The sequence below is a fragment of the Pleurodeles waltl genome, chromosome 1_2 (genome assembly GCF_031143425.1).
Source record: "Pleurodeles waltl isolate 20211129_DDA chromosome 1_2, aPleWal1.hap1.20221129, whole genome shotgun sequence".
Lineage (NCBI taxonomy): Eukaryota > Metazoa > Chordata > Amphibia > Caudata > Salamandridae > Pleurodeles > Pleurodeles waltl.
Genome location: NC_090437.1, coordinates 356899308 through 356971396, shown reverse-complemented (window position 1 = coordinate 356971396; position 72089 = coordinate 356899308). Strand labels below are relative to the sequence as shown.

Sequence of the window (72089 nt, the reverse complement as noted above, 5' to 3'; positions counted from 1 at the left end):
TACAATGTGTTGGACAAACAAATCAGAGAGCTTGGAAGCCGTAGGGAGGCATTTTAATAGAACAAAATTAGCCATTTTAGTTAGGTAATTTACAATCACCCATGTGACAATGTGTCCATTGGAAGCTGGGAGATCAGAAATAAAATCCATACTTATGGTATGCCATGGGGCCACCGGATTTGGCATTGGAAGTAACAGTCCTGTGGCTGGAATATGTGGGGTTTAAGCCCGGACACAGGTGGAACACAGGTGGAACAAGTCTGTACGTAGCTTCTGACATCCTGCACAAGTGTGGGCCACCAAAACCATCTTTGACAGAGATCTAACATCTTTTACTCACCCGGGTGACCTGCGAGGACAGAATCATGTCCCCAATGTAACACTGTATCCCGTAATCCTTGCATAATCCAGTCTACACCAGTTCAGGCACCCCCAGTCTCTGCTCTGGCGCGAAACTGGACAAAGGAAAGGGGAGTGACCACTCCCCTGTCCATCACCACCCCAGGGGAGGCGCTCAGAGCTCCTCCAGAGTGTCCTTGGGTTTTGCCATCTTGGATTCCAGGGTGGTGGGGCACTCTGGGAGCATCTGAGTGGTCAGTGCCAGCAGGTGACATCAGAGCCCTCCCCGATAAGTGCTCACCTGTGTATCTGACCAATCCCCCTTTCAGGGCTATTTAGGGTCTCTCTCCTGGATGTTTCTTCAGATTCAGATTGCAAGACTCCACCAGGAATTCTCTGCATCCTTTACTTCATCTTCTACCGACGGAACCACAGATGAACCCTCCAGGAACTCTATAAACTGTAACAAAGAAGCAAAGATGACTTCTGTAACATTGTATCTTCAGCTCCTGCCAGCAACTGCTACTGTTTCTAGGTCGTGCTTTCCAAGGACTGCCTGTCTTCAGCCTGCACCAGAGGAACTGAAGAAATCTCCCGTGGAGTGACGGAGTCACTTCCCTGCTTCAGCAGGCACCTCTATGCAGCGGCGAACAGTGGCGTGGGTCCCATCTCCTGACGAAGAGTGGATCCAGCAACACAGGTGGTGGACGAAAGTGACCATGACAGTCCCAAGGTCCTGCTGTCCAACTTTGGTGGAGGTAAGACCTTGCCTCCCCAAGCAAGACAGTACCCCTGTGCACCATGTGATTTGCAGTTGCCAAGGCTTGTGTACGACTTTCCAAGAAGTATTTTGTGCACAGCACATCATAGGCCCCCAGCACTCCATCCTGCGATGCACAGCTTCCTGAGTGGTGCTCCAGCGGCGTGGGATCCCTTTGTGTCGTGCTGCGTGGGCCTCCATTTGCACCTTCTTTGTCCCCGTGCTGTGGGACTCCTGTGCATGCTGCCTAGTCTTCTGAGGGCTCTCTGGGTTGCTGGGCCCCCCTCTGTCTCCCCCTCCTAGGTAGAGGCCACCAGGTCCCTCCTGGTCCCGGGCAGCGCCATTTTCCGCTAACCGTGAGTTTTCCATGTGCCAAGGCTTGTTGGCGGAATCCAACGACGCAAACCAGACTGCAATCATCCATCCAGCGTGGGACATCTTCTGCACCAACCAGGAACCCGCATCTGTCTTCCTGGGTGCATAACTGACTTTGTCTTCTCACCGGTGTTTCTTCTTTTGCACCTTCATCCAGATTAGCAGGGGCTCCTGTTCTCCCTCGACTCTTCAGTGCTTCTTGGACTTGGTCCCTTTCTTCCACATGTCTTCAGGTCCAGGAATCCATTGTTCGCGTCTTGCAGTCTCTTCTGGTTCTTGCATAATCTTCTATCACAACTTCTTGGGTGTTTCAGGAAACCTACAGTGATTTACTCCTGTTTTCCTGGGCTCTGGGGTGGGTTCTATTGCTTACCTTTGGTGTTTTCTTACACTCCCAGCGCCCTTCTACGCACTACACTTGCCTAGGTAGGAGACCAAATTTCGCATTCCACTATTTTAGCATATGGTTTGTGTTCCCCCTACGCCCATTGCAACCAATTGTGATTTTCCCTATTTTCACTGTTTTCTAACTGTTTTTACAGTTATTTCTGCATTCTAGTGTATATACTGTGTATATTACTTACCTCTAAGGGAGTATAGTCTCTAAGGTATTTTTGGCATTGTGTCACTAAAAATAAAGTACCTTTATTTTTGTAACACTGAGTATTTTCTTTCATGTGTTTGAGTACGGTGTGACTACAGTGGTATTGCAAGAGCTTTGCATGTCTCTTAGATAAGCCCTGGCTGCTCAGCTACAGCTACCCCTAGACAGCCTGGCTTCTAGACACTGAGTACATTTCAGTAATAAGGGATAAGTAGACCTGGTATAAGGTGTAAGTACCTCTGGTACCTACTACAAACCAGGCCAGCCTCCTACAGTGTTTCTCCGGGCTGAAGATGGTGACCACCTGTGACGGGGAATTAGACCCCGTCAATGAAGATGAAGGATCGGGCCGGCAGAAGGGTGCCCCAGGGGGGACTACGCGGAGTTGTGCGTGCCGACGCAGGCAAAAAGAGGACGAAAGAGCCGGAAGGGGGGAAGAAGCGGGCAGAGAGGAAGGAGAAGACGCCGGCAGAGAGGAGAAGGAAGATGCTGTCAAAAAGGATGAGAACGAGACTGGGGAGCAGCAGGTGAGCGCCACCTGAGAACAGGAGGAGAACGCGACCGGAGAGCAGGAAGTGAACATCGCCCGAGAACAGGAGGAGAACACCACCAAGGAGAAGGAGGAGAGTACAGCCTGAGAGGAGGAGGATAGAGTGGCCGGAAAGGAGGAAACAGAGAACAGGCGAGAAAGAGAGCGGCCAATGAAGCGGTTGAGGAGGGAGGAGGAGGAGACATCGGAAGAACCAGCCAAACGGAGGAACAACGAGGTTCCAAGAGTCAGGGCCCAGAAGCCCGCCACGTCTCAGGAGGGACGTGGCTATCCCAGGTATGTGCCTGATTGCAGGTCTCTGAATCATCAATACTAAGAAGGGGAAAGAGGAAGTGGGGAGAGGCAGAGAAGTCAAAGGGGGTACATACACATATTACGGAGGCTGGAGAATAGGGAGGGAGAATTGTAAGAGTTCGAAAACCTCACTGGGGAAGCATGCTGGCTGGTGCACAGTAGGAATCTCAGTGCATGCATTCACCTTTGTTTCTTGGACATTAGTATTCACCCTCCTCACTAAATATCCACCCCTCCCTTTATTAATATTATTATTATTATTTTCTATGATAAGTTTTGTCTTGTTTCTATATAAGAAACACGTCACCTACAGATCAATAGACTTACCTGTCATTGGGCCTCTTTATGTCTTTTCTTAATTCCCACACGACCGAGCGCTGATTTTCCCGAAGACCGGAACCACCTGGGAGAAAGGGACAAGAAGGAGAACAAAGTGATGGACTAAACTAAAAGTGTGAACCATTCGAGTCAAGACAATAAATCACTTCAATAATATCATTGCCACTCACCCATGTTTGTCATTTAGCCTAAGCAGTTCTAAAGCTACCTGGTACAAATAGGAACCTCCCTGGAAATCATCTTACAGTGGTGTCAGAAGTGGGACTCGTCTGGGCAATGCAAGGGGACCATGGAGGTGGATCCCACATTGGAGGATATGATTAATCATCTCGCCGAAGGCCAAAGACACCTACAGTTAGTCTGGGAGGATCAGTTAAGGGAAGCACGGACAGATAGGGAGACTTTACAAACTGCCCTAAAAAGTCAAGCTACCATTATAGCAAACAACCAATTAGTACACAAGACCACTTTACAAAAACTGACCAACACCATAGCTACCACCCGAGTCCATCCGAACGTCCCTAGCTCAGTGTTACAGAAATTTCAGGAAGGGGAAGACCCAGATGTTTTCTTTACAAACTTCTAAAGGGTCACTACCCCGACAAACTGGCCACAAGACATGTGGGGTCAATATATAGCACCCCTATACAAGCAGTGTACCAAGCAGTAAATCCGGGGGGAACAACTCCTTATGAAGGGTATCAAAAAGGCTATCCTGGAAAATGTGGGGTTCGATACTGAATACTACTGTCTAAAATTTCATAGAAGAAAATGGAATTCCATGGAGAACCCCAGAGCTCTCTTCTATAGGGTTCAAGATCTAGGTCTGAAATGGCTAAACTCTGTAGCCACATTGAAGGAAAAGGTTATTCAAACAATATTACTAGAACAGTTCCTAGAAGCATTACCAGTGCCAATGATTAAACAACATCCAAACATGACTGTAACGTCAGCCATTGAACTTGCATGTACATACTATAGAGCTCCGGATTTCAGACTGAATCACCTCAAAGAACCAATGTCGGCAGCAAAGAATACCAACCCTTCCCCGAAACCACGTATACAGAATACCCAGGAGAGTATACGTTTCCCTGCAAAGGAACCAAGTCAATACCCACAGTGCTACAGTGCTACCATTGTGCTGAGTGGGGCCATATAGCACACAACTGTCTGCATAAACTTCCTAAACACGAACCCATGGAAATAGGGGTCACGAGAGAGCAGGGCATTATGTACCGGGGGGAAAATACCACACTACGTTAAAACAATATTAGTAAATAAAAACACCATTAGGGCAATCGTCTCCGGATATAGCCAAACCGTGATTAAAGCAGGACTGATTTCTAATGACCAATGGTGGGCAGGAGAATCTGTAGTCATATGCTGTATACACGGAGAAAGTAAACAATATCCAGTAGCAGAAGTAATCATAGAGTGGAAAGGACAGGAAGAAATATTAAGAATAGGGGTAGTACCCCATCTAGTAGAAGATTTGATTATAGGAACAGATTATACGACTTCCAAAATCTATTAGATAGCTTAAAGGCTTAATCCTGTAGATTCCTGGATCAATGAAGCCCCTTTTTCCAACACTACTATTGAGCCGGGTAAGGAGAGACCGAAGTTAAGCAAGCATGAAAAGAGAGATCAAAGAAAACAATATGAAACTAGTGGAAAACCCAACCCTCTCTCTTTGTTTTCCACAGAAAAGAAGATATTATCAACTCCAGCGCACTTCAGAGTCTGTCAGAGAGAAGACCCCACTGAAATATGCCTGGGCTTCTGCCTTTACAGACCCAACAGGTCAGGTGGGTCCTTATTTTCTTATAAAGAATGGCTTATTGTATAGGAACCTCCAACAAAAAAAGTACATAAAACACAATTAGTGGTGCCCCCCCCCCCCACCGTGTACAGGTACTTCACCTAGCTCACGGACAAAGTAGGTGGAGGGCATTACGGAAGAGAAAAAAACAGAGGAATACCTACTACCCCATTTTTATTGGCCCAGGGTATTCTCCGACATACGTAAGTTCTGTAATCAATGCCCCAAATGTCAACTAGTCAACCCCTTTGTTGTCCCAAAGGCTCCACTATGTCCTTTACCCACTATAGAAGTGCCTTTTTCTAGAGCAGGATTGGACTTGGTGGGACCACTGGTGTCCTCACCGCGAGAGTACCAATATATCCTAGTATTAGTGGATTATGCTACGCGAAGTAATTCCTCTCACTAGCATGACTACTAAAAACATGGCTCATGCTATGATCGGGTTTTTCTCCCGCGTGGGCTTTCCACGGGAACTACTGACAGATCAGGGCACCGCCTTATGTCCCAAATTATGTCACATTCTAGAAGTAAAACGTATTCGTACGTCTGTATATCATCCAAAAACAGACGGCTTGGTAGAGAGGTACAACTGAACTATTAAGACCCTCCTCAAGAAAACAATTTCTGACTCAGAAAGGGATTGGGATAAAAAATTACCACTGGCTCTATATGCCATCAGAACGCATGTCCAGGCTTCAACCGGGCATAGCCCCTTCGAATTAGTATTTGGTAGTAAACCTAGTACCCTCCTAGAGATGGCAGTGGAACAATGGGAGGAAAACGAGAACGAATGTCGAGACATACTTGAATATACCCACCAGTTAAGAGAAAACATACATTCCAAATGGGATGATGTAAGGGTACATTTGGAAGAAGCCCAAAAGAAACAGAGAAATTACTATAACATGGAAATGAAACTGAGAGAGCTACCTGGGAGCAAGGTTCTGGTTCTCTTACCAAGTTCAGAGAACAAAAATTAACTTCTAAGGGGTGATAACAATGTGAGTACCCGGCGCTCTACCTCAAATTATCTATTGAATATATCAGACGGTGCCACTAGCTAGGACTTCACCCCCAGATCAGCCCCAAATTATAACTACTCTAGTTACCCAAATAACAAAATTGCAGCGGCACACGCTACAAGTTCAACGACTATAATAGTTTTTATTCTTGCGAATAAATATTAGAAGTCCTCATCCAAACAAGCTTCATAAGTTGAATCAAAATATATTTTATTCCTCTTGAGAATATGGCTTCCAATAATTGTTCACAACTTCATCCGTCAACACGTGTTTCGTCTGGGGAATACCCCTTGACTTCATCAGGACTTCCTACAACAAACATTTTCATTGTATATATAATTAACATAAAGTAATAAATTGCTATATGAATCCCTCACCCTCCAAAGTGACATACTTCATACACGCTTCAATGTGAAAACCGTGATTAATTGTGTACAATAGAGTGTTCATATAAAAAAAAAAAAAGTGCCCATGCCTTCTATATATATATAACGGTTCTTTCCCATATATGTCCCAATATTAATATGATCAGTTTAATAGCCCATTTCTTAAAAACTAACCCACACAAACTGTGTCCTTACGAAATGTGGAGAGCATGCTTGAAAGTGTAGCGATGAAGTAAGTGTGCCCTTACACCTTCAAAGGTACACATACGTAAAAAACAAACTTGTACCTCTCAATAATCCTTATAAAGTATTCACTGTGCTGCCAAAATGGCCCTTAATACTGAAAAACAATCCCTCCGTTAGTGCCTTCTCATTTATCTAATTACGATCAATGAACCGTACAGGGCATTGTTAAACGCTTACCTGAATGCGTATGTTTACTCTTTGAATTCTATTTCTGGATGCCTTAAACAGAAAACCGGCGTACCCTAAAGATATTATCGCAAATTAATGACTCTAATTTACTCAAAAGGACAGAAATCATACTTCCATCCCGACAAAATCTCACCTCACTCCTTTCTTTCCTGTATTCAGTCCGCGAGTACGTCGGATGTCAGCAAAGAGGAACGTAGTTTCCTCATCGGCGTTTTAAAACCGCTCACAGTGTGCATAGAAATAAAAGAGGGACTCCCTACCGTCCATAAACAATGAAGATGGACTCGTCTTCGTTTACAATTACTCTTTGCTTCGATAACTCACATTCCTTATCACTGCCCTTCACCACTGCAACACCATGATTAAGCTCATAATTCTTTGAATATAACTTATCCTAATAAGTCTTTGCCACATATTGCCCCTTTTAAACGGGTACTTAGTGTGTTATCCTTAACCATATGCGTTTGTTACTACAACAAATTCCAAACCATACATCCAGGATCATGGCATGGGATATACATTCATAGTTTTACCGTCAGCTCTGCTAAATATATAGCGCTACTCGATATCTTTCTTAGTGCAGTCACACCAACAAAACTATTGAGCCACATTAAAGGCATCTCCATATTTCATTAGCCCTAATTTTTAGATCTTCTCACATCAGCACATGAAAGACCCCTATGTTTATATCAATATACCCTATCCACATTCCACAGTACTGAACCCTGCATACCCTCAGGCTAAAATATCTCTACCACATGTAGCTTTTACCCAAGTGTTATACTTTTCATAATTTGGGTAATCCTCATATTTCCAATTAACATTATAAGAATTAGCTCAAAGTCTCATGATCCAGTTGGTTAGCCTCTACTTATCTGTCATCAAGAAAATACTCCATTTCATGATCGGAATTCAAACCTCGCTCTACTGCCCCTAAGCGCATAATCCAAACGGGTTCCTTCCTTCTTAAGGCTAATTCTCTATTACCACCTCATGGGTTTTGTTCACACTGCTCAAATCCAAAGAACTTAAAATCTTTGTAGGCTCCCTGTATCTTGCATACCCTCATATGGGAAGCTATAGGATAACACTCATCTTCCTGTCTTATTGCTCTCCAATGTTCCCAAATTCTTACTCTAAGGGTACGAATAGTACTACCCACATATATGTTTCCACACTTACAAATAAGCATATATACTACATATTTGGTATTACAATCTATATGAGATCTGATTAATATATTTATTGTTTCCAATACCTTGAAAGTCCTTTTTTGCATGCCACGCCCACCTACACATTGCACAACAACCGCATTTGTAAAAGCCCAAATTATGTGAGTTCAGCCAATTAGGCTTCGTTGTATCTTACAAATAACTTGGACTAAGAATATTATTAAGTGTATTTCCTCTTCTAAAAGATACCTCCGGTTTATTGCCAATATACTTCTTCAGTGTTTGATCTTGTGTAAGGATAGTCCAATGTTTTTTCATGATTCTCAATATTCTAAATGAACTATCCGTATAATTTAACACTATCCTAACCTTCTTAGTATCGCTGCTCATTTTCCCCTCGTGTGTAGATCCATGATGTACCAGTGTGTGAGATCGAGATTTTTGGAAGCTTTTCGCTGAGACCTCTTTACAATATCCTCTGAGTATCCCCTAGCAATGAATCTCTGTCCCATATCTTTAATACACTTGTGAAAATCACTATTTTTACTACAATTGTGTCTTGCTCTAACCATTTCACCAAAGGGGATTGCATCTATTAGGTACTTCGGATGCGCACTAGTTGCGTGTAATAAAGTATTACATGATGTCAATTCCCGGTATAACCTACTCTCTATCTTATTATTTTCCACAAATAGTTCAACATCTAAAAAGTCAATACAGGTCGCACTATACTTATAGGTAAACTTAATGTTAACCTTATTATTGTTAAGATAATCACAAAATCTTTTCGGAGTCTCCACATTGCCCGTTCATATCATAAAACAATCGTCAATGTATCTCCCCCAATACAGAATGTGTGTCTGCCACTCAGCTGCTCCTAGGCCCCACACCCATTTCTCTTCAACCCATCCCATGAATAAGTTTGCATGCGAGGGAGAAAATCTCAACCCTATCGCCACCCCCTGTTTTTGTTTGAACCAATCTTTTTTTAAGAGAAAAAGGTTGTGATTTAGAATAAGATCAATCATTTGTAATATCATTTGTATGTGTTCCATTAAACTCGCTGATCTCCTGTTGAGCATATATTCGATTGCTTGAATTCCACATTCATATTGTATACTAGTATACAGGGCCACCACATCTAGGGTTACCATAATCATACCAGGCTCCCAATGAATATCCGATAACAAATTCAATATATGTTTTGTGTCCTTAATATGTGAGGGAAGATTACATACAAATGGTTGTAAAAATATATCTACGAACTCCGATAATCTTTCAGTGGGACCCCCCATGCCTGAAACTATCGGTCTCCCTGGTGGAAATTCGCACTGTTTATGTATTTTTGGCAGTGTATATAAACAAGGACAAGGAAATTTAGGACGATTCACTTGTAGGTACGAGTATTCATCATCATCTTATAAATTGTTATCGTGCCATCTTTTAAGTAATCCATTTATCTTCCCAGTTAACTACATCATTGGATTGTGTAATAGTCTTTCATAACAGTTAGTATCATACAACTGTGTATATATCTCCTTCTCATAATCCTCACGATTCATCACTACTATATTCCCACCTTTATCTGCTTGCTTAATAATCAGATCATCATCAGACTTCAAAGTTTTCAATGCTAAATACTCCTCATATTTTAGATTAGGTCTTATCGTTCGTTTCCGTTTCACCTCCTCTTCATCCAAATCACGCCATACCAGTTTAAAGAATACATCAACATTGTTATCCATGGCTTGTCTGGCTATCCAAGTAGATCTTTGTTTAAGTCCGCTGGTGATATGTGCATTTGACACCACATTCAAGTCATGCAGCACTGTAGATATGGTTGTTGAATATTCCTCATAATCTTTGATGGACATCAACGCTACTGTGTCATATATGTCTTGTATTGATAATCCACTATGTATTGATTTCACGTGTGGGGTTGCTTCTACCGCTGCCAAATGCATATCAAATTATTTCTTCAATTTTAACTTCCTAACATACTTAAATAAATCTATCTTTGACTTACAAATATCTTCGCTATTAGTTGGACAAAACCCCAATCCTTTGTTCAAAAGTTTCAACATGTCAGGTGATAAGTCGTTTTTCAGATATATTCAGAGAACAAACTACTCGCGAAATGGCAGGGTCCATATAAAATCTTTGAAAAAGTTACCACGGTTACAAATGGACTGGAAATGTTGCATACTCCAAAGAAAAGCCAGGTATATCACGTCAACCTCCTTAAAGGGTGGGAACACGAAGAGTTACAAACCCCAACCGAGAGTACCGTCCTCCTCATAAATAAGACAAAACCCTTGGAGATCTCCCTATGTTTCCAACTAAAAGAAACAGTTGAGTTATGCCCAACATAGACACAGACCTTACAGAAGAGAGAAAAACTCAGCTAATAGCACTTATGCAACAAAATAAGTGTATTTTTTTTAAAAAACGCGGGAAAACCACTTTGGTCCAACATAATATCATAACGGAAGAAGGAAAAAATGTCCGATTAAAGCCATATCGTATCCCAGAGGCCCACAGACAGGTTGTAGAACAAGAAGTCCAAAAAATGCTAAAAACTGGTATAATAGAACCATCCAAGAGTCCTTGGTACTCTCTGGTTGTTTTGGTACCAAAACCAAATGGGTCGATCCGTTTTTGTATTGACTTCAGACAACTCAACGCCATCTCGAACTTTGATACGTATTCCATGCCCAGGGTAGATGAGTTAATAGAAAAACTAGGACAGGCCACGTATCTATCCGCGTTAGATCTCACAAAGGGCTATTGGCAAATTCCCCTGAATCCTAAGGATAAAGAAAAAAACAGCCTTTTCCACACCGTCGGAGTTATATCAGTTTACAGTGTTACCGTTTGGCCTACATGGGGCCCCCGCCAATGCTTTATGGATCATATACTAAGGCCACATATAGGATACGCTGCAGCATATGTTGATGACATTGTCATTTATGGCCACACCTGGAAACAACACCTAGGTCACGTTCCTATGATATTTCAGTCCCTGAGAGATGCAGGTTTAATGGCCAATCCGGAAAAATGCAAAATAGCTAGGAGTTCCATTGCTTATCTCGGATACAGCATAGAAAAGGGACACATACGTCCCCAATTGGACAAAGCCGCCGCAATCAATAAAATACCACCCTCTAAAACAAAACGGGAGATAAGATCCTTCCTGGGAATGGTAGGATATTACTGTCGCTTCATTCCATACTATTCAACCCTCACAGCTCCCTTAACCAACCTATTAAGAAAAGGACAACCGAATAAAGTAGACAAGTTGACAGGTCCACAGTTTGACAGTTATGAAAGACTCAAGGAGTTTCTGATAACAAACCCTGTTCTACAATGCCCTGTTACAAATGGACACCTCGGACCTAGGACTGGGTGCTGTTCTTTCACAGGAAGACAAGAAAGGGCTTGCACATCCCGTGGTTTACATAAGTAGAAAGCAATTGCCGAGAGAGAAACACTCCTCCACCAGTGCTTGGCCATAAAGTGGGCTATTGAGACCTTACAATATTATTTACATGGACACCCCTTTACCTTGATCACAGACCAGGCCCTATTGACTTGGTTAGCCCATCATAAAGACACGAAATCTAGAGTGTTACGATGGTTCATGTCCCTCCGACCTTTTGTGTTTCAGATTCAACACACTCCGGGTTCCCATCTAACCAATGCCGCCTATCTTTCAAGACATCCAGTTGATTTAGGGCTACATCAGCCACTCACAGGGGGAAGCGAATGTGACAGGGAATTAGACTCCATCAACGAAGGTGAAAGACCGGGACCGGCAGAAGGGTGCCCCAGGGTGACTCCGCTGAGACGTGCGTGCTGACGTAGGGGGAGGCACACAGGCAAAGGGAGGACGAAAGAGCTAGAAGAGGTAGAAGACACAGGCAGAGAGGAGGGACAAGATGCCGGCAAAGAGAGAAGGAAGACTCCATCAAGCAAGAAGAGAACACGACCGGGAAGCAGGAGGTGAGCGCCGCCAGAGAACAGGAGGAGAACGCAACTGGGGCGCAGGAAGTGAGCGTCGGCCAAGAACAGGAGGAGAACGTGACCGGGGAGCAGGAGGAGAGTACAGCCTGAAAGGAGGATAGAGCGGCCGGAAAGGAGGAAACAGAGAACAGGCGAGGAAGAGAGCGGACCAACAAAGCGGTTGAGGAGAGAGAAGGAGGAGACGGCGGAAGAACCAGCCAAACGGAGGAACAACGAGGTTCCAAGAGTCAGGACCCAGAAGCCCGCCATGTCCCAGAAGGGACGTGGTTAATCCCAGGAACATGCCCAATTGCAGGGCTCTGCATCATCAATACTAAGAAGGGAAACGAGGAAGTGGGGAGAGGCAGAGAAGTCAAAGGGGGTACATACACATACAATGGAGGCTGGAGAATAGGGAGGGAGAATTGTAAGAGTCCAAAAACCTCACTGGGGAAGCATGCTGGCTGGTGCACAGTAGGAATCACAGTGCATACAGTCACCTTTGTTTCTTGGACACTAGTATCCACCCTCCTCACTAAATATCCACCCCTCCCATTGTTAATATTATTATTTTTTTCTATCATAAGTTTTGTCTTGTCACCTACCGATCAACAGACTTACCTGTCATTGGTCCTCTCTCTATTTTTTCTTAATTCCCACACGACTAAGCACTGATTTTCCCGAAGACCAGAACCACCTGGTAGAAAGGGACAAGAAGGAGAACAAAGTGATGGACTAAACTCAAAGTATGAACCATTAGAGTCAAGACAATAAGTCACTTCAATAATATCATTGTCACCCATCCATGTTTGTCATTTGGCCTAAGCAGTTCTAAAACCACCTGGTACAAATAGGAACCTCCCTGGAAATCCTCTTACAGCACCGTAGTCAGTGGCCGGAATGCACTGGCAGTTCAGGCAGTGCATTGGCTGTGTATGGGGGGGATCACTGCCATGGTCATAATATGACGGTCTTCACCACCAGCCTGGCTACTGCCGGCGTGCCGGTCAGCTGACCACCGAAGTCATAAGGAGGGCCTATATCTCATTTTGATATAGTATATACAGAGCCAGCTTCCTACATGTGCCAGGCAAAGAAAGCAATTGAATGAGAACAACATCCAGGTCTGCACACTGCTGATATGATAACACAACTGAATTGTGCCAAGGTCTTCTAATGACTTGATTTAAATAAGGGTTATCATGAGTTGGAACTTGACGAAAGTGCAGGTGTTTTACAACCTTTTCAACACATGTTGGTTTGTTTAGATATAAGAGAATTTGTTTTGGTATGTCATCAGCTGCAGAACTTTTCTAATATGTCATTCAACGTGTCATACAATATGTTGTGAATGCATTCAATTATGACAATGACATATTAGTTTTCGGAGCTACACAGAAGGAGCACAATAAAACTCTCACACAAGTGTGTCAATTGCTCAGAGATGCCGGTTTGACTTACAATGCTGACAAATGTGAGTTCAATAGGACAAAATTTAAATTCTTTGTCCATATCTTTTCTGATGGGGTCATGATGCCTGATCCTCCAAAAGTACAAGCTTTGACAAATGCTGAACCCCATAAGATGTTTCAATGGTACTTTCTATTTCGTGGAATGGCCCGTTACTGTTCAAGATACATACAGGACATTGTCACTGTTAGTGCTCCATTACAAGAGCTGACAAAGAAAAACATTTTGTTGCAGTGGTCAACATAATGTGACAAAAGTTTCAAGAGAATCAAACATGCCATCAAAAATGCTACAAAAATGGCAAACTTTACTCCAAATCCTCATACGGAGATTGTGGTTGACGCTAGCCCGGTTGGGTTAGGCACTATACTTGCACAGCATAGTGGACGGCCAAATGCTAGACGACATATTGTGGCCTGCCAGTAGAAGTTAATCTCAAACAGAACCTGCTTACTCACAGCCTGAGAAAGAAAGTTTGGCTGTGGTATGGGCTTGTGAACATTTAGAAGCGTTACTAGATGGAAAGCCGTTAATGCTACTGAATGATCATCAAGCTTTGCTGACCATCTTTGGCAATCCAAAAGCCAAGATGCCTCCTCAAATTGAACAATGGGGATGGAGATTGCAAGAGTACGATCATACAATTGTGCATCGTCCAGGAAAGGATCAGAATCCTGCTGACTACTTTTCAAGAACACTCATTAAAGACAGCTGAGGTCTACATCAATTTCATTGTCAAGTCAAGTACACCGGCTGCTATATTGTTAGCCCAGATTGTCACTGCCACAAGTCATGACAGTGACCGGTTGAAGTTAAAAGACATAAATACACATCAGTAGTGGAACAAACACATTTGACCTCTCAGTAATGATGTTGATTAACAAAAATGTCTAGGATGAATTGGCCATAACTCAGAAAGAAGTTATATTACGAGGATCCTGATTTCAGAGTCTGCGACAAAAAGAGAATGAAGTGTCTCACAGAGGACATTGAGGTGTTGTTTCCACAAACAGTGCTCTCCGAGATCGAATTAGGTTTCCATACTTAGACAAAAGGGTTGAAAAGCAAATAAAGGCCCGTCACATATGCAGTTGTCTACCATACACTGAATGTGTCAGAACTCCTTAAACATGCTTTGGAGAGAATAATCATTGATTTACTTTGGTCCAATTGACAATGGATATCATTTAATGGTGACTGTAGATGAATACTCAAGGTTTCCTTTGGTTGAAGATCTCTTATCCACGACTCATAAACGAGTAATCAAAAAAGTTGATGCCATTTTTGCAATGTGAGGCATACCAGCCATTGAAAAGTCTGACAATGGTCCTGCCTTCAACAGTACCTTTATGGCCACAAGCCAATGGACTTGTTGAGTGATTCATGAGGACACTCATTAAAGCAGTGCAGAGTGCAACTCTTGAGAAGCTCAATTTGAAAACAGTATTTAAATTAGATTCTCCTAGTAAGTTTGTGAAGGAAAGTCTTCATTTTATTAAAGACACTGAGGCGAGTATTATGCTTTTCTTTTCTTGTTTAATTAAATAGCAGCCGCAGTCAAGAAATACAATTCCCATGAGGCTAGAGAAAAGTGGCCAATGGGAAGAGACAAGTAGTCGCAACAATACACCAATGAGTAACAGGCTGTCCCTATAATACTTATCTTGACTGAGAACAGCCCTCTTTTCTTATGCAAGCTTAAAAGGTAATAAACAAAGGAATAATGGAACAACATATGCATAATGCCATGAACACTGACAAAAGTTATTGAACAACAATCAATAGTCCAGAAATAGAACATGGAACAGTCCGAACGTTGGGGTCCAGATGGTTGACTTGAAACGCTGCAGACGAAGTGGCTCCAGAAACGTGGTGGTGAGCGCAGAAGCCCTTAAGAGGAAGTCTGTGGAGTCATTGAAGATGTCGCTGTGAGGGAACAAAGACAAAATTAGAATTGTAGAGGTGGGATAATACTCGCCTCTGTGTCTTTAATAAAATTAAGACTTTCCTTCATAAACTTACTAGGAAAATCTACATTTTATTACAAGACCGGAGGCTCCTATTATGCTATTTTAAAGTGAATCAATTACATTTAGAGAAGCATGTTGAACAGGTTTACAATAAAACACTTTGAAAACATTATCATTAGACCAGTCAGCCGATCAGAGAATGTCCTCTAGACGGGAGCCAGCCCAAAAAGCATTGGAAGCCATAGCTCCCCTAGCGGAATGGGCCCTAAAAGCTGAAGTATCAATACCTCCAAGTTCATGATCCATCTGACCCAACGAGCCAGAGTAGGAGAGGACACAGGTTTGAAAGGTTTTCTGAAAGAAATAAGGAGTTGAGATGCAGAGGATGCTCTCAAATCGGCTGTCTGTTGTTCATAACCTTTTAAACAATAGCCCACACATAGTTTGGGGTGGTCAGGAAAATAAGGCTAAAAGTCTGAAGAAAGATTAGTTTTTGCCGCGCTGTGAACATTGAATAGAATACCAGTTGGGGTAAAATGGCGGGCTGTAACATCTAACATCAGAAAGATGTTTAAAAGAAACAAGGCATAATAACATGGTAAGCTTGGCCGTTAATTGTTTGAGAGGAAGCAAAGCATTGTCCGGCCAAGAAACAAACAAATTAAATACAGCATTTACATCCCATAAGGAACTATATTTGGGTTTAGGAGGATTGGAAAATTTTACTCCCTTTAACAGACAAAACACTAAAGGGTGTTCTCCGACTGGTTTTCCGTTGATGTATGTGTGTGAAGAAGAAATAGCAGACCTGTACGAGTTAATAGTACGGTAAGTCTTACCCTTGCTACCTTCTGCTGCAAGAAAATTTACTATAAAAGTTACATCTGCTGTAAAGGGATCAACGTGTTTTCCCAAGCACCAGCTATGCCAGAGGGACCAGGCTGATCTGTACACCTTCTTTGTTCCAGGAGCCCAGGAAAGTTTGATGAGATTTGATGACTGTCGAAATAGAAGGGAAAGACTGGGATACTCTGATATTTTCCAGGCTGAAAGGGTTAGGAGATTGTCTAGGATGAGGTTGTGAGGAAGGCCGAGGGGGTTGGAGAGTAGATCCTGAACTGAGGGTTTTATTGATAGGTCCAGAAAAGTGGGTAGCCACACTTGGGATTGGCAAAAGGGAGCGATGAGGACCACCGTAGCTTGTTGACGTTGAACCTGAGCTAACAGTTGGGCTATCATGATGAAAGGAGGGAAGGCATAGTTGAGGGAAGTTGACCAATCTTAAGAAAAAGCATTGAAGGCTAACGCTGAGGGATCCTGGTGCCAACTGAAAAACTGAGGAAGTTGCGAGTTGAGACGAGATCTATGCGAAAAGGCCCCCATTTGGGAAAAATGGAATGGAAGACTTTGGGATAAAGTTTTGAGTCGCTTGAGTCTTGAAAATGGCGAGATTGCCAATCCGCCACTGAATTGAGATTGCCTGGTAAGTACTCTGCTTGGACTGAAATTTTGTTTTGAAACCGCTAAAATATTGTCCATTCTGAGAATAACTGAGCAACAAACCCTGTCTATTGCAAGGCTTTTGATCGCAAAGGAACCGGCAAGCATCTCTAAACAATTTATGTGCAACTTTGACTCCTCTAGAGACCATGTACCTCCAGTCGAGATCCCCAACCCTGCCGACTTGCATCTGATTCTAATACAAGATCTGGGGCTGATGCGAAGATAGGGCAACAGAATCCGAGTAAGCCAACCCTTTTTGAAGATGACAAATTTTTAATCTTTGGAGAGCTCGATAATGTAATGGATCCGGAAAAATGGCCTGGATTGAAGAGGATAGAAGGCCTACTATTCTTGCTAGGGTTCTAATGGAAAGGCGAGAACTGCGCAAAGTCAAAAGTATTTCTGACTTGATAGACTTTATCTTTGCTGATGGCAGAAGAAGGGTGGCCGAAACGGAATCCACTAGGGAACCTAAAAACTCGATTCTTTGGACTGGAACCAGGGAAGACTTCTCGTCGTTGATAATGAAGCCTAGATCTGTGAAAAGCGAGCAGGCTAGATGAGCGTGAGCGAGAAGGGTCAAACGACTTTAGTTCATAAGGAGGATGTCGTCTAAGTAGATAATTAGTCTGACTCCCGAGCTCTGAGAAAGGCTACCGCCGTCTTCATAAGTTTTATAAAACACCATGGGGCGGAAGACAGACCGAAAGGGAGAGATGAAAAATGATACGTTTGACCGAGCCATTGGAATTGCAAGAACTTTCTTGAAGTTGGGTGCATGGGAACTGTGCGATAGTCATCCTGAGGGTCCAAATGAACCATCCAGTCGCCTTGTAGAAGAGAATCTCTGAGGTGTAAGATGGTTTCCATCTTGAAGTGACGATAAACTACAAATTGGTTGAAAAGTTTTAGATTGATAACAGGACGCATCTTCTTGTTTTTCTTCTGAACTAGAAAGACTGAACTGACAAAGCCCGAAAGGTCAAGGGGGCAAGGGACAATAGCTTGTTTTTGGAGAAGCAATTGAATTTCTGTAGAAATCAGGTGTTTCATTTCCAACAAGAATTGGGAAGGATGAGGGAAAATTGACTGAAAAGGCTCTGAGTAGAGCTCTATAGCGTATCCCCGGATGGTGTTTAAAACCCAAGGATCTGCTGTGAGTGACCGCCATTTTGGAAAGAACAATGCCAGATGACCTCCAGCTGGAAGGAGAAGATAATGACTTAGCAGGCTAGGAAGAGAACCTGGAGCCTCTGCTGCCCTTGTTTCTGAAACCTTGATTCCTTTGGGGATACAATTGAGGTCTGTACTCTTGATAGGAGTTGGAGTAAGCGCCGCGGGAACCTTGATTATTGTACGATCGGCTGGCAAAGCGGTTCCTGCCTCTACAGGCCCTGGTGAAAACCCGACTGGAGAACATCTTTTTCAAAGATTGTGGTGCCTTGTCTGAAGATGCGAACGTGGCAACATATTTGATGAGTTCTTTGATAAATGAATCTCCAAAGAGGAAACCTTTCGCTTTGACCCCAGGATCTGAGGTTGCCAAACTGACGAGCTTGGGATCCAGCTTGAGCAAGAGCCCTTTCCTGCGTTCGTGGGTTATAGCACAATTAGCGTTTCCCATTAAGCAAACGGCCCGATGCACCCACAATGACAGTTTTGCAGGGTCCAAAGTAGCAATTCAAACGCACTGCTTCTGCCATATCAGAAATGTGGGTCAAGGGGCCCACAACATCCAATAGTTTGCCCTGCCAGGTGGACCATGCCTTATCGACTCCTTTTCATGGGTCTTTGCCGAATTTAGAGAAAAAAGTAATGAGGGAAGTGTCAATTATTGGGGTCGCTGAGATCTTTAAAGGAAGGGAAGGGCGGGGACATTCTGATTTTAGCTTCGCTCTGACCTGTTTGTCTAGGGGGGTACGTAATCTGGAGGTCAAATATTCTGCCACATGTTATGCGGGTAACCACTCGGTAAAGTGCAGATGCTGAATATCATTGGTATTGGGATCAAACATGGGCTCCCCATCTGTGTCTGTAACTTTGCATGACTTGGAACCCAAGAGGCTGTCAATGTTGGCTTTTTTAGGAGGAGGAGAAGAGATACAGTCTCTATTATCCTTGTCTGAAACATCTGAATCTGGGTCATTGTCATGCAATTCGTCGTCATCAGTGTCCAAATATTTTGAAATGACTACGGGAGTAATATGCTTGACTTTGGATACGCATTTTTTTGACGATTTAGAAGACAGTAACCCCTCCCTTAAGGGATGCATTTGAGGACCGCGTCCTCTGTCTTGTGTGAGGAACTCTCACCACTCAATAGCGTCCTTTTAATATTCTTAGAAGTACAAGGACGCTTTCTACTATCCCCGCAGATTGGGCCAAAATAGTCTGGGACACTAATTTTACTACAGAATTTTACAGAGTTTTTGATAATTTGTCCAAAGAAGCAGAGACTGCTTGTTCAACCGAAGACTTAATGAAACCATTAAGATTTTACTTAATAATCTCCTCCTCCTCAATGGCAACCTGAGAAATAGGGGAGCTGTCCATTGTACTGCACAAATACGAGCTAATGAATGAAAGGAGCAACAAAACTGTGAGGAATGGGTTTATATTCCTTCACCTAAGCCAGAGAGGCACAAGGCTCCGCCTAGGGGAGGGGAGAAAGCACAAGGAAACGAAGGCTAGGGAGTGGTGCAAACTGGGGAGAACTGTTGGAAGGTCCGGCACCAAACAAAGGAGCCGAAGGCAATAAAATTAGCCAAATACGCTTATCTGCATAAATAAAAGGTGAGCAGGCTGAGGAAATTGCTGTATCTTCACCGTGACCGTCAAAGAAAATGGCAGACGCGCTTAAGAGAAACAGTATTAACGAATGTTTAGGGTGCACGTGCCGCGAGGAAGACGTGCGGCTACAAGCCGACTGGAAAAGGAAGCGCGATACAGTTCCGCGTGAGGCAACAACTTAAACGCATATGCTTTAGAACAAACTAAATTCCGTAATATATGACGAACGAAAAAATACTTATCTTGACTGAGAACAGCAAGAAAAGAGGGCTGTTCTCAGTCAAGATAAGTATTATAGGGACAGCCTGCTACTGATTGGTGTATTATTGCGAATACTTGTCTCGTCCCATTGGCCACTTTTCTCTAGCCTCACAGGAATTGTAGTTCTTGACTGCAGATGCTATTTAATTAAACAAGAAAAGAAAAGCATAATAGGAGCCTCCTGTCTTGTCATAAAATACTACTCTACAAGCTTAATGTTCAACACCTCACTCAATAACAGGTGAAAGTGGATACCCTCTAACACAAGGAAGACAGTCACCCACGCACTCGTCACTAACAAACTAGGCTGCGGCAACGCACTGTCATGGTTTCAGGCAGGTCTGATCAGGACTCTGGTTGGGACACCCCTTGAGGTCACAGAATATCCCAAAGAGGTAGTGTACTGGGGCAGAAGAGCGGCTAAAGGCATACACGCAAAGGACAGCTATGGACAGGCACAGGAAACAGGAAAGTAAAAGCAGAGCAACCCTTGTGTGAACAAACAGGAAACGGATTACTAATGGACAAACACGCTGGGGATGTACACAGAGTAGGGCGCAGAACCTCCCACAGTGACAGGGAATGTCAATACCTCTGTGCAGTTTGCTCTTACAGATAGTCACCCTGCCAGCCCCATAGAAAGGAGGCAGCAGAAGTGATTCTGTCTCTGGACCCTAGAGCACAAACAAGGATAGTACTTACATACACAAGACAATCTCTTGTGCGTCCAGCTGGAAACAGTGCCAATTCCTGGAAAAACAGCAGTAGCACACCGTCATTGTTAGGCACGAAAGACAACGTATAACACTAGACAAGGATGGGGGCTGGAATTGCCTCCTGGAGACCAGAAGCCAATCCGACAACAAAGGAAAACACTTATACACTGGTGAAGGCTGATAGAACACTTACCAGACGCAGATACCCAAGAGGGAACGGAAACAGAAGGAACAAACTAGGAGACAGGTATAGGAACTGGGAACAGGCTCAGGCTGAAGCAAAGGCAGGACTAGGACTGGAAAACTGGGTGAAAACTTCTGGCTAGAACAAACAGAGACAGGAATGGGAAACAGGGAGCAGGCTCTGGCTGGAACAAGCAAGGAGAGGGCTGGAATACAGGGAGTTGGACTAAGCAGAAAACAGGACTGGGAAACAGAGAGCAGGTTCAGGCTGAAACAAGGCAGGAGCAGGACAGAGAAATAGGGTGCAGGCTCTGGAAGAAACAAACAGGTACAAGGCTAAGAGATAGGGAGCAGACTCTGGCTGAAACAATCAGGAACAGGGCAGAGAAACAGGAAACGGGTTCAAGCTGGAACAGAACAGGAACAGGAACAAGACTGGAACACCATCCGATAAAGGGTCTACAACACAAAGGAATCGAACTCCAATGCACGAAGAAGGATCCTGAGGAAAGGGCTGCTTATAAGCAGTTCCAAGCTATGGAAAACCCCAGGTGTAATCACATGACTGGGCTGCACAGGAGAGGTCTCAGGTGTGTGTAGTTTCAGACACTCGCAAGTCCTGGAGGCGAGGATCTGGTGAAAAGGAGCAACTGGACTTCTCCCATAGAAAACAATGGGAAACAGAATCCAGGCTTTCCTGACCACTGGCTGTGCATTATGGGATTTGCAGTCACAGGAAGCAAATGTAATACTACAAAAGTATACCATGGCAAAAAGAGAAACAAACGGGAGTCAGCAAGGGACTCTAGATAAGTGTTCAAAGTGATTCCCAGGCTTCTGACAGTCCCCTTACAGCGCCCCCTAGAAATGGGATGACAGAGTTGTAACACTCACTTTATGTCGGCATCACCAAGAAACTACTCATCAAGGCTACACAGAATGCAGAATGCAGCAGCCAGACTCATCCTGGGTATCCCCTGACAGCCGCATCTCCTCCCACCTCAGAAACCTACACTGGCTTCTAGTCAAGAAGTGCATCACTCCTGATCGTCATCTACAAGGCACTGCAGAACATACAACTGGCATACCTCAGCCACCGCCTCACCTTCTACGTACCCAACCGGTATGTTCCTCCCAGCTCACCCTTGCAGTCGTTCCCAGGATCTGGAAAAGAACAGCAGGAAGAAGATTCTTCTCCTACCTAGCAGCCCGGTCATGGAACACGCTACCGCTCAAGCTCAGGTGGACCGCATCACTGGAACAGTTCCGGAAGGACCTCAAGACCTGGCTCTTCAACTGAGCAGCACGCCCACAAACACTGCCTTGAGACCCTACAGGTGATTAGTTGCACTTTACAAATCACTGATTGATTGATTGGGAGAGCAGTGACAACCAAGTTACCCCATGGACCGGCCTAAGAGATAAAAATGTAAATATGATCTGTACAAGGGACTTGGTTAACAAACAGGAAATGAAAGTTTATGCAGACAAATGGCGACATGCAAAAGATCTCACATTCAGAAAAGGAGACGTGGTGATCGCTTGACAGATACGCAAAAGAAAATCTGATGCTCCTTATGCCGATTAACCTTTTCAAGTGGTGTCTATCAAAGGATACATGGTGACTGCCCAGCGCCCTGGGAAGTTTATTAACAGAGACTCATCTCACTTCAGGCCTGTATTTCATCGGTCTGGAACTCGAGATGGTGAAAGACTGGTTCTGAAAACTCAGTGACTGTTGCTAATTCCTTAATAATCTCTGACCCTGAAGATGACAATCTACAGCTTCCTGTAAACAGATCAAGTTGGATGAGCAGAGCGCCAAGATTGATTGAAGAGATATAATTGTGTGTGTATATATATCTGTATGACTAATGGTTTTCTAAAAGAAATGTTTTTTTTTCTTATTTAACAGAGGGGGAGCTGTAGTGTCCTGATTTAGAACTAAACCTTTCTGGCTTGCAGCAGACTCAGTATCAGTGTGGCATAACTGCTACAATGTAATGAAAGATTGGTTTATACTGCTAGAGTTCTCAGGTACACAATCACTATTCACTCCATGCCGTTCCCCCCCCCCCCCCCCCCTTGACGTTTCTTATTGTAATTGCTTTGAATGTATCTATTTTTATTTTTTGATGATCACTTAAGTAGTATAGTTTAGTAGTTTATTATCTACTTATATGCTTCTATGGCACTGAATCCTTATGTTTCCTACTTTTTCTCCCGTTCCTCTCCTTTCCCTATACTTAATATTTAAAATGTTTAAAAAATCGGGGGGTATTCAATATCAGTTAGTAGTATCGCTTTATTATTGTATAAGTTGTTTTCGCTATATTTTTCTAGTTTTTGTCATATAATATTCTCTACTATTACGATGAAATGCTTCGTCTTACTACTCTGTTCGTAGTTGTAGGAAAGGTTTTTGGGAAGTGAAAGGATGTTTGGGAGAAAGAACGCTGCTATACGAGCTAATTTTAGATGACTCACGCTGACAGAGAACTTTACTATTGACAATCTGACTCGGCATCAATCCTTCGGGCATTGAACGCTCCCCATTTTATCCGCATAGGCTGGTTTAACCCAGTAGTTTACATAGTGCATTTTCATACAGGATGCATTCACGGCGTGCACCATAAAGGTGTCCGACAGTGAACTCCAGAATGGCACACAGAGAACGAAGAAATGGTCGCCTAAAGCGAAGTATTAAAAAGCTCACTGGATTAACCGTATACTTTTTTTTTGGGGGGGGGGAAATATATACGCTTTTCTCAAAACGTGAATGTTTCAACTAACAGTAGGCGATTCCCATTTTTATTTTTAGCAATGTGTGGGCTGCTTATTGTGATAAAACCCGTGGTTCTTCAAAGACTGTGTTTTTGACACTGTTCATAATGGAAAAACGGCCTTTATGTATTTCCACTTTGGTAGTCGATGGCGTTAAACTGGCTCGATGAGCGCGCGTTTGTGAGGACTAAAGGGCGCGCCGTGTTCTCTTCTGCAATGGGTATGGAAGTACAACAGCGGCACCTCCGGGCCACCGGTTTAATGGTGGCAGCGAAGTGACGGCCTCCTGTGTCTTAAACACCACATTGGGTAAGGCTCGAGGGCGTTTGACTACAAAAATGTTTTTTTCGGTAAATATATTCGAGGAGTACCACAGAATATTTCACTTATGACCATAATGCATGAACATTAACAATTTGCCCTATTCCTGCTGAAAAAAAGTTCTATTTAATTTACTTTTAAAAGGAGTGAACAACACCGTATCTCGTGGTTCTCCACACTCAATTCACCGTTACTGAAATCTAAAATGGCGCTTGCCGACGTGACTCCTCCCTCACTTTTATGCCGGTAAAATATTGTCAGTCCTTCTTCTCTTTCCATGTCGGGCGCTCGGTGTTGTGTAACCGGAAGTGGTTACTCGGTGTGCATGGGGCTGCTTGTGTCAATGACAGTATGAAGCCGCGCGGGGAGCGCCGGAGGAAGCCCGCTACCCGCAGCAGAGGGGCCCCGAGCCACCGAAGAGTGCAGCCTCACAGAGCGGCCGCCGCAGCTCCGGTTAGTACTGAACCATGTGAATTAAATAATTACTTGGGCTACCGTTGGTTGAGGTCGTCCCTTATTCGAGTTCTGGATCAGGTAGTGCCTGTGCGATTAGAGTGGCCCACATCGGAGTCTGGTAAAGCCAAACAGCCACTTGTCCATGGGCGTGCAGTGTTATGGGGTTGATGTCAGGGGCGGTTGTGACGAACCTGTAGTTGGGTTTGGCATGGGCCTCTGATGGTCAGACGTGCTGCAGGAGGTGGAGGTGTCAACTTGAGGTGAGGTGGGGACAATCGTTGAGAAGTGACCAGTCAGTGGTGGTTAGTGTTGTCACACGGACGACAAGACCCGAGAGCAGCGAACATAATACAGGTGTGAGAAATAATTATCGCTCACACACGGAAGTATCGTTTGGAATTGTCTTTACATATTTGGAACATCCTGATCTGTTGTATGCCGAGAAAGCACCGTTTCCTGTTCTAGGACTATATGTTTATTTTCAGGGTTATATATAGTTGCGTGACGCTGTCGAATTCTGGGTTACCTTTACCGATCTGGGATTGTCGTTGATTGTACATTAGTATGTCTGGAAGCATTACAACTGGATATTTAAGATTTTATTTAGTAACCTTTTGTCTCTGTCGTATGCTTTTCTGCATATTGGTGTCCGTGCCAAAAGAGGCTGCTTTAGTTTCCATGACCTAAGACACCCAACTTGTTGATGCGAATCACTTGTGTGGTTTTGTAGTGTTGTGCCCAACGGTGAGTGGTGTGCTAGAGGTCACTTGTTATGATTACCTGCCACATAACCTTCGATGCTATCACTTGTCTGCTAAGGTGTCTGGAAGACTGATGTGTTAGGATATGTAATGAATACTTTTATATAGACCAGAAAGTTCTGTTGCTGTTACAGCCATGAAACACTGTATTGCTTATGAAAACCTCTGGATGTGTAAGTAAAGGACTATCTGTTGTCCCCAGTGAGTTTGTGTTTTTTCTTGGAATTGGGTATTTAGAGCATCATGGCATCATTAGGCGGAGACCGTATGACAGGAGCAAATGCACGTGTGTCTGCCTCTGCTCTCTTTGTACACGGTGCAGATTATACGCTGGTTGGATATGCCACTTTTTTGTCCTTTTGCAGCCTCTCTTTTGTCCTTTTGCAGCCTCTCTTTTTTAGGTCTCATCTTTCAGACACTTTTTAGCTATCTGTAGCCAAGAACCCCTTGTGGACCTATTAACACGTTTTCCCTCACCCTTCACAGAGACCAAAAACGCTTCATCAAGGTCAACTGACCTTTGGACTCGGTGACCCTTGACCTCAGGGTAGGTCGCTCCCCTGTCCCCGCAGCGCCACCAGCTCTTGTGTGTTGCCTTCTCCTCCTTCTGCTTGCTGATCCGCCTGTTACCCCCTCTGCCTTCTGTATCCTGTGTGCTTGTGATCCCCTGTTTGCATTCTGTACCCCAGTGTGATCGCGCCCCCCCTTTTGCTTCCTGTATCCTTGCGTGCTCCCCTCTCCCCCCTTTTTGCATTTTGTATCCTCGTATGATTGCCCCCCCCCCCGTTTATTGCCTTCTGTACCCCTGTAAGACTGTGCCTTCTGTCCCACTCGCCGTTTTTCCCCCCCTCGCCGTCCGTTTTTCCCGCTTTTTTGAGGCCGCCTCGTCCTTTAGGCCTCTCTGCGCCGCTTTTTTCCGCCTTCGCCTTTTGCCGCTTTTCCCGCCTACCCGCCCTCCTCCCGCCTCCCAGCTCACCCCGCCCCCCGGCTACCCCCTTAAATGGCGGCCGCGCCGCTGGCGCGCCGAAGGCGCGCCTAAGGCAAGCCTGTCTGCGCCTGGACCGCGCCCAGCGCCCGAACCCCTGGTCCCCGCCCCCCCGCCTGACCTACGACTCCGCCATCCTCACCAGCCTCAACCCCGGCCGCACGCCGGGCTGCTACCGCGCCACCCCGAAACGGACCCACGGATCCTTCACCTGCAACAACTGCCACTACTCCTGCCATCGGACCCACTCCGCTCCCGCCGAGAACAACGCCCCCGGAAACAACCTCCACTGCATCCTGATCAACACCCGATCCGTCCACAGGCACGCCATCGAACTGTGGAACCACATCAACTCTACGAACCCGGACATCGCCTTCCTCACCGAGACCTGGATGAAACCCACCTCGGCACCCAACATCGCCATAGCCATCCCCGACGGCTATAAAATCATCCGGAGAGACCGCACCAACCACATCGGAGGAGGCATCGCCATCGCGCACAAAAACTCCATCCGAGTCACAACCGACACCGACAACTCATTCCCCGACGCCGAACATCTCCACTTCACGATCCACAGCGACCCCAAGACCACCCTCAGAGGCACCCTCATGTACAGACCACCAGGACCTCGCTCCAAGTTCACTGAAGACATCGCAGACTTCGTCAACCCTCACGCACTCTCCTCCACCAACTACATCCTCCTAGGAGACCTCAACTTTCACCTAGAGAACCCCACCGACAACAACACCACCGCCCTCCTGGACAACCTCGCCAACCTGGGACTGAATCAGCTTGTCAACACCCCCACCCACTACGCCGGACATACGCTCGACCCCATCTTCTCCTCCAGCAGACACGTCACCTTCAACCACACCACCGAACTCACCTGGTCGGACCACAGCTGCGTCCACTTCAGCTTCAAGAAGACCACCGTGCATCACCACACTCAGCAACCACCAAGAAGACACTGGAACCGTATCACCACGGAACAGATCGCAGCAACCCTCTCCCAGAACCAACCCACCGGCACCACCGACCCAAACGAAGCCGCCAACAACCTCACCAACTGGCTCTCCGACTGTGCAAACCTCCTGGCCCCCCTGAAGACTCAAGCCAGCACCAACAACCACAAGAAAAACTCATGGTTCACCCGACCTCAAAGACTCCAAGAAAGAATGCCGCACCCGAGAGAAGACGTGGCGCCTCAACCAGACCGAAGAGAACCTCTCAGCTCTCAAGGACGCCACCCGCCAACATCACCAACACCTCCGCGCCGCACGAAAAACCGCCTACCGGAATAGACTGGACAACAACGCCCACAACAGCAAGGAACTTTTTGGCATCATCAAAGAGCTCTCCAACCCGGACGCAGAAAACAACTCCATCCCTCCATCACAGGACCTCTGCGACTCCCTCGCGACCTTCTTCCACCAGAAAATCACCAACATATACAACAGCTTCCCGACCGCCGACGCAAACCCCCCCCCCCCAGAACCCGCCAACGAGATCACCACCATCCTCAACTGGAGCCCAACCACCACCGAGGAGACCACCCGCGCCATGAATTCGATCCACTCCGGCTCCCCATCGGATCCCTGCCCGCACCACATCTACAACAGGGCCGACGACATCATAGCACCACACCTTCGGGACGTCATCAACGCCTTCCTCACCACCGCCACCTTCCCGGAGAGCTGGAAGCACGCAGAGCTCAACGCCCTCCTGAAGAAGCCCACAGCAGACCCCACCGATCTCAAAAACTTCAGACCCATCTCTCTCCTGCCGTTCCCCGCCAAAGTGATTGAGAAAATTGTCAACTCGCAACTCACCATCGCCCTGGAAACCCACGACTACCTCGACCCCACACAGTTCGGTTTCAGAGCCAACCACAGCACCGAAACCGCCCTCATCGCAGCCACGGACGACATCAGAGCCCTGACCGACAAGGGTGAGACCGTGGCCCTCATACTACTGGACCTCTCTGCAGCCTTCAACACGGTCTGCCACCGCACCCTGATACGACGCCTCAGCAACGCCGGCATCAGAGGCAAGGCCCTCGAATGGATCATCTCCTTCCTCTCCGGCAGGACCCAGAGAGTCCGCCCTCCCCCCCCCCCCCCTTCAGATTGACAGCCACGGAAATCATCTGCGGCGTACCCCAAGGATCTTCCCTCAGCCCCACTCTCTTCAACGTCTACATGACCCCCCTGGCAAACATCGCACGCAACCACGTACTCAACATAATATCATACGCCGACGACACCCAGCTCATCCTTTCCCTCACTAACAATCCCACCGCAGCCCGAACCAAACTTCACGAAGGAATGAAGGAAGTGGCGAACTGGATGACAGACAGCCGTCTGAAACTGAACGCAGACAAGACGGAGGTCCTCATCCTCGGCCCCACTCCCACCGCATGGGACGACTCCTGGTGGCCCCCCGCCCTAGGCAGCACTCCCCAACCCACCGACCACGCACGCAACCTCGGCTTCATCTTGGACTCATCACTCTCCATGACCAGGCAGGTGAACGCGGTGACCTCGGCATGCTTCAACACCCTCCGCATGCTCCGCAAGATCTTCCGCTGGATCCCCACCGACACCAGGAAGACCGTCACCCACGCCCTCGTAGCCAGTCGCCTGGACTACGGGAACACCCTGTACGCCGGCATCACCAACAAACTGATGAGAAAACTCCAACGAATCCAGAATGCCGCCGCGAGACTCATCCTGGACATCCCTCGCCACCACCACATCTCCGGACACCTGAGAAAACTCCACTGGCTCCCCATCAACAAGAGGATTACCTTCCGACTCCTGACCCACGCACACAAAGCCCTCCACAACCTCGGACCCAAACTGATCAACAGCCGCGTCTCCTTCTACACCCCCCGCGCACTCTACGTTCCGCCGGTCAGGCCCTGGCAGCTGTACCCCGCATCCGCAAAGCCACCGCCGGAGGAAGATCCTTCTCCTTCTTGGCAGCGAAGACCTGGAACTCGCTGCCCAGCCACCTTCGCGCCATACCTGACCACCTCTCCTTCAGAAGGCAGCTCAAGACCTGGCTCTTCGAGCACTGCCCCCCCCCCCCCCCCCCAGCGCCTTGAGACCCTTTATGGGTGAGTAGCGCGCTTTATAAATGCGAATGATTGATTGATTGATTGATTGATAGTGAGGAGTGTGGTTAACCATACACAATCGTTGCAGACCTACCCAAACAAATGTAAAGATCATAACCAATTTAACCACTTACAGAAAATTCCAATCAATAAAAGTTTCGAGGCTTTGTTTTCACCTCCACAAAGCTAAAGTTATGTAAATTGTTCCAAGAATCAAATTCTAAAGATAAATCACTACTATTGGTTGCCCAAAACGATGAAGCACATTTAATCTACTTAACATCACCACCATTAAACATTCAAGCAGAATAATACATATTGTTAAAATTATTGGATCAAAGAGAAACCCGTCTCAATCAGACTGTGTTGGCGTTTGGCAAATCAAATTGAAATTTTAATGATAAAGATTGAACATGGGTTATCCCTATAACTGGCCAAATTTGGATATGCATGTGTGGGGACAGACCAACACATGCAGACAAATAAAAAAAGAAGACCAAAATAATTTGGAAAACAATATCTATTGCATACTAAAATAAACTAACTAGAACAGGAGTCAGCATGCTAACCTCTATTAGGAACAAGGCCATGTCAAGGGAAATTTGTATTAACAGAGAAATATGTATCTTACTGTTAGCAGTCATCAAAGGATTTTTGTCGGCAAAGTTTGTTAGAAGCACCATCAGAATAAATACAGAACGCAAGCTGCACAGACAAACAACTAGAGAAGAACTCGATCAGCTTAAGGGCAACCAACTGAAACTTACAAAGTCCATCCCTATAGTAAGGTTCCACATGCCTCTGATTCGGCAGTTCAGTGGTTCCACATCACGCAAAAGGGCACTATCCAATCAGAATGAGGACACAAATCTAATTTGCAACATGGCTAAGTTTTCTTAGGTTTGGTCTGAAGTCATCACCTTTTCCCATGTGATTCGAGTAGTCTGTAAGAAAGTTCTAGCACTTTGGAACAAGGGGAAATCTTCCCAGGGTACACAATGGACCCGTCTTCTCAAGCGAATGTTAAAAAAAAACAATTTTACTTCACATGTAGTCCACAAGCCTAAATGTTCTGGAACCAAGGTCACTTAAAAAAATCTTGTAAAATTAAATAATAGAACCCTTTACTATTCATAAAAACAACCTAGTGGAAAAATTCATGTTAGAAGCAAAGGAATTATTCATCACTTTGCATGACTGCAAATACGAAGTCTACAAGCCTAGTTATGCTAACTCAAGAAATGTAATGCATTAATATTGTAATTTAATAAAACACACACTATGCAATCTTATGAATTCAGCATTAGTTAAATATCAACAATATATGTAAAACCTTTCATTATGAATTGCATTCTTGTTAAGGCATTACTTTAACTGTGACAAAGAAGTGCATTTATGAATATGTGCACATAACTTTATACCTTGTAATCACACATTAAACATTATAAATCAGATTTGTTTCACTACTAGCAGTTACTATAATGTCTAAAATATACTTCAACATTATTTGAATCTCGTTAGCACATTGTCAGTTTTAGTAGGCACACCGGTGTCTGCCACAAAATGAAACATGAACACTTTTAAAATACATGCCAGTGCAGCTTTTCTCTACGTTAAGCTTCAAACATGAAACCCGCTAACGTCTGGGTCACTAAAAGAATTCCCCATTTTTTTTCTCCAACAGACCCTACCGAAAACTTGGTGAACTTAGAACCCATTGCTTACCGTTGGTTGAGTTTATTGCCACTGTCATTTGGCAGCTTCTTATTCAGTGGCTTGCCTATGTGTTTTTTGTTTGACTCTTTAATTGAATACAACATATTTACCATCCTTTTGACTGGGTGACTTTTATTCTTTAGATAAAATTTAAGGCACACACCTGTTAAATGTAGTTCTTATGCAGTCTTGTGTATAAATAGCAGGGTTATTTCTGGCACTTAGGCCTCTTCTTTTCACATCAGTTACAGTAAATACTTCGCATCAATCATCTGTAACAGCCAAGCTTCAGCCAACATGTGTTTCATCATCTGGGGGTATCCCAATGACTTCATCAGAACTGAAAACAACATGTCTGTTGTCCTGACAATCTTGGGATTGTGTGGGAAAGAGGGAGCTAGGTGTTTCTTTTCATTTAAGAGCACTATCTTTTGAAGATTTGGATTGATTTGACAATAGTAACTATTTAAGTGGTGTTTTGGCTGTGAGCACCTGATTCCTCTTAAAATTACCCACTGCCGTGATCAGTTTTTATTCTTCCACTGTTCACATCCAAGTAACTACTTTTTTTCTTTAGTACTCACTGTCAGTGGATATGTTTTCTAACTCTCAGACCTGACGTGTGCCTCTTCCTCCACCAGCACCCTGAACTACTTTTTGCTCCATCATCTCCATCCCCCGCAATCTCATCCACTGTATCTCCCTACTCCCTCCCTGGATTGTTCCACCAATCAAATTATGCCAGGGATGTGGGATTCAAATAGCCCTGTACTCAGCACGTATTGTTTGGGGTTAAGGATAACACGTTTTTATTTTTATTTTGTCCTTGATACAAGTTAGCCCAATCCCCTGCAACACAAACCCTTTGGCTGCAAGTTTGCAGTATCACATTATGGATCAGGGGAGGACATTGTCTGCAGTTAAGATATGTGTGTCCTTATGTTAATGCTGTTTGAACTTGTATATTTGGTTAACTAATGCAAAGCCTTTACTATTAGGGTGAGCACTCCAAGAAAATGTAAGCTCGGACCGCTTTACTGACAGTGCTCCCAATATAAAAATGTGAACACACATTTACAAGGTTTAACTATGAAGCTTCGTATTTACACAAGCTTGAAAGCAAGATTGCTGATTCTTTGCTTTCAAAATGAAATGTTCACAAAAAAATGCAACTAGAAAAAAACATTTGCTTAAACCACTGTGAAATTTTAGGTGCTGTTTCTTTGAAGCATTATTTAGTAAAATCTGTTGATACATGCTAGTTATTTCCCCCTTCCCCCCAAAATAAAAGAAACATCAACGTAACCGGTTTCAGCAAGATTATAGGAAACATGTAAATAGACTGCCATTTGCAAAGCCAATAGGTCTAACTTTGATGGTTAGCTTTTTTGCTTTGTCAATAAGTATCTTGTTTTGACACGATTCTTGTAAAACTTTATTGCTGTGGGACCATCATAACAAACAGTGAGGACAAAAAATATTTTAGCTTTTTGCCAAAGAGCACACATTGCCACAGTAATTCCTGGCATGACCAAAACTGCTTAGTGCTAATATGCTCCTGGTGAAGGAGCAGAATGCTGTCACAGTGAAGCCAGATGATAAATAGTCATGAAATTTTAATGGTCTTGGTAACCGATATGGGGCATAATTTTTAAAGAAAATTACAAATTGCACCCATGGTATATGTCCTTGCAGTATTGCAGATTTACAGCTTTCATGCAGTCACAAGAATTTACAGAAGCAGACCAGGAATTAGTACTCCTAGAAAATATTTGTAAATGCTATTTTAGCAGGAGAAGAAATGTATGTGTTGATCTGTACAAGCTCAGTTTCCCTTCAACCACTTTTACCCAACCCCAGAAGAAGTTTTACTTCTGCCCTTGTCAGGAGTAAATTTCCAACCATTCTGAGAATGGGTAACGATTAGAGAACAGCTGATTAAAAGCCATAAACATGCAAGTTAGTGGGTTTGCACAGCCTTAAAAAGGCTTTACAACGCTGGAACTATTGCTTGCCCCTATCTCCAGCCACAGTATTTACATCTGCTGAAAGGCGGCAGAATAAAAAAAAATAGCAAGTTTTCAAATCCTACAGCAACATGAGCCCGGGCATAATCAGAGAGACTATTATCCGAGCTCTTGTATAATGAGATTGCCGCCGTCACACTACATGGCAACAAAGTGACAAGTGGATTTTTTGCTTGACGAGTAGATTTGATGCAGCCTGTCCCATGGACAAGTAGATATATTAAAACAAATCGACACCCCTGCACCGTTCTATCCTCTGGTGATGCAGTGCCCATGCCCCCCCCAACACCCTTATCCTTTGATCCTCCTAGTTATGGCAGTCATAGAATTTTTTAAAAACATTTTTATGTACAGCCCGTATGCTGCCATTTGCTGCCAGGCCGCCCCACCTTACAGGATTGCTTTTACACATGTCACTTTTTTGTTGTGAATTGCTGGTCCGAGTGGCTTCCCCCTTCTTGGATTGGTAAATTGGGGAAAAAAAAGTGCCTGTGTCACTTCGTAGGCATGGATGACTGGTGACGAATGTGTGCACACTTGTCATCAATCATGCAACCACCAATGAAATGCTAGCACATCAGCAATCATTTCATCTTGTTTTGTTTTGGGGATGGGGAAACAATGTTGGTCGTATTGGATTTTTTTCTCATTTGTAGATTCAACTGATAAAACCATGCAGTGTATTAATTGTTACTTGGACACAATGTCCCACTTTTACGGTGTTAGTATGGGGTGTGCACAATTTGTGCAATTTGCTTATGTGTATACTACTACAAAACCTGCAATTTCACGGTGCATTGGAGCTTGAAAGGCATCATCCCATCACTTTTTGGTGCAAAGATGAATGAAAAATTTCCTAGATAACGTAACAGAAAGTTTCAATTCTACTAAGGACAAGGATTACACTGTTCTTGCCTCACTTCATTTTCCACAGCAGCCAAGACAAACATTAAAGAGCTCCATTTCCCATGAACACTTGGGGAAGGAAAAAACAGAAACATTTCATGACGCCCACCGCCAATAGTGGTCCTTTCTCCTTCATAAAGTCCACTGTCGCTGTTGTCCCTCCTCCTTCGTGCGTTCCACTGCCATCTTCAACCGCCTTCATGCTTGTTTGAAGCCATCAGAGCCTATGCACAAAAAGGCAAGACACCATTGATATTACAACCTGTCATTCTTTCCCACAATATATCAAATAATGTCCGTGACAAACTTTCTCAATCATGCAAGGTCATGCCAGTATCCCCCATTTCATGTTTAGTAAAGAGATGCATTATGCTCACCTTTTAATCTGAGGCCACCAATGGAGGGAAAAACACTGAGTGTGTCATCATGGGTGGGTTAATCCTCACCTCAGTGTCCTTAATAGAATTGAAACTTCTGTTATGTTAGCTAGGAAGTCTTTAATTCTATGTCGGGACCAGAGGCGAGGATTACGCTAGTTAAAAGCTTTTCCACCACCAGAAATGCCATATATAGGGAATCGGCGTATAGTAAAACCGCTTGAAGGTGGAGTCGGAGGACCAGTCTGCTGCATTCAGGATGTCCTTTAAGTGTGCCCCCAAGCAAAATGCCTTTGAAGCCATCGTCCCTCCCCGACCAAGTGGGCTCCAAAAATCCTGGTATTTAGCCTCCTGCATAGCCCAGTGAACCCATTTGGCAATGGTGGGCGTGTAGACTGCCCAAAATGGTTTCCAGAGGGCAATTAACATCTGGCATTCCTTGTCCGGACGGAACTCCTCCGTCATGGCGTCATGCTTTGATAGCCCTTAGCACACAACTTCGGGAAATCTGGAAAAGAAGGGTAAGTTACAATCTGAGAATGATATTTTGTACGTCTAGCAATATGAAAGGTAACTCCCTCTGGAATAAACACTCTGCCTGTAGTATCCAGAGTTTGAACATCAGAGACCTGTCTGCAAGATCCTAAGCAAAGCAATGTTGCCAGTTTTGCAGATAGTTCTTCCCTAGATAGGTGCTTGTTAAAAGGCCTTGATAAGAATAAGTTGAAGGCCTTGTTGACGTCCCATAAGGCTGAATATCTAGGCTCTGGTGGTAGCGGTGGGCAAATACCCTGCATCAGCTTTCGTACCACATGGCCAGCCAATATCGCCGACCTGAATGTATTTATAGACCGGTAGGCCAGGCTTTCCTCAACCAAAGAGGCCTAGAAGTTCAAGACGTGGACAACGGTGGCCCAACCGGATCCAGGTGTCTGCCATCGACACCAGCCCAACCACTGGGACCAAGTTTACCTGTATCCCTAAACCTTGTTGTCTTCCCATGTCTTCGAGAGGAGGGAGGCAGCTTGCTTCGAAATTCCCAGGACTCATTCTCTCCGGTAATCCTCCAAGCCATAAGTGACCACGCCCTCGTCCGCAGCAGAGGATGCAGATTCCCATCGTTATCCCGAAGGAGATCCGATTGCAGGGGTAGATGGATTAGAAAATCCCTAGAAAGTTCTAGAACTGGATACTAAGCTTGCGATTTCAAAGTCGGCATCCTCAGTACAAGGTTCGTCTGTTGTCTCCTTGCCTGCACCGACAGGCACATAATCATCGCGAATGGGGGAACCTCCTATCCCTGCATCATTCGCCAGTCCTGCAGAAAGTCACCCGTTGCTGTTTCCCCAGGTTCCGGTCTCCAGCTGATGTACTTGGGCAGTTGGTAATTCAACCTGGATGCGAAGAAGTCTATCAAAAAAGGATCGCAGCAGTTCTGGAGCACGCGGAAGACACTCTAATATAGCTGCCATAAGCTCATGCCTCTCAAGTGTCTTGAGTGCCAGTCAGCTACCTGATTGGAATGTCCGGGGAGATGTTCTGCCGTCATGGAGATCTGATTCTCCAGGCAGTATTCCCAGAAGGACCGCGCTAGATTGGACATAGCTTTGGAACAGGTACCTCCCAGTCGATTTTTGTATTTGACCGCAGCCACATTGTCCATTGGATGCAGCATTTCGCCTGATCTTTGGTCTCAACACTTGACTGCGAAGGAGTCCCTCAGGAGCTCCAGGCAGTTCATGTGCATAGATGTTTTTTGTGGTGACCATAGTCCTCCAGTGGTAAAGGACCCGAAGATCAACCACCCTTTCTGACCTTTATATGTGTGATCCACTATTGGACCTCATCCCTCGTCTCTGAAAATAGCAGGACGTTTGGGATTAGGTGGGACCGTGTAGGAAATGGACCCCTTTGAGGCGCTGCAGAGCCCATTAATGTAGCAGGCTGGGAAAAATGTCATGAATGAAAGCGGAGAGCAGGCAGACGATCCAGGCAATCTGCTTGAGGGAGGTGGACAGACTGGCTGTCACCCTGCACATTCCATGCATTATCCTGGCGACCTTCCTTGAGGGAAGGCTCAGGGTGGCCGGTTGCGAGTTCTGAATCCTGTAAACCCTAGAAATACCAGATAGTGCATCGGGGTGAGCATAGACTAATGCTAGTTAATCGGGATCCCCAGAGATTGTAGAAGGGAGATAGCCATCCCTAGATGAGACTGAAAAAGTAGAGTGCACTGTCCCATCAGAAGGATGTCATTGAGGTATATTATGAGATACACCCCTTGGGCCCGAGGAACTCCACCACCAGACGCATTACCTTGGTTAAGCACCACAGTGCGGAGGAGAGACCGAATGGGAGCAAGATAATCTCAAAGACTCACTCTCCCCACCGATACTGGAGGAAGTGATGGTTGGCTGGAAAGATGGGGACTGTCCGGTAAGAGTCCTTCAAGTCCAGCCACACCATTCCGTCTTTGGATTGGAGACTATCCCTAAGAAGATGGATCCCCTCCATCTTGAAGTGTCGGTAGACTAACCACTCGTTACATTCTTTCAGGTTGATCACCGGATGATGTCCCCCTTCAACCCTCCCCCCTTTTTTTTGTGTCCACTAGGATAATATTGCTGATAAACCCCCTTGGGTGGGGAATTGTTTCCACAATTGCTCCCTTGTGTAGGAGCTCCTCAACCTCCCCATCCACTAGAGCCGTGTCATCAACCGAGAATACCAAGGGGGGACGGTCCTGCACTCGTAGGCATGCCAACAAACTTTATCTGAAACCTCTGTACTGTCTAGACCACCCATGCGTCAGAGGTAAGATGTTGCCAACTGCGCAGAAACCTTCCTAACCTGCCTCCCAAATAATCCCTCCACCTCTGTATGCAGACCCGGATCCTCTGTGCCGTGGGTAGGGCCTGGTTGGGTAGAACACTCCAAACTTGGCAGCGTCCTGATACTGCCTTCTCTTCAAGGTAGTGCCTCTGCCAGGGGTGTGTGTTTTGTTTTGGGGGGGGATTAAAAATACCCTAAACCGAGCTTTATGCTTCATCTAGTGAGGTGAATGTCTGGACGAACCTGTCCAGCTCTCGAACAGAAGGATCCCCGAAAAGAGCCCCTTATGCGAGTGGTCCCGCCTCTGTGGTAGTGAGATCACCCAGCTTGGGGTCGATTTTAATTAACAGTGACCGGTGTCTCCCAATTGAGAGAGCCCAATTTGCATTGCCCAGGATAATTAGGGCACTCTGAGCCCACCCAGACAAAGCGCCAGGGGGGAAATCAGCGTGCCAAAGGCTTTTGCGTTCTCCGCCATGTCCAAAATGTGGGTGAGGGGGGCCCCCCACATCCAGGGGCTTGTCCTTGCAAGCTCTCATAGGGCCATTCGATACACTTCTTAGGGCCTCGCACAAGCTTACCCAGGAAGGCTGCCTTTGCTCATCTGTCTGGGGGCATGGCCACTTTCTCGGGGAGGGATGGGTGTGGGCATTCCACCCAAAAGAGGTTCTATTACCTCCTTGTCTAATGGTTTCCGTAATATAAGTCACCACTTTTCTGGCAGGAACCCACTCAGACGAGCGGGGATGCAAGAGGAGGTCCGGGTCCAGCATGTCAGTAGGCCATTGAGACTGGTCATCCACCTGGGTGTCAAGGGGCCGGGGAAGAGGGCAGCCAAGGTCGAGAGCCTTCTTCTTGATCTCCGTCTGAGGATGGGGAATCGGAGACTGGGGAAGAGGGGAATCTCAGTGTGGTGGAGGGGACGTCTGATTGACGGATCGTGTCGCTTCCTCAGGACCCTTTTGGAGAGAGTGGGCCATGAAGGCCTTCTTTTGCCTATCAAAGGCATCTATATCCACCCTGGGTTCAGGGGCCCTCTTCCTGTTGGGGTTGGTGATTACAAGGGGGTGAGGTGCCCTGTAGGTAGACTGGGCATAGAGCCCGAAGGGTTTTCCTGCCTGTGTGTGTGTGTGTGTGTGTGCGTGTTGGGGTGGGGGGGGGGGGGTCCTGCGCTGTCTGCTCTGGTGAACTGCAAGTTTTTCTACTCCAGGGGACCACCTCCTGCTTCTTCAACCCCCCCCCGATCGCTGCATCCATGATTTTACAAAATTCCCCATTAAGGGGCTGGTATGCCACCTATTCCTCCTCCACGTATGTGTCCTCCCTGTCATACATCTCTATGTGAAGGGGTTAAAATATATATCAATCCCACTGTCCAAGGGAGTGTGTAATGGTACTTGGGCCCAATGAATTGGGGTATTACAGAGAGTGTAATAAAAGTGGCACCCACAAAGATTGACGCCCAGAGGCTGAATAGGCTTAACAACCCTGACACCAACACGCCCTTAAGTTTTGAAGATCTAGACCCTCCTGGGACAGTATTGATCACTGTGCTATTCTCTGTGCGTGTGCATCTTAAAAAACACAATACAGACCCCAGCAGGTACACAAGTAAATGGGAGTGATGCACTCGGCTGGCCATGTCTTCACTTTCTTTTTTGAAAATGACGCACGCGTGAGCCTGATCGTGATCCGAGGGGGGGCGCAAGTCCCTCTCGGCGGGCGGTGCCCTCCATAAGCCGGAGGACCTCCCCATCCCTGGAGTGCTGAGGTGCCAGCGATGCTGCCGCAGAGGAGCGACAAGCGTTCCAACGTCCAAAACCTGAAAGGAAAAGCTAGTGAGATTCACAACGCGCATACAAGCAAGGAAAACAAATAAAAGGACCAAGGCCACACTGAACTAGGCTGCAGGAAGCAGCGAAGAAAGAGGAGGGACAATTGTGACAAAATAAAGTGAGGAAAGATCAGCCTGGTCTTCGCCTCCGGTCCTGACATTGAATTTTAAGCAAGCTGTTCGTGTAATGGTGTTCTGTGTGAATGGTGCAGTTTGTGCAGAAAAGAACATTGTCAACTATCCATGAAATGCACTATTTGTGGCAAAGGTTTACAGCAAACGGATAATTACGCAAAGACGGATAATGGCATGATTTCTGGAATTTCACATAAAATTATAACACAAAATTCCTGAAATTATGCGGGTGTAATTTATATTTCGCCCAGGCCTCCTTAAAAAAGTTACTTTATATCTTTACACGCATAGGCACTTCTGTTTCATGGACATACAGAAGTGCAGTTCAAAATTAGGGAAAGCTCTAGCCTTCCACACGCTATACTGTTGGACCTTGTGGCTTTACTATGCTTTTCTTAAATGAAACTGGGCCAATGGGGAAGTAACCTAAACCACGACTCCTTAACAACAAGGGTCATTATCAACGAAAGCGGAACAACGCTTTCATTAACAATGACCCTGTTTTCCTCTGCCTTAACCAGGCATGTTCGGAACAACGAACATGCATGGTTAAGGCAGAGGAAAACGGACTCCTTATCGGACAGGATGTGGTCAGGTAAGTGGGGCTGGGGTAGTTTTAGGGGCGGGGTGGGGGTAGTTTTAGTTTTTAAGGGTGTGGGTGGGGTGTCAGGGTAGTTTGTTTTCATTGGGCGGGTTGTGGTTTTAGTGGTGGGGGGTAAGGGGTTGCAGTAATTTTAGGGGTGGGATTTGGGTAATTTTAGGGGTGGGGCGGGGAGGTCATGGTAATTTTAGGGGTGGGGTTCTCGGTAATTTTAGGGGTGGAGGTTGGGGTAATTTTAGGTTTTAGGTGTGGGGTTGTGGTAGGTTAGGTTTTAGGGGCGGGGTGGGGGATTGGGGTGGTTTTAGGGCAGGGTGGAGGGTTGGGGTGGTTTTAGATTTTAGGGGTGGGTTGGGGTGGTTTTAGGGGAGGGGTTGGGGGGGTCACTGTAGTTTTAGGGGCAGGGTGGGGGGGTTGATGTGGTTGTAGGTTTCGGGGTTGGGGGGGTCATAATGACTTTAGAACGAAAAATCATTGTTAAGGCATTCGTGGTAAAGGAATTAGTGGTTCCGACTGCCATGTTAAGGCATGCGTTGTTTCGACATACATTCGAGCCAATGTCTTCTAGTTCTGTTTTACGTTTGCTAAGCATAGAGTCTCTGGTTCTCCTAATTCCTCGCTTTTTAAAAACACCTTCAGAATTCAGATGAAACCAAAGCAGAACATGTCCTCTTGACTCACCTGGGTCACAGAATGTATTTTTGAGTTTGGCCAGATATTTTGAAGACCTGGACTTTGCCACTCCACTGGAGTTGTAGCTAAAGTTTCCTGAATTGCCAACAGGTCTGCTATCCTTGTGGCATAGAAATATTTTGGAAGTTTATTTGGATGCTTCATATGCAGTACAAATGAGCAGTTACCTTTTGTTCATGGACACAAAGACATCTTCATGTTTTTTAAACAATTACTTCTGGACATTTTTAAACATGCAAGTCTCATATATTTTTATATTATTGTCTTTCTATTCATTACAACAGCTGCCTTTAGCGGTCCAGTTTTATCATTTGGAATGTTTAATCCATTTGCTAGACAACTTGTATTCAGTAGTAGCACCAATTCTTGTTCCTGTAGTTTGAAACCTACACAGAAGAATATAGATTTTGTGAGTAATTATGAAAGACACAAAGACACATAGTATGCTTCTCTAATCTTGCTGTATTTAATATAGCAGCAGTCAAGAACATTGAATGAACTACAAATTCCACCATGCTTGAAAACAATAAGCCAATGGGAAGCTAACATTAGAACTACATGTGACCAATCATGTCCCAGGAAACATTGTAATGCACATCTTGACTGCAAACAGTCCTCTTTTCTTAATCGGCGAGTTATAAATAAGTATGGAACATAGGAGAAATAAGGAACACAATGTTGACTGCTAAAACAAACGTAAATATTTCTCGAACAATGTCAAAAAAAGTAGGACCAGATGGAAGTGAAGGCGAAAAGGTAGAATAAGATTGGAGACTTTGCATCTGTAGATGGAACCTGAATGGAGAGAATCCAGATGCTTCCTTCGTGGGTGAAGATGCTGGAGGAGTACATACTGGTAGGTCGGTAAAAAACAATTGGCTAATACAGAGTTGTGGAGGGATAATACCCGCTTCCATGCCTTTTATAAAATTAACTTTACTTCATAATTTCTAGGAAGATCTACATCTTATGTCAAGACCGGATGCTCTTATTATTATGGTTGTTCAAAGCATATTAATTATTACAGAAGAGGCAATATGAACAAGTTTACAATAGAAAGTGTGAAAAGTGTGATCATTAGACCAATGCGCTGATCTCAGAAATTTCCTCCAAACGAGAAACTCCCCAAAAGGCTTTTGCTGCTGTGCCTCCCTGGGGAGAGTGAGCACCAAAAATGGTGGTCTTTGTCCCTTCAATGGACATAACCCATTTAACCAAACCGGCAAGAATTGGGGAAGAAATTGGTTTGTGAGGCTTTCTGAAGGAAAAAAGAAGTTGGTATCTGAGGACTTTCTGAGATAGATGGTCTTCTATTCATACATTTTTAGGCCATTTCCCCACACACAACTTGGGATGGTTAGGAAAGAAAGGATTAAATCAGTAGAAAAAAACACCAGTGGGATTAAAATGACGAGAAGAAATATCCAAAGCTTTCGCATCAGACAGATGTTTAATGGAAAACACAACATCAAGATTGTTAATTTTGCAAAGAACATTTTAAGTGAGAGAAAGAAAAACGTTTTCTGGCAAAGAAATGAACATTTGTAACACCACATTCTGAAGCTTCTGCCGCACTGTCTGGAAAAGGTTGGGAAGACATGCTATCTTGCAAGAGGAGAGAGTCCAGAATCAGGTTGTGAAATTCACACTCCAGATTAATAGGAGATTGGGTACGGATGGTAACAGCATGGGGTAATCTACTGCAAGTTCTAGGAAAGTAGGATACCATACCGGTGATTTCCAAAAATGGAAGTACAATTACCAAGATCGGTTTCTACCATCTGACCTGAGCTAGTACTTTGTTGATCATGAGAAAGGGGGGAAAAGGATAATTGGTTGTTTTAGGACCAAAGCATTAGTTGCAAAAGCTAGTGGATCCGGACTCAAGTTGAAAAGGTGAGGGAGATGAGAATTGAGTCAGACGTAAGGAGATCTATTTGGAAAGTCCCCCATTTGCTACAAAGAGTATTGAAAATGATGAAGGAAGTCTCTTTTTGCTGGAATTGTGAAGCCAACAAGAGTGCCAGTCGGCTACTGTTTTGAGACTGGCTGTCAAGTATTCTGCGCAAACGTATAACTTGTGAAGAAGGCAAAATCACAAAAGCTTTTTGCCAGTTACTACAGGGGTTTAGATTTTGTGCTGCCAAAATGATTGATGTATCTTACCGCTGAGAGGTTGTCCATCCAAAGAAGACTAGAGCATTAGACTTTGTCTTTTGTAAAACATTTGATTGCAAAGGAGCTTGCAATCCTCTCTAAGCAATTTATGTGCAGTTTTGACTCCTGTCGAGACCATGTACACCCAGTCGAGATCTGACCAAACAGGGTGTCCCAACCGGTCAGGCTTGCATTGAATTCTAATTCAAATCTGACGCAGAAGCAAAGATATTCCTGTCGTTCCAGGCATTAAAATGGTCTATCCACCACCAAAGTTTCAGTTGCGACTCATAATCTAGGTGTACGATATTGAAATAAGCAAGCCCCTTGTGAAGGTGTTTGAATTTTTGATCATGGAGAGCTCTATAATTAAGGCTTCTGCTTTTAAAATATATATATATATATATATTTTTTTTCGCGGGCTGCCTCCCCTCTCTCTGCCGCCGTGCCAGTGCCTTGATATTTTTCCACATCGACCTTCAGCGAGAAAAGACAAGAAAATGTTCTCCTATCAGAGTGGGGGGAAAACCATAGCCTGCATAAATGCATACTGAAAGAAGACAACTACTAGAAAATATCCCAACATGTCCTATGAAGACACATTCATTGAATCTCAGAAAGGCATAACAACCTTTCCTCATGGCGCAGGATTTGGAGCTGCTGTTGGGGGCAGGACCGCTGAGCCCCTTTAATTCACGGGACGTGCCTGGGCAAAGCGCGGGCCAAGGCCGTGCCCGTCCTGCGCCTGGAAGAAGCTGGGCTGGGCCACACCTCTTTCTTTTACGTTATGGGGGCCAGTGATTTGAACTTGAACCCATAGCAGGCCTGAGGAGCCTAAGCTTACTGCAGGTGAGGCGTATTATTTCAGTGCTTTAGTAGGGCCCCAGTTGGGGGGTACTGAGGAGCCAAGTGTGCATAAGTGAGAGTTTGATCAAGGAGCTTCTAGAAAAGTGAGGAACGCGATTGTTGGTTAAAGAGAAAAAAAAAAGAGGGGAAAAGATGGGCAGACGGAAGGGGGCGGCATCCCAGGAAAAACTTGGTAACAACAAAACCTTAGACGGATTTCTCCAAAAAGCTGTCGGAGCTCTAGAAAAGGAAATAGAAATGGTTGAGCGCCGTTTAACTGCCCCCTTACTGTTGGCCACTAGCTGTCAATCATTATCCACATCGCAAACATCAACACAGCTACTACAGTCAGATGACCCACAGATTGCTTTGGTTACCCCACACACCATCCCTTCTAGAATTATCCAGGAGCCCACCGTTGTGACTTTGGACAACGCCACTGTAACATCTGAACCAGCACTGTTGACTTCGGGCCCCTCCAAGGGTATGCTTACACCCAACTCAGAGCCTAATACAAAAGGGAAAAGGAAACGAGGTGAGGCAGATTTAAGGAACAAACAAGCTTGTATTTTGAGCTCCTCTAATCCTGGTCCTGCATCTGGGAACAAAGATCATATACTAGCCCAGAAGGCGCTATTGATCGATCAGTATTTAACTATATAATAGAACATATAAAAGAAGAGCTCTCCGAGAGGCTTCACTCTATAGTAACCCGCTTACAAGCTATTGAGGAGAAACTGGGAGGCCTCATTAAGTCTCAGCAGCTTGTCATTCCTCCCCTAGCGGATTCTCAATCTCCTTGTCAACCTCTTCCTCTGAGTCAACCTGGCGTTAGTGCAAAAAAAAAAAATTCACTATTGGGCAAGGGCTCTAGTCCTCTAAAGAATTGCCCCGATACGCTGTATCATTCAGAGGGGGATCCAACTGACAGGTTGGCCACTTTTTCAAAGGTCAAGTGTTCTAAGGTATCTGCCTCCTCTTCGAGGGGATTTGGAGGAACAGTTCCTTTTAATGACACAGCAACGGAAATTCATAAAGCTAATTCTGCTCAAGATCACCAACAAATAGGCCCCCTGGAGAAGGCGCAGACTGATGGTGGGAGTAGGTTGAGAGCTCTACATCTTCCACCGGAATCATGTCCATATGTTCTTGTCATCACAAATGTTCCCAAACTTAAAACTAACATCTCGGAATCCTTCACTGAACTGAAAAATAAGGTCATACATTGGCTACACATTAATGCCAGATTTGCATTTCATATGGTACCTTCAATATTAATGGTGAGGAGGGTAGGTTGGGTGGGTCCATTGAAGAAGCCCGGTACGGGGGATTGCATTGTCATCAGTTTTGATTCGCCTGCCCTTGTTCAGCAGCTTTCTTTAAACGCCTGTAAATCTAATCCCCTAGCCGGGGAAGTATCTCTGTGTAGACTCCAAGCTTTTTATCCCCAAGCAGTTATACCAGTTATTAGTGGGTCGTTAGCAGCGCCCGGAGGCTCCTTCTGTTCTCAGTCGCAGCTTGCCCCCCAGTTAGGATGCAGATTCCTTCATCCTCCCTTTCTGAAGTAGATTGACTCAAAGACAGTCTCACAGAGGGCTTACCTAAGCTCTTGGGAATTAGGCACCTAGATAGGGACCACCTTATATCTAGAGCTATTGGATTTCGGGGACTAGGAATAAGTAGCCCAGAGGATGAGCAGGCTGTTAATGCAACCATTAGAGGCCTCATACCAATTTCTCCACCCACCCAGATAGAACCCTGTAATCCGGAAATTGGTCAGATTTCATCCCGTTGTGAGATGAATGGAATGATTACCATCCCAGGAGTCAGTGAGGTGGGAGGAGCCCACGTGAGTAATCCAGTTCTGGAACTAATAGGTACCAACAACTGTGGGACCACTTCATCTGTCATGGTATTTGATTCGAAGACGACTGGCTCCGAACCTATTGGGGTGAGAGATCCTTTGGGTGACAAAGTAGCGGGATGTGTAATTGAGAGCAGCCTAGTTATGACTGCAAGGGGTACCAAGCTTTCTCCCGGCACTCCATCTATTAAAGCGCAATCCCTGGCTGAAGCACTGCAAGGTAGAGCAGATGTGTCAGACACAGTCCTCAGTTGGAATATTGCAGGGCTGGAGAATAAAATGTGTATCCCTGAATGGGGCAGATTTATAGACAAACATAAGATATGTCTTTTTCAAGAAACATGGGCATTGGAGCCCAAACACAGAATTGGTTTCAAAAGCTACTGAGTCTCAGCATGCAAGGTGACCTCTGGGAGACCATCAGGTGGATTGCTCATATGGCTCAGTGTCAGGTCGAAGTAGTAGATATGGGTTGTCCCGACTTACAGGGCCTAATAGTATCGACCCTTAAGGAGAAACCGCTCATAATAAATTAACATCTACAGTAGGAGTACGGCCAGTAACCATGAGTCCGATGTTATGACTATTTTGGATTGTCTTCTTTCCAGTAAAACTCCTCCTCATTACATCTTAATTGCAGGGGATTTTAACGTTACTTTTGAGCCCTATTCTTTGGCCCAAGAATTATAAAAAGAATAGGATGCCTATTGGGGCATCCCACAACTGGTGTCGAGCAAAAGACCGAGAACGAATAGAACAGCTTATCAAGTTGCTGATATCACACTGGCACATGGTCTTCTGGCCTGTAATGGCCGCTCCCGCTCTAACGTCAGTCCTCATTTCACCTTTAGGTGTGGAGCCCAAAAGAGCCAGATTGATGACATTTTACTTGATATTCGATTGTGGGGGTCATATGGTTGATATGAGGGTTCTAGAACATGAGGAAAGCGACCAAGAGCCACTTATCCTATCGATCAGGGGTCTGCTACCATTAATTGAAGCCCCTTACTCTAAGGTACATGAACAGCAGCTTACTCTGACAAATAATAGACGTAGTGTCAAATGGGAGTCTGTTAATACCACCTTAGGTTCTATTACATCAATATATAGTTTATTGGCCGACCAAATGGAGCACATGCTTTTGTATTCAGAGGATGGTGATGTGCTTTTAGCAGCTCACACAGAATTATTTAACTCCTTAAAGCAATTCTTCACTAAAGAGATTGTTAGTAAATCAAGAAAGAAGTGCAGTGCAAGGTGGTTTAGTAATACATGCAGGGACGCACAGCATAAGTTATTGAGGGCCCTGAGAGGGGGACAGACAGAGCATATAAGACAATCAAGGAAGGACTACAAACAGGAACTTATCAGGGCGCGCAGGAGCTGGGAAGAGTCTAGATGGGCTGTCCTCCTGGAGTCTGCAAAAGTCAATGACACTTCTGGGTTCTGGAAACTGATTGCCAATGATAGCTGGGAACCCTGTCTCCAGCCTGGTACCTCAATCCTTCCTGTAGTGTGGGCCGAGCATATCGGCCGACTATATTCAGGGCCAGCTGAAGTTACTACCAGGGAACTAGATGATATCATGATCTCCGGGTCCTCCCCAATTAAATTTACCTTGGCAGAAACCAAGGCTTCAGTAGTTTCATTGAATTGGGGAAAGGCTCTAGGTCCTGATAAAATCCCAGGCGACCTTTATAAACTAGACCGGATATATGGGTCCCTTATCTGAATCTGGTCTGAAATGCAGTTGCAGCAGGAGCTCCTGTCCCGCGCTCCTGGAAGGGAGCGGAGATAGCCGCTCTTTTTAAAAAAAGGTAGTCCCTGCGATCCTGCTAATTACTGCCCCATATGCTTACTTGATAATTTCCAAAAATCCTTTGCGAAGCAAATCCTGTTCCATCTTGAAGAATGGATTTCAGAGTCCGAAGCCATCTCTGATGTACAGGCAGGATTTAGACCCGCAGTCAGTACCATAGATCAAGTCCTGAGGTTCCTAGCAACCAAATGGAAGACCGTGGAAGTAGGAGGGGGAAATCTGTATGTGGTTTTCATTGACCTTAGAGCCGCATTCTATCTGGTTCCCAGGAACTTGCTATGGCTGACATTATCTAACATGGGCGTTCCCAAAGGTCTCCTGAAACTTATTGTTCGACTGCAAATTAGGAGCGGTAAGGACGGCGATCTAACAGACCCAGTTGCTATTAAAGAGGAGTTAGGCAAGGCTGTGTCTAGCCCCTACCCTCTTCCTTTTATACATAAATAATTGCATCAAATACTTAGCAAATTGTACCAATGACTCGCCTAAGCTGGCAGGGAAGAAAGTGCCATGTTTGCTTTATGCGGACGATACTATCCTGCTGGCCAAAACATCTATGGGACTCCAAAATTTGGTTAACCAATTGCGTACATTTTGTAGAGATTATGGGCTGGACATTAATGTTAAGAAAACAAAACTTATGATATACAGCGCCTCGAAAAAGAATAAAAGCAAATATAGTAATGAACTCAGTCCTTTTGGAGAGTGTCTCGGAGTATGGTTATCTGGGCATTAGGCTATCGGATCTGGGCAACTGGGATGCAGCTATTAGAAAAGGGGCACTCACTATAAGTTAGAGGCGGAGCACTAGAACGAAAGGCAAGAGCGGTAGTGAGCCCCCCTCTGAATCCCATCTCTGAAATATATAAAGTCCAAGTCCGTGCCGCTGCCCTGTATGGAGCGGAACTTTGGGGTTCCGATAGACAATTGGATATCCTACAAACTAAAAAAAATATTTTTCTCAGACACATATCTAGGTTAGGGAAGGGCACACCGATGATCCCTCTCAGACTCAACTTGGGAATAAATAGCATCAAAGATACAGCGGGTCTGAGACCACTTTTATATTTGATCCGATTATGGAAAACTGAAGAATTGGAACCTTTTAGGGCAGCAATCAAAGATCTTATAATACCCCATCAGGGATGGGAAAAAGTCCGTTGGTTGAGGAAGATGAAATCAGCCTGGGACAAGCTGGGTTTCCTCCACTACTGGAAGAACCCTGAGTTGATCCCCGCTAATGCCAGGCTGCTGGTTAAAGGGAGATATTGGGGGAAAGTCTATGACGAGCCCTTCCACTGTAACGGGACAGGCCGGTTGACAGCAGAGTTTTTGCTGGTCAAACACGAACCCCGGCCCGAGAATTGTTTGGATCTCCCTATACCCGCACGTGCCCGCGCTCTATTTCTCCAGCTTAGATATGGTACTTTATCAGTTAACAGTTTCACGGCCTGTTGGTCGACTAGTAGCTCCACGTCCGACAAATGTATAAATTGCCACTCATGCAAGGAAACACCTGAGCATGTGTTGTTTTTTTGTCCTTTATACAAGAGCCCTAGAGGAAAGTGGATTATCCCTCTGTGCAAGGTTCTGCTATTGCACGACCGAGTCAGCGCCTATAGAATATGCAAATACGACTCATCTATGTTGGTAGTAAGCTCAGTCACCAAATATTTGTCAGCAGCTTGGTCCATTCGCCATAGGATTATCCTAGCCTCTGGCCTTTGAGTTGGAAAGGGGTTTATGAGCTAATGGATTGGGATTCTAATCAGACCCATTTTTTTAAATAGTTATTAAAATATAAATATGAATGTTCATGCTGTCCTACTTTTGGATTAGTTTTAAAGACCCTAGGCTTTTTATTGCTGTTTGTTTTTTTTATGTGTTTTTTATCATAATATTGACATGGAACTTTCTATAATTAGTGTGTGTATTTTAAAAATTCCTGTTTTTATATGTAGACTTATGATCTAAGAATAATGGAGGATATTTGGTTATGAGCTCTGGAATGTTTATATTATTTTCAATTGCCTCCAACCTTGGGTACCTTTTAACAATCGATTTATAGTATTGTAGCACATAGCACTTTATAGGTTTTATGAATTACTTCCTATGAACGTTTTATTTGAGAAGTGTGTTTTAAAAGTGTACATATATATATGTTTAGTTCAAAGCACACAGCACTTTACATCCTATATAGATAAGATTAGAAATGCATCAGCTTATAAATTGGTTTTGTTAAACTGCACTGGCAAACGGCATCCATCAGGGCAAGGAAGTAATAAGTTAGGAGGGCTTCCCGTCATCTGTTTTGTCTTTAATGAATGTATCAATCGTATTTGTTTCAGTGATGGTTATGATTTTTATCTTTTTTTTTTTATGTATGGTTGTTTTATCGCATCTTAATGGTCTAACTTTAGACCGAACAAACAATAAAGAGTGTGTGTGTGTGTGTGTATATATATATATATATATATATATATATATATATATATATATATATATATATATATATATATATATATATATATATATATATATATTTTTTTTTTTTACATTTCCTCCTGTGTTTATCCACATCTATTTGTGTTGCAAGCAAAAGAAAACAAAGCAGCTAGTATTTTCCACATTTATTTAAATAGACAATGCACATTTGAACTGGGTTGTTGTAGGTTGTTTATAGCTGTTTCTGAAATTGGAGCCTATGGTAAGTGTACTTTACATATTAGGAACAAATATATTCCCTGTCCATTTGGAAAAGATGGGTGAGTTAGTGGTATTGGTTAGGGCTCTTGCGCAGCTGTGTTGAAAGTCTTATTGTTACCCCTTCTTTAAAATATACTTAGAACTAACTTTGTATCCACTTAGAAGAGTTTTTTTCTCACCACATGCCATTGTGACCAGGGGTGTGGAATTTATTAAAATATCTACTTGTCCAGGGGACAGGTTGCTTCTCAAATCTACTTGTCCTGTAAAAAGATCTACTTGTCCCTTTGGTGCCATGTAGTGTGGCGACAAATTATGGCAGCAATTAATAGCCTCTCTGATTATGCCAGGGCTACTACCATAGTAGGGCTTGAATACTTGGAGTTTCAATCCCTACTGTAGCAATTTCCTTATTTTGCCACCTTTCTGCAGATCTGCATACTGGGGCTGGAGGAAGCAGTAAGCAATAGTTCCAGGGCTGGAATGCCTTTGAGTCTGCAAACCTACTAACCTGCATGTTTTAAAGATTTTTACCAGCTTCTCTCTAATATTTTCCCATAATAAGAAAGGTTGGACATTTACTCCTGACAATGGCAGAATTAGAACTTCTTCCAGGGTTGGGAAGAAAGTGCTGGAGGGAAAATGAACTTGCAAATGCTCAATAGATTTTCACATGAGCAAATCTACACATCGTATTTACCCATGCTAAAATACAGTTCACAAATATTTTATAGGGGTACGACATATACCATGGGTGCACTTTTGTGACTTTCTTTAAGAATTTGGGGCCACAAGTAGGTAGGTTCAGATTTGTGACCTGCAAATTGCGAGTCGCAAATCCGAATGTAGGATGGTGTCCTTGACACCATCTGTGATTCGCAAGGGCTTCGCAAATGCCCACATCATGAATAATCATGAGGTGGGTCGCAATTTGCGACCCCCTCATGAATGGTGGCCTGCTGGAGACAGCAGACCACCATGTCTGTGACTGCTTTTCAATAAAGCATTTTTTTGTTTTGTTTTTTGTAATGCAGCCCGTTTTCCTTAAAGGAAAACGAGATGCATAACAAAAACAAAAAATTTTACGTTTTCGTTTCATTTTTTCAGAGCAGGCAGTGGTCCGCAGGACCACTGCTTGCTCTGAAAAAATGCTTACAGTGACATTCACAATGGGAAAGGGGTCCCATGGGGATCCCTTCCCTTTTGCGAAAGTGTTTAGCACCCATTTGAAATGGGTGCAAACTGCGACTGGTGTGCGCCCGCGTTCGCGGTCACAAAACAATCCTACATTGCACTGCGAGTTGCAATTAGGAAGGGAACACCCCTTACTAATTGCGAGTCGCAAACCCGTTTTGTGATTCGGTAACCAGGTTACTGAATCGCAAAACTGGGTTTGTGCATCGCAATGTGCTTTTTGCACGTTGCAAACAGCGAAAGTCGCTGTTTGCGACATGCAAAAAGCTACCTACATGTGGGTCTTGGTCCCTAATTAGGTCTGGTGTTAACAAAGACATTTTGTTTTTATTAAACTTCTATTTCTCTCTCTTTCGGCTGGCTTTACTGTGAGTGATCGCATTCTGCTCTTCCACAAGGAGCATATTGCCACACAAAGTAGTTTTGTTCAGTGTCAGGAACTACAGTGGCAATCAGTGACGTAACGAAACTGGAGGGTGCCCCTTTGCAAAGAACATGGAGGAGCCCCCTCTCCAGACTCACTCAGGGCAGGTGCTGTGCTGACGGGGCCCCCTGGAGGGAGGCTGCGGGGCCTTTGTTATGCCGCTGGTGGCAACGTGTGCTTTAAGAGTTCAAAAACTTTTTGGGGTGGTTTTGCCAATGTTTGTTACAATGTTGAGGGCCTGGTAGCTCCCACAACAATAAAGTGTTACAAAATCCATGTCAAAACAAGACACGCATTGATAAAACTAAAAGACTTATAAAAATATGTCAGATCAGTTGGCTTTGTCAGTGTTTGTTTATTTTCATGCTTCCCATAATCGTGTTGAAAATGGTTACACTGATTTTCCATTAGAAATATTTTTGGGAAATACTAGCATGCATCAACACATTTTACTAAATGACACTTCATTTGCATATAATCAGAGAGCATTCTGGGAGCATTATACTTAGCCTCTTAGCCTAAACTTTTCAAACATGTGTGTGTACACGTTTGTTTTTTTGTACTGGAACCAACGTCAGTAGTCAAGTGTGACCTTAAAACATTTATTTACAGCACGCACCCTAATAATGTAGGCTTTCAAATAATGAACCATAAATACAAGTTCGAACAGCATTATCTTTTGGAAACACATTACCTCAACTGCAGAGAGTTCAACTCTCTGTAAACAGGCAGCCAAAGGGTTTGTGCTGCAGGGGGTTGGGCCTACTTGTCCCAAGGACAAAGTAAACATAAAAACTTGTTGCCCTTGACCCCAAACAAGATGTCCCGGGCGTCGGGCGATAGGAATTCCACATCCCTGCATTGTGGATTTCCAGCTTCATTGCACCCTTTTAAAAGTGCATTACCACTGAAAAGTATACCAAATAATTAGTGTCTGTCATGGTAAGTTTCTTATTTACTGTGTGCATTATATGCAGAAAACCATCCTTTGTTTTTTGCCAGTGTTGGCAAAGCCGGAAGAACTAGCCTTTAATGAGCTTAATAGCATTTGTATATGCATCACATGCAAACCGCATTTGTCCTCACCTATGTTTTCTCAGCTGATGTCCTGGGGTGTTTTCACTCCTCCTAATGGGCATCAGCTGTTTGTAGCCTCCATAGGAGCTGGAACTCCACCAATAATTTACCTTCTACGTACTTCCGCTTCATTGGAGTTCTCCTTTTTCTTTTGGCTTGATATGGTGCTTACCATGTAATGCTGTCCTGTCACATTAGCAAAGCTTTCTTTGAATTTTCATAGTGTTGCATACATTCCTAGTATAGAATGTCACCTTAGCAAATATAGATCTCTTTTCTCCACTGAATGTACCACAACACAAACAAGGGCATGTGAGATTGAAAAACGAAAATCTGGGGGGGTCCAAATGTGTCAATCATCTTTAACGTACTGACAAATGCCATACTTCCATAGAAGACAGTGAAGTGCTATGTTGTTGTTATGTATAAAGGATGTCTGTCACTGCAATAACTTGCCCCTGAAACTATTTCCTGAAACCTCACAACAACTCTAATTTGTCTGTTATTTCCATACCGCCACAGAGGAACTCCAGAGCTGAATGCAACGTACTGTGAGAATTGCTGTTTAACATTAACTTTATTTGAAGAGGAGAGTTGTCTGTTGAAACTAGTGAGTACGGCTTGATAAAAGGCACCATTTGGCAGGTATCCTTTCTTTTCTGTAGCTAGTCACTGTGAAAGGGCAGCTGCTACCTGTAGATGAGTTTTTGAGCGAGCACCGCTGCAAGGGATGCTGGAGTGTCTATGCAGTCACAGCACACCCAGCTGCACTTGTTCACCACTCTCCAGAGTGGCTGTTTGATAGCAGCTGTTTCAGATACTTTCCACAGCCCCTGTGACCCTCACACACAGATTTTACTGAGGAGCACAGGGGTGGCAGGAGCATTCTGCTGCCACCAGTTTACTGGGCCATTTATTTTGTCAATATTTTTCTGTTTCGATTTATAAATAAAGACAAGGGAAAACGTTTTCCATCTGTATTTATTTGTAAAAATCAATTTCAACTGAGAACCGGGAGCCTTATCTATAATGAAGAGGGCCCGAAAAAATGGCCTGGATCAATGAGGAAAGCAGACAGACCTGTATAGGACCTGAGAGGCATGGTAAAAATCTGTAAAGTTTGAGCAGTTTTTGATTTGGTTGCTTTTACTGTGGTTCAGGGTAAATGAAGGGTTGCACCCACTGAATTTTCTAGAAAACCCAGAAATTACATCTGAGTGGCAGGGACTTTAATCAACTTTTTTAGTTTGTTTAGTTTATGAGAAACTTTACATCTGGGAGTATAGAAAAGGTGATGTGATTTTGAGAGTGAAGGGTCTAAAGATTTTGGCAAATTAAAAAAAATATTGTTCAGGTAAAATATTAATCTCATACCTTGAGGCCTGAGATGGGCCACAGCTGGTTTCATGAAGTACCATGGTGCAGAAGAAAGACCTAAAGGGTGAAAGGATAACTGCCATTGAAATTAAAGATAAATCCTGTATTTGTGATGCATGGGAATGGTGATATACGAGTCTTACAAGTCCAGACGAACTGTCCGATCGTTTTCTGTCAGTGCATCTCTGAGGTGAATAATAGCTTCCATTTTAAAATGTTGATACACAACAAGATGAGTGAAGTCTATGGTATATATGATAGGTCTCATCTTTTCTTTTGAACCAACAAAAGCAAACTTTAAAAGCCTCTAGGATCGGGATAAGATTCTTTGATTGCATGTTTGTGTAAGAGGGAAAGAACTTCTTGGGATACTAAGGCAGACATTTCTCTTGAGACCCGTAGGGGTGGGGGGGAAAGAAGGTTTGAAAAGGAACTGCATAAAGCTATATAAAATAACCCTGAACTGTGTTCAACACCCAAAGATCGGAAGTGATAGATTCAAATTTGTCTGTGAAAAATCTCAGATGCCCCCCTACAATATGCAGGCCAAAAGGAAAACGTATTTGTTGGTCTTGCGTTCCTGTAACTTCTTTGACCATGGCCATGGTAACCTACCTCATTGAGGGTAGAATTTAGTTATGAAGTCTTGGTAGTTGAATTGGAGGAGCCTCTGAATCCTTGGTTTTTGAACTTGCGGCCGGTAAAGCGGTTCTTGTCTCCACTGGCCCTGGCAAAACCACAATGAGAAAATTATTTTCTGAGGGATTGTTGGGCTTTAGCCAAAGAAGCAAATATAGTATCACATTTACCCGGTTCTTCAATGAAGGAAGCGCACAGTAAAAAAACTTCGGATTTAATGCCAGGACCAATTGTTGCCAAATTGCCAAGTTTGGGATCTAGTTCATGGGTAATAGACAAACTCCCTTTCCTTGATAAGCAAAAAGCTTTTTGGGTCCACATAGACATTTCTTTTGCCATCAACAGAGGTGCTATTTAACCTGGCAGTCTTGGCTATATCCAGAATACAGGAAAGAGGACCTACAATGTTTAACATTTTATCCTGACATATTGACCAGACTTTATCCACTCCCTTAGGTGGATCATTTCAATATTCTGAGAAAAAAATAAGAATATTGAGATCAATAGTAAGAGTAGATATAATATGAGAAGGTAACAAAGGTCTTGGACATTCGTACATTAATATGGCTCTGGTCTGTGTATTGAAGGGTAAATTGAGTGCCCCGCATGATCAGACAAGCCATTCCGTTGAGTTTGAATGGTGGATCAATTTATGGTCAAACAAAGGATGACCATCAGCACCCAACACTGTTTTAGAGTTATAGGCATTCTTAGAGGTGGAAGCCACCTTTCTTTTGTTTGTTTGGTCCTGTCCAGAAGTCTGAATCATTGACTCCTTCAGTATGCTCATCAGAATTGGGTTAATCCCTGTCATCATCATTGTCTTGTATTGCGGCGATTACTATTTTGGTATTATTGGTTTTGATATTTTTACTTTTGTTTTTGTATTTAGTTGTATTAGTATTAGTCCCCTACTTAACACAAGGCCTTGGAGAAGCATTGTCCTCAAACCCATGTGAGCAACCTTACCAGTCAATAGCTGTTTTAAAATTGTGTTTGTTCTGATTTGTTTGGTTGTATCGTCATGTCTTCGCACTTTCTGCTTTCTACCACAGAACGGGCCACATAGTTTGAGACATTAAATTAGTAACAGTATTTTCAATTTTTTTTTTAATGTTTTTCATGGACAGGGAAACGACTTGTGCCATGGAGGATCGACTAAAACCATTAAGTTTGTTCCTGAAAATCTCCCCATCATTATCATTGAATAGAGAGTAATTCCCACTCCCGGACATGAAAATTGGAAAAAAAACAGAGCTATTGTCTTAAAAAGCAGCAGTTTGTCAGGCAAAGTCAAAGAGAAAAGTCTCTACCCAAACGGAAGAGACACACTGCACTCTGGAAAGCTAAGGAGAGGGATGGTGTGAAACCAGACCACGTCCTTGAGGCGTATCTAGCAGCTCTGATGCCAGAAAAATTGACCAGTTTCCAGATGCATTGTACCGCTGACGAGCCGGGGTAAAATGCTTGACAAAGAAGCTGCCAAAGGGAAAGGAGAGGCCAAACTGTAGGAAACGAGCACTTGTCATGCTGCGCCACAGGACAATGGTGGGTGCGGTCAACGGCAAGCGGTAAGAGATGGGAAAAACACTCATGCGCATAGCGTCCAAATAAACAAACTGGTCAATAAAATCACTGCAGCTAGTGCAAACAATATGAACCAGCAATAGTACATAATGCTGAAGCAGTGCACCAGTCTGAGTGATATGTATATTAATACATGTCTTGACTGCGAGCAGCAAAAAGAAGAGGACCTTTTGCAGTCAAGATAGGTATTTTAGGGTTTTCTGGACTATGATCGGCCATGTAGTTCTACCGGTAGCTTCTAATTGGCTTTTTTTTTTTTTAAGCCTGATGGGATTTGTAGTTCATTCAGCATTCTTGACTGCTGTTGTATTAAATAAAGCAAGATTAGAGAAGTATAATAGGAGCCTCTGGTCTTGCAATTCAGTTTGTGGTTATTTTGGTACTGTATTACAAATCTGAGAGCATTGCATTTAGATGAATTAACAACATTGTTCGTGCTGAACAAAAGCAGTTACATATTTGTGTGCATTTACATATCTTGTATTTCACTATTTCTGCCATTTTCAGTTTGCCAATGTAGAAGGGATATATGTGCATGTAGGTTGTTTGCTTGCCATTCATGCATTTCAAGTGGGCATAGATGATGTTTTTGTGTTTTTTCTGGTTTCATTTCTGAATAGGATAAAGGTTATATTTCGCCGACCACAACTTCTATCTAAAGATGATGCAGAAACTCATTACTTTTGGCTACGCTGTCTCTGGTACTTTGGCAGTTCTCATTTCAATTTATCTAATCAATTGAGTTGAGTATTTATAATAAAGTCTAGAGCTTTGCAGGAAGCTACGCATAGCCTGCTTTGAGCAGTACAATACATGTGACTCATTTTCTGTACAAATGGTTATGCTGTAGAGTTTTCTGACCATTTCATTTTTTTTTTTTTTTAATTTTTAATTTTTGTTTAAGGGCTAACCCTCAACCTCTTTTAATTGTGTTTTATTTTTATGTTTTATGTGTGACAGCTGTTTTGGAGTGTTTTCTTAATGCTCTGGTTGGCTTTATATCCTGCAGAATATTTTTTTTTTTTTAATTGAACGGAATTTAATTGTCTTGAATAACATTTAGTGATCTCGGTGAGGCATGTAATCTGTATACTTATGTAGCCAATTACATGAGCACCGTTCAATAATCCTTAATCATTCTTTATCAAATACAGTTCACGTTTTCCGCCATGTAGTGCACATTCAGGAACATATCTATATGTATGCTTTTTAGGAACTTATCTGTATGTTTTTAGAGGCAGAACTCTACAAGTAATTAAGTAACCTAAAATTTGGCTTGTGATCCAAACACACTTAACCATCTTCATGGGTCTTGAGTTAACATAATTGTTTAAAATTGTGTCTGCACCCCAGGGTGTACCAATATAATTTGGTAGCTCCATCTAAGCTAAGCTAGACCTTTTCAAGCCTTTTATATGCCTGGAATTGGTGCACTTTGTAGTTGGTTATGGTTGAGGCCTATTCCATTTATTTGCCAACTTCTTTCCAAGTGCCCAAGTGTTGTATTTTATTATTCATAGATGGTAAACTTAAGATGTGTATTTAGAGACCACTAATTATTGTAGCATGTAGGTGCTTTGCGCAACATACCTGAATGCTTTCCATTGATTGATCTTAGCATTCATCTTTTCCAGATGCACCCATAACTATTTTATCATATAGCGTTTCACATTGCCTTTGAAGGCAGTTTTGAATATTTGCATGAACCTGTCAGATTATCTGCATTAAAATGTTAACTGTCAAGGCCAGATCTTTTGGGCAATGGTTTCAATCTCTTCTTGGAATGTAGAAAAGGACGACCACTTTCTGAGGCTACCCCTCACTCCGACATTGCAACAAAGTCAGGAGGTGCCAATGGTAGTAAGATGAAGGACTGAATACTGAAGGGAGGACAAGGACAGTGTGTCAACATCAGTAGAGGTGCTGTTCAACCTGGCAGTCTTGGCCCAACCAGAATATATGAGTAGAGAAGAAATATTTAGTAAAATAGCTGGAACAGAGTATACCAACAATCGAGTAATAGGGAAAGCGTAGCTGTGACTTGGGTTGGAACAAGTTTGAACTCTTTTTATATAACCCTTATTCAGTAAGTAAACCCGTAGAGAAATGGGAAGGAAAAAAATTCACAATCTTTTTTTTATTTTTTAATTTTTTAAATAAAGTGTAAAGAATACCCAAAAAATTATAGTCATGGATAGTCAAACAGAGACTCTGCAGGCAATATGTTTAACTGGCAGACACCATTTATTTAAGAGATTACATCAGCAGTGGCTAGGCTCACCTTATAATGCACTGCTCCGGCTGCACAGCAGTTCAGGATTAAGAAGACGTGACCAAAAACAATAAGAAGGACCCAGCTTGGATGCAGGACAAGGCTGTAGATACGTAAACCCAACATTTATAAAGATATTACTGTCAAGTGCCTGTTCCCCCTCTACCACCTCCTCCTCCCCTGCCACTTACCTATGATATTTGCATCAGTTTCTCTCTCAGTTTCATGGGCATATAATGGTTGGCCACATTTTAACTAAGTATGTACTAAATTCGGGTAATTTGCTTATGTAATCTTGTGAAGGTTATGCGTAATTACACAAAATGCAAATCCCTCACAGTGCTATTTATTTATTTTTTTAGTGCAAAATAAATAGCTCAAAAAACACTGCTTTAACAACTACTGCTTCATTTCTGTTTTTTGTTTTTTGTTTTTGTGTACTATAATTTTGCTGCAAACGGCAACATAGGTACACAGTGTGGCATGTTGGCATAATTTGGGGGATTTTGAACAGCAGGCATAACAATTCATAAAATTACATGAATTATGCCAATCTAATTTGAATTTTGGCTGGGCCTAATTTTTTCTATGGCTAAATTGTGGGTGTCCTATTGAAAGAAAGATGGCAAAATCAATGAATTTTAAATATTGGAAAGTTGAGTCCACTGGTGAGAGAAATGGAGTAATTTTAGCCCAATATCTCTTGTTTGTATAAAATACCACCAGTGTCTGTAATTGGTTATGATAAAGATTGAAACTGGATTAGTGATATCCTGCATAATCAAAATGTTTTGACAATCTTGCTGTTTTTCCCTCCTCTTGAGAAGGGAAGCCACTATACAAAATGCGCATGATTGAGAACATGGGTAGCAGAGATGATTCTTAAATGTACTGTTCTATCCTCCACATATCCAGCATTTGCTGTAGATTGAGAATATCCATCTGTAAGTGGTAATTTATTTTTCTAGGTCACATTTCATTTTGTCGGTTGAAAGCTCCTTTCTTCTTTCAACATGAATTAAGCTTCATGCATATTGTCTTTTTTAGAGATCTTCAGAGAACCACTTAAGTTCAGCTGTGCAGGGCCATTTAAGTTATTGAGCCTGGCTTACTCAAAAGGTCTTTATTAAGATGACACTGGGCGATTGCAATTAGTATGTGCACAAAAGAACTGTCTGCCTGAAACATTTCAGGGTTACCAGCATTTTTCTCATCTTGGGCATTTTAGGTCTATAATGTTAGTGATTTGACAGTAGGAGATAGTTCTATCAATTTTGCCAGTGTTGTTGAAGGTAACATGCTATATGAAGTAGAAGTACTTAAGTGTTCTATGACATGCTTTTTCCTGTGCATCCTCCTTAAACTTTCAGTCTGTTCAGAAAAACAATAGCAGTGGCTGAGTGTTATTCAGGATAAGTGCTTTTCATGTAACAATCCCGTGTTGGAAGGGTACCTATAGATTTAATCTCTCCACTGCCACAAACTCACAAGTGACTAACATACAAAGGTAGAATACTGATGATATAAGTTGCAGAAAAGAACATTTGCTTTTGTACAGTTACCCCAAATCACCTATTTTTACCATCCGCTTTTTTTTTTTTAGAAATATCTGATTTATTGTTTTTTTGCCTTTGTAAATAACCAACAGCACAGTACAAACGGCATGAACCATTGGTAAAAATTCAAAAGAAAGCATAACTGATCGTAAGCAAGGATCACTACACTCATCAAATCAACATTGCCTTAAAAATAATATGGAGAATCACGGGGAGGGGCCAAGTGATTGGTAAAAGTTCCTCTGTCTAAATCCCCCACCCCCCCAAACAAATTTTTTTTTTGTTTCTGGCCCAGTGGCAATTTGTATAGATGAACTCCTCTGCCACAGCACATTGATCCTTGCCCCAGATTCATTCTAATATCGTTCGCTGCAGGTGCCCTCCAGTGACTGGCTTTATCTTGTTTATCTACCAATTGTCCAAGTGCAAACAACATCTTGTCATCTTTGTTCCCCTCCTAGTCAGCCTGTATCTCCAGAAGAATACTCTTAGGATTTTGGTCCACACACATGGGAACATCTTCCTCATAGAGGACTATCCAGTCTTCCATTTCTCCACTTCAAACAGTGCCCCAGATCTGCACAAATGTGTCCTATCCCAAGACAATAAAGGCACTGTTATTGAGGCAAGAAGCAAAGGGCACAGTGGGCCTCACTCTTGTGTTCCTCTTTCAATTGGGAATGGCCAGGATAGGGTTCAGATTATGTGAAGTTGCGACTAGGCATTGTAATACAGCAATTTTACTTCTGCCCGTGAAACTTGAACAAGATTAAATACTTTCCGGGACCTTGAGCAGGAACAGCCAGGAGACTCTATCAACTGCTTTTTCGAAGTCCACAGGAACTAATACTGTGGGCTTTTCTTTTTTTAGCTAGGTTGACAAGGGAAATGTTTAGGCGCCTAACTCTATTAATCCTAGTGTTATTTTGGATCATTTGTGTCTGTGTTTATTAATGCAGTGGGTCCATAGGCTATGCAGTCAGTTATGGGTTTCCCAGGCTTAGGAATGGTTACTATTGTGGTGTAGAGTAAGTCATTTGCCACATTTTTAGTTTGGAGAGCCACCTGCCAACAAAGCCACTAGTGTGCATGCCAACATACTGGCATTCTTTTTAATAAGTTACACAGGAAACCCATTCGGGCCTTTGGTCTTCCTCGAAGATATGAATGTGATGGACGGCAAGATGCTGAAATCTGATATCAGGCTATCAAGGTTGTGTCTATCTTATCCCTAGAGCATGATTATTGGCAAATCATGTATTATCAGATGATTCTTTTCTGCTGTCTTGATAGGAGCTGCCCTATATAATAATTCATAATAATTGTTAAAGGCCTCACCAATGTCTTTTATGTTGGTGATCAAACCCCAAAGTGGATAGCTTCTGTCATCCTGAGTTCAGTGTCATTTTTTGCAATTCAATCTATTAACTTCTCATTTTTGTCTCCCTGTTCATTGCCTCTCTTGCAATATTGTCGTCAGTCTGCATTTGGTTGCATGACGTAATTTCTCTCTAAGGCACATTCATGTAACTCAGTTGTCTGAAAAGCTCTCCATCTACGCAGGCACTGTGCTGATCATGTAATTTCTTGAATCAAGCCTCAGGACCTTTAATTTTATTATTGAATATTCTATAAACCCTGGGTGAGGGTTAGGTTCATTGGTGCCTTATCTACTCCATTCGAAATTAAGCGAGGCACACAGCAATGCTGCTGCCCCTCTTCATGCTGGTTGTTGAACCGCTTTTGCAATGGATAAGACATAACACATTCCTGAATTAATTTAGTATGGCTCTGCCCACAACAATTGCATCTTTCTTCACACCAATACATACTACTTTACATCTAGAACCCTGAAACCACAATTTCTAGATTGATACAGATACTGCACGTCACTGGGCTAAGGGTTACGTGGGACAAATGTATGTGCCAATTATGGGTGACCACACTGAATTGGAGGCTATATCTCGGTTACAAGTGGCCACTGATCACTTCAGATACTTATGCATACAAGCTGCTCTGACGAAACAAATAAACAACTGAATATAGAACCCCTTTCTACAGACTCCAGAAGATATGACCTTCTGGTGCTTGCTCCCCACCCCTCCAATATCGCTGGTCATGGCACACCATTCACAATGATCTCCCTTTCCCATGAGCTATACATGGTTCAAAATTTCACATCCAGCATTCCACCCAATTTACTAGTTTCCCTTCATTCTGCTATATCTTTATTTCTCTTGGGCAGAAAACAGCCTAGTCCCCCCCCCTAGGAATTGTATGCTCTCTATATGACAGGGGACTTGTATTGGCGATCTTAAACGTAAGTACTGGGGTTGTCAACGTATCCCTATTAATGACTGTTTAGTCTGATTGTAACAACCCTAGTGTTCACTCCGAACTGGAGCGCATAGAAGTATACGGCGTACTCAGTCTGTTTTATACATCATCCATACGCCACAACTTCACTTCTGTCAATGAAACAAAACAGCCCTGTTGGCATTCTGCATTCCGTTTGAACCGGTGAAACCATGTTCTGACTGCTGAAACACAACTCTTGTTTTGCATATGGCGAACCTGCTAGGGTTTTGACCATGGGATGTCATAGGGATGTCTAAACTTGGGGATGTCTGGTAATGTGAACACATCATATCCTTTATATCCTGGGCCGACACTTACGATCTTCCCTGAACACAGTTTTACTTACGGCCCATGTACCTCACCTGGCCCTCCCAGAGTGTAATCCACTTTAATCCAGACTCTCCATCATGCAATTGGGTAATAATTTCTATTGCACGCTGTCCAGTCCTCCTTCTACACTTAAAGATAGATGGACACAAGACATCAGACCCATAGACTAAGCTGCCAGGGTTGAGGTAAAGATGGCCCCCACAATTCCCACAGTCTCTGTGACTGAGACATATACAATTTACATATTTACACCAGTGTATTATAGTATGATCAGACAGAGTACAATGTAACCAAGTAAAAGTCTCAATTGCCTGCGCTGCAAAGTGATATCCTATGCACCTCCTACCATACTTTACGGAGCTGTCTGGTCATACCACAGTACTGGAGCCTGCTGCATAATAGATTAACTCACAGCATATGCAGACCAGTCACGCCGGGTCCAAATATATAACTTTGGGCCTCACAGATGATTGGCGTGGTACTCTAGCCAGCGATAATAAGACTGTGCAATAAGTTCTGGTAGGAAAAAGAGGTATCACACTTCTGGTAGGTAAAAGAGGTATCGCACATTATTGGCAGGTTGGTATGGCACCCACCCTTGAAGAATGGATAAAAGGGATGGATTACTGTATAAAAGTGTAAGAACATGCCTATATATCTAGGAAATGTCCACAGAAATATTACCAAGTTTGGGATCACTGGTGGGAAGCTGTGCGCTGACAGGATCTAAATGTTGCTCATGCTTATGTAAGGCAAATGTCTTTTGAAAATGTTTTTGATATACTGCAGTTTATTGCATTATTTCCTTTTGTTTACGATTAATACAAATGTTTTCAAAACATGTTTACCTAATTTGTAGATGGATTGTTGAAAAAAGACAAAAGGAAACTTGGGTTGATAATTTGAGTTTAGTACAATATAACCAGATTGATCTGAATCACCAATTTAATGGTAGTCTGCAGGTCTTCTGGGGTCTGTTTTTAAAATACACTGGTGCTCCATACCTAAAAACAAACAAAAATTTAAGAGATTACTGTTTGATGAAGGACAGCTTAAGAAGACTTTTAATTGCTTGAAGGTTAAAAGGCTGTTGATAAAGTGCTCAACACCTTCATTTCATCTTGACTTTTTAAATAAATGTAGTCTTTCATTGTTTTGTATTCTCTTTCTAATGCATCTTTTCTGTCTTGATTGTAGGTTATGTTAGCAGCAGCAGAGGAATTGGCAGTGGGTAGCAGCTTTTCATCTAAAGCTGGTTCTCGCAAGAATGTTCCAGCGGATGCATCACCGGACTCCAAGTGCCCCATTTGCTTGGACAGATTTGAAAATGTTTCATACTTGGACCGCTGCCTGCATAGGTTTTGTTTCCGCTGCATTCAGGAATGGTCTAAGAACAAGGCAGAGTGCCCTCTTTGCAAGCAGCCATTTTATTCTATCTTCCACAGTGTGCAGGCTGAAGATAATTTCCAGGAGTTTGTTCTGCGGCCATCTGAGAATGGCTCCTTTGGTAGTCCAGATGGGCATCGCTTTCGATACAGGAGTACTTTGACACGGGAGCGACGCAATCTGTTAAACTCTCGCAGGAACATTTCACGTACAGTCTCACCCCCTGATAATGGGATATTATTTGAAGGTCTGGCTGGGCAGCCTCCAGTGCAAAGAAATGATGGCCTCCATGTAATGATTCGAAGGCTTGCATCAAGACGACAAGCCAGCGCAGAAGGTAGATCCATGCGGCAAATTCAGGAGCAGGACATAATACACTTTAGGCGAGCACTCTATCGCTCTGGAATACGCGTTCGTAGCATTCAGGATGGTGGTCGCTTCAGGGACATTTCATCTGAATTCTATCGTAGGAACCCTGCTTGCCTACATAGGTTAGTCCCGTGGTTGAAACGTGAACTGACTGTCCTTTTTGGTGCTCATGGCTCTCTGGTTAACATTGTGCAACATATCATCATGAGCAATGTCACACGATATGACTTGGAGAGTCAGGCTTTTGCTGAAGATCTACGACCTTTCCTACTTCATCGTACAGATCACTTTTTGCATGAGTTGATCAGCTTTGCTCGTTGCCCTTATAACATGGAAGCCTATGATCAGCATTCCAATTATGATTGTCCTGCTCCCTCATATGAAGAAGGAAGCCATTCTGACTCTACAGTTATCACAATATCACCAGATGAGGCAGCAGCAGTAGAACTAGATGTTAATTCAGCCGATTTGGGTGTTGGGCAGGCTCCTTGGGATGATGAAACTCCTGGGCCCTCTTATTCCACAATGGAGCTTGGTCCAACTACAGTGTCTTCTCTGTCTATTAGTTCAGTAAGCTCTGATGAGGAAACAACTGCAGATGTTGCTGCTAACCAGGAAGAGGTGAAAACGGATCCTGGTGTACCTGGTGAGAAAGGTAGCCTTGTTGCTGTAGATGACTGCCTCATTGTTGGCTATCTCAAACCACTGGCAGAGAGAACACCAGAATTGGTGGAGTTGTCCTCTGATTCTGAGGCATCGCTTTATGAAATGAAAAGTGAGGCTACTAAAAAGCCAGAACACACACAGTTTCTCTTTAGTGATGACAGTGATACTAGCCTTTCCTCCTCCCAGAGTTCATTGACTTCTAAGGATACAGCTGATAAAAAGATGAAAAATAAGGGCAAGTCTTTGCCTCTGACGAACAACATCATTTTAAAGAAAAATAAAATTGATAGTAGAAGAATAGATGATTTTCTAAGTTCTTTATCAAAAAGGGACAAAGGGCGTTCTCCAGGCAACCATGAGCCACAAAGAAATCTGGTAACGTCTAGGAGTTCAGAGTCTCTTTCACATTCTTCACATGGTAGGGAGCACAGACATCAAAGAAAACACCACAGCAAAGAGAGGCTGAGAAGCAGAAGTTCAAGGAGCAGGGAGAGGAAAAAGGATAGAGGTCAAAAAAGCAGGGACAGAAGTTTATCAATGAGAAGCCAGACAGTATCTATAACTAGTGGAAGCTCTATATCAAGAAATGGAGGCAGTTCGAGATCAAGAAGCCGCGATCGCCCGAGGTCTAGGAGCAGAGATCATGATTACCATTATCCACAAGAAAACTACAGAAGCTCTTACCAGTGGGAGTACACCTATTACAGTAGAAACAGAGATAGGGGTGGCTATGAAGAGTCTTACAGAAGCAGTAGGGGACAGTATCACATGCTAAGTCCAGATTACATGCTAAAGTCCTACACTGAAAGGAAAAACAACTGGAGCCATAAAAGCCACAGTCAAAGTGGCCACCATCAAAGTGAAAGGCACCGTTCTAGGAGCCGCTCCAGCAGCCGACCTCGTACTATGACATCGGGAATGGACTGGTCACGATCTGAAAAGCCTGGTGGCAAAAGAAAATACAAAACACGACACTTGGAAAATCAAGATGGTGAGGCAAACCAGCAGGATGTACTGCAGGTCCATGGGAAAGAAAACTGTCCCCAGAAGACAGCACCATCAAGATACAGCAGCAACTATAGAAATGACGAGGACTTGGCAAAACACAGCAATGAGACCAAACATAAGCGAAGGAAAAAAACAAGAAGCCCCAGCATAGAGATTGTTTATGAAGGCAAAGCCACTGACCCGAGCAAGCACCGTAAGAAGAAGAAAAAGAAGCACAAGAAGAAACGTAGACGGCATCACGTGGCTCGATCAGCAAACAGTTCTCCGGTTGTGATTACCATTGATAGTGATGGTGATCAAGGGCCAAAATTGCAGAAAGAATGTAACCGTGAGAATGCTTGTACCACTTCCACGCCAACCAAGGTTGACAGCAGCACAACCACCTCTATGATCATGGGACAGTCTCAGGACATTTACGAGTCTTTAGATGAAATAGATCTAGTAGGCACTGACGATGATGCTCTGGACAAGGATTGTGATAATACTACTAGTAGTGGGCATTTGGATGCAGCAACTGGGATATTGGATGATTTTCATTTTGATGAAAGCTCAAATGATCAACCCTTAGGTGCAATGGAAGAAAGTGATAGCACCCAGAGTAATAAGTCTGTTTTGGCAGCCTTTGCAAGCAGTGCAGAGACATTACAAGCTGGACCTTTTGACTCGCCAAGAGCTCCCAGTTTAGTCTCACCGAGACTACCCTTCCCAACCTCCCCAGTGACACCTGTGTCAAACTCGCCAAGATCCCCCACATTACCTGAAACCACAGTCTCAAATTTTCACTCCGCTCTCTTTCTGGCCTCGCCCCACTTGCCGGCCCCGGCCTCGCCCCACCTGCCGGCCTCCCCCCACCCACCGGCCCCGGCCTCGCCCCACCTGCCGGCCCCGGCATCTCCATTGACTTCACCATATGAAGGGAATCCTGCTGAGGGACCTCCACTTACACCTCCCTTTCCAAAGACTCTTATGGACACCACCTGTTTGTTTGATCATTCTCCTGAGAAGACGTAGCACCTTTTACCTCCGTCCAATGTCTTGCTATATTCAGAATTCTTTGGAATGAAGACATTTTCACTTCCAACTTCCTTGTTCCCTATAAAAAAAGAAAGAAACTTCTGGTGTTTTGTGTTTGTGAAAGGGTTTGTGCAGTTGTACATGTAGAAAGGCTAAGCAGCTTTATAAGATGGACTTTCTCTTCCAAAGCAGTGCCTTCTGTCAGGTGTGTTTGTCATTAGGACTAAACAGTATGATTGGGATTATTACTTTACATATTTTTAGCGACTATTTATTTCACTTTATTTTATAGTTTTTTTAATGTACATATTCATGTAATTGATTTTTACATGCTGTTGTACCAGGGATTTTGAAAAGAAACTTTGATTATATTTTGGGGAGGCTTTTTTAATTTCCCAAGTATTAAACCCTTTAAAAATTTGAACTTCGAACAGTTAGCTTCTGTAAAAAATATTGTGTTTACTCTTGCGATTGATGTTGGCATCTGCTGAGCTACTTACCAAGGGTGTTATTTGCTGATTTATTTCTATATTTTATATTTTTTTTCTCCCCTTTGTTTTTCCCCTCCCAGCTTTCTGTAGATGATACATAAGTCGCTCAGTGTTGAAAGTGTTTGCAAGAATGCAGATGTTTGTGTGGGAAAAGATCATTTTAATGTTGAATTTATTAGAAAAGAAAACACAGGCAACCCAGATTTGGGTTGGTGGGCGGTAGTCGGTGAGTTCACTGGATTCACATTACTTTCTGTTTTACAATAGTCTTGAGGAGACTGCAAATAAGAGTTCTGGTGTGTTTTTATGCCACTGGTACTAAAACAAGGGTGCAAAGTGGAACTCACAAGCGTTGATTGAGCTCCGGAGAATTTCTTGAGACCAAAATTCTGGAGTTTTATACCAGCATAAAGGTAGGCAACTCAGTAAAAGTAGACAAGCAAAACGATACTACTGGCCAAATTAATATCAGCTTGAATAAATATTAATTACCCCATTTACACCCCACTGCCTGTTCTAGTGCATAATTGGGTCCACTAATACTTCTAGAACTTAATTAAAAAATAATAAACATTAATAAAAATATATGCAATCATATATCTAAAATATTGCTGCTGCACTTGCAACCTATTTCACAATCAGTCACAGATAAAAAACAACTAAATATGCAAATTTAATGGGGTGATAATGTGCCCCTTCATGTCTTTACTAGTGCTTCAATATGGATTTTTAAATATGAGCCTGTTGGGTACCGACTTTAGATTTTAATTTGCATAAACTGGAACAGACCTGTTCCCTGTAATCTTGCAGACCCTATATGAGCTTGTTCTTTCAGACACAAATGAATACGCTCGCTGAAGATGCTGGTAAGCATTTGATTTTACAGTTGCTCAAAGCTGAATTATAATGTAAGATTATAAAACGTTGAGTGTCATGGAGTTCATTGAATAGGACAGATTTTAGTGTGAAGCTCACTTGCTCTTGCATATCCGCATTTTCTCTGTGCAGTCTGTCGGTGTATAACCGCAGTCAAAAAGAGAATGACCGATTTTTCGTGTACTGGCTTCTGTGATTTCAGAACCACCAGCCAGTGGTGAAAGTTGTGCCTTCACCCTCAACATGCTAATCTTCAGCGACCTATGCATGCTGCTTGGGTTTTTTTTTTCTTCAGATTCCTGGAAATGCAAGCAAAATATCATTTTTATTCACCTGTGTCCCAAGGATCAGAATGCACCAGTATTCACGTATGTGAAAGCCTTTCTTTGGGTCCCAGGCTAAACCTTTAACACCTGTGCCGCTCATCCTCAAGAGTACTGATCATGGGTTGATGGGAAGGTGGGTAGTAGCCCCCACCCGCCCCCTTGTTGTTCTCTTTGAAAGGATAAGAAAGGAGTACAGCCTGAAAAAGAGAGAAACAAAAAAGTGACCTGCATATAATTTATACTAATATGGTGGCCTGGAGCAGCAAAAGCTCTGTAGCTTCTCTTTAGGCTCTTTCCACACAGAAGTAACATAAGTGGGTTCTCACAGCCTTCGGAGTTAAAACTGTCACCTGAGCCTAACTAAGTGGCTGGATAAAGCAGAGGAAATGAAGGAGCATCTCAAGGGCATATTGAATAGGTGAAAATGCCGTTTGGCATCTATACGTCATCTGCCCTGATGAGGTGCTAAAGCACTTTCAGTGGATGGGTAGTACTCTACTCTGTAGTTTTTGAGCTATTAGTGAAAGTGTACTTGGATTAGCATAGATTTTGATTTACTGCCACAGTTTTATTTAAAAAAAAAAAAAAATCTACTGCTTGTGCCTCTTTGCCTAGTGATGAGGACATTTCCTCTTATTCTGTTGACAAATCAAGGTTTAAATCAAGCAGACAAATGTTTAAAGGCATCAACATACTTAGTAAGGTGAAGGAGCCTTTAGGCTGTTTGATTTTTTTCATTCGAATCACTGCACATCCTCAATTAAGCTGGTTACACTTGTTATTGAGTCCGAATTTTTTCAGGAGTATTTGGGATCTGCTGAAATTCCCATTTCTGTTTACTGATTAAAGATCTCAAAGTCTTTGAACCAAGCTACTTGTGTAATGCACAGATTTACAAACAATGAACAGTGTTTTAAAGAGTTGATGAGTCTCATTACTGTACAGGAACAAAGGGGACATTGAGCAGTTTTCTGTGGCAAATAACTGCCAAAAGACCCTGCGGTATCAAACCTTAAAGGGCACAGTCCGTCTTTACTCTCAATTTGCCCCACTGTGCCAACACCACCAAAACTCTGCACTTCTCCTAAATTCAAGTGCACCAACAGCCCCATCTGTTCTTGGTCCCTTGATATTCTTAACCAGAATAAAACACTTAGGAATTCTGGGACAGGACTATGCCCACTTCCCACAGGAAGTGGTCACATAGGGGCCTACTCACCCGAAGGGTCAGTAGCCCATTGGTTACTAACCTACGCACCCCTAATGCCTATAAATTCAGTATTTAAGGGAGCCCCTGTCACCAGAGAAGCAGATCTTGACGACCTAAGAAGACAAAGAATACAAAGAGCAGCAACAGCAGAAGAGGAGAAAAGAAGCACCTGACCGGGTATCAATCCCTTGACGAAATCTGCATCAAAGTTGACATGTCCTGCAGCTGTGAATCCAAAAACCCAATAGGACTGCCTTCAATACAGACTCAGGCCTCCCATGTACATCGGACGTGTCCTCCAAAAACCTCCAAAGAAGAGACTCTGAATCCTCGAACTGCAAAAAGCCGACACCTGAAGTCACCACGGCACCCACTGTCTCTGACTCGAGAGGGAGTGGACCACCGGTTCCAACAAAGTTTTCTAGCTCCCCAGAGTTTGAGTCCATCGTGGGTTCACCCCTCCTGGACTCCCGAAGGCACCTGCAGCCTCTGCACTCACTCCTCCTCTACCACGGCTTCTGTGGTAAGAGAAACTCTACGCCTAAATCAACCCCTGCACACGTCGCCTCCGGCTCGAGTTGAAGTGGCCCCTAGTGTCAGCGAAGCCCCCCAGCTCTCTTGAGTTTGAGTCCACTGTGGTTCCACCACTCCTGTACTTCCCCGCGATGCCTGTAGCCTCAGACCACAATACCCCTCAACCGTGAGTGCTCCCGGACACAGAAACCTGACACCAAAAGACATCACTGCACCCTTCACCCCTTGTTTGTAACCTACCTATTGGTTGACATTGACTGGCCTACAGCCTTTTTCCACAAAGATCGATCTCTACTGAAATATATTAGGCACCCAGCGCCATACCTACACCTTTGCACCTGGCTGCCCCAGTGCCACCCGGAGTGACCTGTTTGTGTGGTCCTGACCATTGCCCAATAGTCACCTTAAGTCTCGGAGATTAGTCCCGTAAGTCATCAAACAGTACATGCATGCAGAACTTGTTTTTCCTCCCATAGGATAATATTGCAGAAATTGCACAGTGTCCACTTTTTAAAGATAAGGAATTCCTATTTAAAAAAGTACTTACCTGAACAATCTTTCTCTATTGCCTCAACATATATAAAGATACTTGCTACTTTTTATAAATTGGTATGGCTCTCCTTTTTGAGTCGTGTATTATTTGTTGTCTATTGTGTACTTGTAGAGGTCTTGAACTCCTCTGTTAAGCCTAAGGCTGCTCGACCACACTATCCTTAAATAGAGCATTTTGGGATTGCATAGCAGGCCCTCTCCACTCACTGGGGAGCACCTGGACCTTTTAGATGGTATTTACATACCACATAAAGGACCAGCTTCCCACAGTTCGTGTCAAACTAGATTCAATTTTCTTAGCCCCTGAGTATCATCACCTCTAATTCCCCCCCCTCAAACCCCACCCCCCATCCTCTTACCCCTCCCGGTACTCCCACAGTGCAGAGATCAGCACTCATGGAGTAGGTCATAAGTTCTTGCCATTTTCATTCTAATGACTAATAATGATTTTTCTGCTGCCAGTCCTATGTATTGACTGGAAGAGATTAGTTCATTTCCCCCCCACGAGGGTCCGCTAAGGCTTTGGTCCTTTTACTGGCATCCACTTTCACTAGACAGGTTGCTTGGACAGTTTTTGTAAACGTGCGAGCGCAAAGCGCTCCGGTCCGTGTTCTCTCTTTGGGCTTCAAACCACACCCATGTCACTTCAGTGTCTTTCATTGGTTCGTGGGCTTGCCTTTTAAAATCCGCTTGCTTTCATTAGTGGAAGGCATGCCTATGTCATGCCTTTTCCGGTGGTTAGCCCTCCTCGAGTGCAGCGACCAAGTACTGAAAACATACGAGGCTTGCTGTTTTCCGCCCGCTTTGTGGACTACTTTTTCTCTTTTTTTTTTCGCAGCTCGATCTCGCTTGGCAGAAGTCGAGCGTTTTCCATGCCATTGACTCTGTTACATAATTAATTGCACTTTTGCG

The 72089-nt window shown here is 43.7% G+C and overlaps 1 protein-coding gene across 2 annotated transcripts; it reads left to right on the top strand.

Annotated features, from left to right (window-relative positions):
- Positions 1 to 23966: 23966 nt before the first annotated feature.
- TOPORS (TOP1 binding arginine/serine rich protein, E3 ubiquitin ligase) lies at positions 23967 to 67286 on the top strand. 2 transcript variants are annotated; one of them, XM_069239716.1, is made up of 2 exons: positions 23967 to 24089; positions 63943 to 67286. In XM_069239716.1, the coding sequence occupies exon 2, from the start codon at positions 63946 to 63948 to the stop codon at positions 67183 to 67185; it is 3240 nt and encodes a 1079-aa protein (XP_069095817.1). In that variant the 5' UTR covers positions 23967 to 24089; positions 63943 to 63945; the 3' UTR covers positions 67186 to 67286. The 2 variants fall into 2 exon arrangements, with proteins under 2 accessions (XP_069095817.1, XP_069095810.1); XM_069239709.1 differs by lacking the exon at positions 23967 to 24089 and adding an exon at positions 24406 to 24554.
- Positions 67287 to 72089: the final 4803 nt, after the last annotated feature.

Bases quoted from the DNA above. Each gene is read 5' to 3' on its own strand.
- TOPORS (XM_069239709.1), top strand. From the start codon at position 24,453: ATGAAGCCGCGCGGGGAGCGCCGGAGGAAGCCCGCTACCCGCAGCAGA. The intron at 24,555-63,942 runs GTTAGTACTGAA...TCTTGATTGTAG, and splicing joins GAGCGGCCGCCGCAGCTCCG to GTTATGTTAGCAGCAGCAGA.